This window comes from Nipponia nippon, unplaced genomic scaffold, assembly GCF_047370975.1.
Source record: "Nipponia nippon isolate SJK-2023a ecotype South Korea unplaced genomic scaffold, ASM4737097v1 scaffold_4, whole genome shotgun sequence".
Classification (NCBI taxonomy): domain Eukaryota; kingdom Metazoa; phylum Chordata; class Aves; order Pelecaniformes; family Threskiornithidae; genus Nipponia; species Nipponia nippon.
This window is the reverse complement of record NW_028262358.1, coordinates 14,639,156-14,707,830: the sequence shown is the minus strand read 5'-3', so window position 1 is coordinate 14,707,830 and position 68,675 is coordinate 14,639,156. Positions and strand designations below refer to the sequence as shown.

The following is a 68,675-nucleotide window of genomic DNA, read 5'->3' as shown; positions in this document are numbered from 1 at the left end:
GCCCCTGTGTTGAACCCGAGAGCATGTGCTGGCTAATGCACATCAGCACAGAGACCTTTCAGGCTGGATGGGAAAGCCCCAGGAGATATGGAGATCACGAGATCTGTGCTGGAAAAATAAATAAGCATATCTTCCTGTGATGATTTGGTCTCCAGCGCACTCCTACACGGCACTTCTCCCCTGCAGCTTCTGCCCGGGATGTTAACACTGAGAGATATCTTGTGTTACTTACTCAATTCTCTCCCAGCATCTCTGGAAGGAGCAGGGGTGCGAACAAAGCCTGTGCTCTCTCTGCAAGAGCAGCAGCTTCTGCCGTGATAACTCAGCTGCTGGAGAAAACAAACCTCCCTGGCTGGGGCTGGAGGGGACGCAGCCTCTGCTGCTCCGGAGGTTATTAACAGCAGTTTCCAGCTGCTGTGGGACAGGTCCTCGGTTTGGATCAGCGTCCCAAGGAGCGAAATGTGAAGGGTCCTGTGTCTGCCCACACGCCTGGACAGCACTGGGCACGATGTGACCTCCTCCTCGTTACAGGTCTGGCTGCAGAGCAGCTAATCCAATATTATTAATGGCAATCAGAACAGACATGACGTAATTTAAACCACTAGGCTTCTGTAAAAGGATTACTCTTAGGTGTTGAGCTGCCCAAGGATGGGGGAAAAAGCATTATTTTGTGTATAGAGGAAACCTCCTGGCACTTCAAAATGCTATGGGAAAGAGGAAATAACCAGGTCTTCCTCTGGTGATCTGGTGGATGAGCAGAAGCACATCAGCTTACAGAGTGGCAGAGATGTAGCTGCAGACAGTCTGGCCCAAGGCCTTTCAACAGCTACTGGTGTGGCTCCCTGAAATGCTACAAGGAGCTGGAAACTTTTGACTTCAAGCAGGAATGTGCTCAAAAACCAAGCCTCAGAAACTGCATGGTATTGTTCCTTCCCTCTCCCATTAGACCTGCCATCCAGCCCTTGCTGGAAGGGGAGGTGCGGAGAGGCTTTGCAGGAAAACCTTACTCTGTGTGTGGATGCTTTAACTGGCAGCCAAACTTTTCCTGGGAATGCAGGGTCCAGTTTGATGAAGGATGGGATGAAAAGGGTGAGTGCATGCCTGCCACAGAGCTGAGAGTGTGGCGATTACAGCTCTTGCTTATAAATGCAAGAGCTCAAAAGCCTGGCCTGATGGAGCCAGGCTTGAGACTTGAACCCTTGCCACCCACTTCCCAAGGTGTGGTGGGTTGTTTTAACCCTCTGGGGTCAGGTTGCTTTTGTGTGGGGATAGTTTCTTTCACTTTTCCTTTTAAACACTTTTGAGACAGTGGGTGACGCCATTCCCTTCCTGTCTCTGCAGGACATTTGCACTCACTGGGATCATGTGCTGCAGAGTACCAAAGCTTTTCCTCAACGAGACGTGCTCTGCACGGGTCCTCATCTTTGTACAGAGGGAGCCCAAGACTCTTCCATGCAGATACAGGGAAAGTCAAAGCTGAAAACCTGCAAATCTAAGCTACATCTAGAGCTGGTTACAATAGCAAATATGAGCCTGGAAAGCTGAAGGAGATGCCATGCTCAGCCCTTCTAGCAAGCAGTTGTAGTAACCTCCTTCAGGGGAGAAAGGGATGGGGTCCCTTGGTCTTGGCCTCCAGAGAAGTTAAGTTCTGGTACGTGCCTGATCTGAGCCACTGCTGAGATGGGAGACTCACAGCAGCCTGACTGACACCCGTCTGTGCCGATGGAGAGCTGTCTTTGACTGGGGAATACTGAACCAAGCCTGGCAGGTGGCTGCTCTGACCAGGTGTTCATCTGTCCTCTGATGCAGATAGGGCTCTCTATTTCTTCTGGGCCATTTTCTTTAGTTCTAGGTGAGCATCTTGCATTTCTCTGCCTGGTTCTGTCTGCATCAATGCAGTTGGGACTTTTAACTTACCTCTATCAAACATCAGAAGTTGCTTTGCTTTGGCCAAAGTATTAGGCTAGCTCTGTGCCTTGACCAACGTGCCTCTAGTCCTTGGACAAAAACCCCAAGGGACAGCTTGGGAGAGGAATATTTCAAGCCCTTCCTCCAGCAAAAGCCGGGCGTCTGTAGCTCTGGGAATGGGCAGGATGGGAGACACCCCTGTAATGCTGATGGCCCTCAGGCACGCATGTCCCGATCCTCCCTGGCAGAGTCACAAACTCCACCTGTGAATGGAGAAGTCAATAGGAAGACCAGGTGTAACACTGATGAATGCCAGAAGATCATACTGCGCCTCAGTAAAGGAAGAAGAAAGAAACCACCCCAAAGTCACTCGGCTCAAATGAGAAGGAAGTCTGAGCACTGTGCCTTTCAGGCTGACTCTTGGAGGAGGTTTGGTGCTGGGAGGTGCTGGGGCGAAGGGTGGCACAGAGAAGAGGAGTTTCACTTTATGCACGTAACCATCATCTTCTGCAAAGCAGACCTGGCCAGACTAAGGAAGATCTGATCTGCTGCCTTTGATTTGGTGAGAAGTAAACTGTAGTGGGGAAAAAATTGGGGAAAAATACATGTCAGTTTGCAGCAGGGAATGTCCCCTTGAAACAGCTGTACCCACATCCTCTCCGCGTTAGCAGCCAAGAGTGGCTACCCCCAGCCAGAGCAGCGCATCTGCCGGGGCTTTCCCTGCTGCCAGCCAAGTGGTAGTTTCCATGATGGGCAAATGTGGGTAAGCAGGAAGAGATCGGCTCTGCTGTGAGGTGGAAGCATGTATGTCTGACCCACTGTGTGGTTTTCCTGTGTGGCACCCAGTGAGGACCCTAACGAAGGGATGTTCCTCTGGAGTCAAGGGCTGAGTCTGCATCATGAGCACAACCCAGCCTAGACCTTCACGCTGTTGCACAAAGACCTGGCCTAAGCCCAAACCCTTCCAGGAGGGAGGGAACAGGGCATGGTCCATCTCCTGTCAGACGTCCACAGAGGTCATGCCACATCAGTGGGGTGCATTACACTACTGGCAGTAATCCTAAACAGGGCTGATTTTTGGTGTCGGCTCTGGACCTGCACTGTTGCTGGCATGGTGGGTAGGAAGCACATGGGTCGCAACCCACTGCCTGCCTCATTCACCGAGGATGTGACCTCCGGAGAGCCGATTGTTGGCACAGAAAACCTGAAACATCTCGGCCTTGAAGCAGGCTGTGTCATCCAGCCTTAACATTTTTCCTTGCCCACACACTGGCCATGGGTCTTGTGGGTGGCAAAGCTGCGCAGCCCTACAGCGCCAGAAGCCCTTGCAGCCAAGCTGCCTCCCAGCTGCTTCCAGCGAATGATCCACTGAACCCCTCCAGGCTCATGTCCCTTCCAACAGGGACCCACCCCAAACAGTTGTGCCAGTCCGATGTGCCAGGTCTCTATGGATCTGTGCCTCGCGATGGCTTCTCTCATGTCTAATGATGGTTCAGCTCACACTCCAGCCTCTCAGGTGGGGAGGAAGGGCTTCGTAGGAGCTCTTCTCCAGAGCCCTTTTCCCAGAAAACTCACTGGAGCTTACTGTCTTTAGAAGCTCTCACCCTCTATCAAAGCTGTTTGAAAGGGCTCAGTGGGTTAAAATGTTAAAAGAGGGGGAATGATGAGCAGATGCAGCTCTTGCTTAAGTTTTAATGGCCTTAAGAAACCATCCTAAAACCATGTTAAAAAAAAGGAGTTGTTTCCAGGAAAAGTTTTCCAAAGTCTCAACTCAATTTCCTTTCCAGCGTCATGAAAGCCGCTCTTTGATAAATATTGTAATTAAAAAACCCAACAGTCTTATTTTTTCTCCAATTCATTTTAATGTTATAAATTCAGTGGGGGAAGGGAGCACTTAGAAATAAAATGTCTGTATTTTCTCATATAAACATATCGTTCTTAGGAAGACACTTTCTTCTTTGACAAGGGTCTTTCTGTTGGAAAAAGGTTGCTTAGCTTTGCCCTGGCAGCCCAGGGACAGTAAAACTTGTCAGCATGGAGAAACTGAGTAGCCCGGCTGGAGTGGGATAATGTTCATATTAACAGGGCAATTGTCCCTCTAACTCCGCGGCGGCGGTGCCAAGCGATGCCCCCCTTCCCCATGATCCCCCCTCAAGCTCTAACGCAGCTGCTGACTTGCGGCACAATTTCTTTTCCTCGATGTCACCTTGGGGTTTTTTTCCCCTGCCTCTCTGGATTTCTAGGATGCTTGAACTCATTTCTGACTGTGGTATTGCTGATGTGGATGGGCTGGGCTGCATTTTTAGGATCTGATTCAAAGCACACTAAAGGCAGGAGCAATTCACTGTTGATGTCAGTGGTCTCTGGAGCAGGCACTGTGTAACTGCTATTTTTTTATCCAGACAAAAGAAAAAATCCCACATTTTATTTTAAAATTAAAGTGCTCAGGCCAGGTCTGCTGGCTGCTGAGCAGCCAAAACAAGGATCCTGCTTAAACTAGGGTATTGCACCAGAGCCCCCAAAGCAGAGAGAGATACCGAATTGCTCACCCCTTGGGAAAAATTGAGGCTGTCCTCTTTAAAAGAGAGATTTTACTTTCTCTCTTTGGATTTTGTGTTCTAAACAAATGAAGGGCATTGTGAAGAGATGGGAGTAAAAAGAAAAACCCAATGACCTTATGGTGAGCATGTCAGGAATCTGCAATACATCCAGCCGATCGTGAACCTCTGTAAGGTCTGGCCATGCCGGCATTGCCTGAGCCCGCGGAAGGCGAGCACAGCGCAACCCATACTGTCCATACCAGTGAGCAACAGCTGAGATTGTACCTCCAAGAGAGGGCAGGGGCTTACAGAAATTGCTGTGTTTATCAGCTGGGAGTATTCCTGGCAGGAGGAGGGGTTGTGAGTTATTCCTACGTTTTCAAGTAATTTCAATATTCATAGAGGCAGTTACTCCAGCGGAGGTGTTTCTGCACCATGCACAGTGTATGTAGGCTGGTGCATGCCACCACAGACCAGGTTCAGTGGAGAAAATTGTGGGCTCTCCAAAGGTCATTTCTACTGACAGACCCAAATTCCTGCTTTGCAAGCCCATGCAGCATGGGTGTGTTAGAGGGAGTGGCTATGCCGTCAGCTGAACCTCATTTACCATGTGGCTGTGGGCAATCTGACAGTAAGATCCCCCCTAAAGACGAGCAGCTATTATTTGGAGGAGCTGATGTCTGCCTGCTAGCAACAGGAGCCGAACGGCAAGGTTAGACGAGAGATGCAGCATTTTGGGATGGCTGAAGCTGGGGTGACTCCCCAGACAGAGAGGGACAGATCCAGCACGGTGAAGGGTGCAGCTCTGCAGATGTGGATGGGGCACCGGGCTCCCACCTCAGCTCAGGATCTGACTCACGGCCACGTTGTTATCTTGGTGGGTGGATGATGTAAAATGATTCACCACCATCAACCATTGGCATTCGACGTGGTTGAGTCAGGGCTGGTGGGCTTAGAGACTGTCAGATTGGTTAAATGTTTTTGGAAGACGGGAGATGTTGGGTCTTCTTCTTTGCCTACCGGATTGTGGACCTCTGGACGAGGTTGAAGAGAGCATGCATGAGATGAGAGCTTGCATCAAGAGCTTGCATGCGATGCTCTTCCCAGCAAGCATGAGGCAAAGCCAGTTGGCAGAGCGTGTAACCAGAGCTTGGTTGGGTCTACAAAGAGCTGACTTTTGCTGCCTCTCACAGATGCCTCTGGGCTTGTCTTCGCTTGGAAAACAGGTGCCTGTGGGAAACTGGGGGCTTCCACCCTGTGATGGGCTCAGGGTGATGGGAGCATGTCTTCTTCAGCCTGGCAAGTGTCTGGCTGCTCCCGTCATGTGTCCTCTCCATGCCGTGGGATGCCAGTCCCCACTGGGTGACCCATGGATCCCACGCCCTGGGTCTGAGCGCCGTGAGGTTACGTGGAAATTTGCCGCTTTTGGGGCTGCTCAGTTTTTGTTTGCGGTCTTTCAAAATCTTCAAATTTCATTCTAACTACAGGAGTCTCAAGGAGAAATGCCAAATGCTCAGTCTCGTGACAAAGCCACAGACACCAGAGAGCTGCCAGGAGAGCAGGACCCAGTAGCAGTGAATAAAAAAATGTACATATAGGTAACCCTCAGTACAAACTCCCAGTGTGGGGGCCAAGCTGCAAGTGAGCAGCTGCCAGGGAAGGTGTTTGAGATTTGGGTGGCTATTTAATCGGGAAGAATTACAGAGTCATTGGGACTGGATCGCTTATTTGACTTTCCTTGAGCTTCATCCAAAGCCTGCTAAAAGCTAACATGATTTTCTTTTCCACTGACTTCCGTGGGCTTTGGATCAGGATCTTTGTGCCTACAGGGTTATCTCAATTTCTTGGAACTCGTTCACTGTTTGAATTTGCTATGTATATTTACTGCCAGGCTGCTTTTTTCTTTAACTCCCGCCATTTGATTGCAAAAGGTTCCTGGCAGCTGCTGGTTACAGGAGCGGCGTTGCTCTCTCAAAATTGGCCATGCATGGCCCTGGGTGTCCCCTTCTCCAGCTGGCCCCGTGTAACTCTTAAAACATCACGAGATCCACGACAAGCTTGCCTCTTGCAAACCATTCGGTGCAGTTAAAGAAGATTCGGAGTGTCAGGCAGCATTATTAATATTTTTATTTTCTTTCTGAGCCTCAGACACTCTTTCGCAAAGGCACGGGGTCCCCAGAAGACGTGTTTGCTCTGTGTTTATTACCTGTTTATTCGCTGGGTCGCAGTCAGGCACAGTGTCCGCCGGAGCCTCCCCGGCGCTGCCTGCGCCTGATCCCTGCCTGCACCTATAATTGCCCCTCTATCTCCATGTGAGCCTTGCCTTTTCCCACATACGGGCAGTATTTCTCCAGGGAAGACGGGAACACCGGAGCACAAAACTCCTTGTTCCTGAGCAGTGGCTTGAGTAGGGCAGAACACTTAATTAGATGGATTAATGAATGTGGCTTCATCAGTCCACTCAATTAATAAATGAGCATGGATAAAGCAAATGTTCTGATTGGCTCAGCTAGGATTTATTTGGATTACTGCAGGGTGATGCAGATAAATTTTGGGGAGACAGTGTATTTTTTCTAGGTGACTGGGGAGGAAGCATAGCCTTGCAGTCACAAACCTGCCCTTTGGGTTGGGAGACGGGGGTTCATGTTGGACCCTCTTGTGACCTGGTGTACAGCTTGGTACTGTGGTTTTCAGCAGCAGTGCAGGCATGGAGACCTGTCTGTTGTCCACTTGGACTGACAGCTTTTTGATCAGATGAGGGTGAAAAGCCATTTTATGAGCAACAAGGATCTGAGTTTGCACAGTCCATACTACAAGCCCTTTCCTCCCTTTTATAGTACTAACATAAAACTAATAAATGTGGAAAATTTTCTAGTAAAAGCCCTGGCTGTAAGTGTTTAGCACCTTCTGAAGAACAACGTGGCCTGACGTTTAAAAATAGAGGAACCCAAAGTGGGGGGATGGTTTGGAGAGCAGAGACTGTGGAGGAGCAGGGCCGAGCCTCTGCGTTCCCCATGGGTCCTCCTTGGAGCCCCAGCAGACGATGGAGAGCCATCAGCAGCGATGGTCCACCCCACTGCATCTCCCAGGAGGCAGGTGGTTGTGTCACCGCCAGCCTCTCACCCAGGAGAGCAGGTGCTGATGGTTGAGCAAGGCTTTGATGATCCTGCCTGAATTGCTACCAAAGTGCATTTAATCCCAAAGCTGCTCTTTGGAACAAAGTGCCCTCAGTAATAGCTACAGACTTGCAAACAAGTGTGTAACTTGCTTTTCCATTTGAACTAGGGCAGGTTGACAGGTGTCCATTCTCGCTTTTTTAGGTATTCATGGAAATTTGACTCTTTTAGGAAAATGCATCCCACCCAGGAGCCAGGATAGTCCTTTAATTTTGGGAACCAGATGAAAAAAAAACCCAGCTTTTGAACCAGGCCCCCCTCCCCCTTGAGCATTTCTGAGCCCTCCAAGCAGACCTGCACTCCTGTGTAAGGGACAGCCTTTTTGCATATGACATTCATTCCCTGGAGAAGATGTTCATGTGTGAGCGTGGTGATTCGCATTTCAAAGGCTGATGAGGCAGTATACAATTAGGAGCAGAGGCAGCTATGCGGACAAGCTTTACATTGTTGCTCTCAAGGTAAATATTTCCCCGGAGTACACAGAGTCAAAGTACAGCTTGCAATATATATATAAAGCCGGGTGGCAAACGGCAGGTATCGGGCAGTGAGTATGCCAGCTTTATTCTGGGTCAATGCTAGCCCTGTCCTCTTCTGCTGTGCTGCTGGGACCTCTGGCAGTTCTCGCGCAGGCGGCTGCCGCTGGGAAGCTCTGCTTGAAGTCTGCTCCTCCAGCAGCACGCGGACACGTGAAATTACAGCGTGTGTGATCATTTCTAACCAGAATGGCTGGGAAAAAGTCCGGAGAGCATGACCCTCTGCCCTCTGTTAAGTTTTAAGCAAGTGCTGCTGAGTCAGAAAGACCTCAAAATGTATTATTTGAAGGGATTCAGTGTGTTTTCTTTGAGATAATCTTGGCGTCTATGTCGCATCTTAGCATTTGGATTTTACAACATGTTCTTTATAAGTGATTCCCACAGGTTAATTACGCTGTGTGAAGAGATTAATCAACTTTACGAGAGTCACCACCCCCGGCAGCAGAAACGGGAACCGCTCCTGCTGGCTGGGACGGATCCACACTGCCTCCGCGTGTGCGGCGGGCTCGGGCGCTTGGGTGTGGGCGCTCGGTGCCCCGGGAGGTGCGAGCACGCCAACAGCCATTGCCAGTGGGACGGCTCTGCTCTGCTGTGTCAGAACGCTTCAAACTCACCAGTGTCGCGATGACCTTATTCCCCAGCTTTCTCCCATTCAATCTCCTTTCGCTCTGGTTTTATTTTTAAGGCCCTTGTCAAATTCCGAGTAACACCGCCCCTTGCCAAGGCGATCGCTGGCCAAAAGTCCTCTTTTAATGCAAACTGCAGGCGACAGCTTTCAAGTGCTCATGGCTGCGCTGGGAGAGCAGACCTGAAGCGCAGGTGGCTGGGGATGTCCCTCCCCTCCAGAGCGGTTTTCGTTTCAGCAGACCTGAAGGGCAAGGCGATAGCACTGAGGTGTCAGGCCAGATAGCAGTCACTGGTGTGTTAGGTGCTGCACGAATAGCTGGGGAACTTAAAATGAGAGCAGGCAAGCCAGGCACACCGCAGGGGATGAGCGATGGTGCATCCAAGGGAAGAGGTGTTTTTCAAGCATCCCTCAGAGCTCCCCTTGGAGACACAGGGCAAAGCCTAGCAGGGCATTTTAGGATTTTGGAGTGCCTTCCTCCTGCCGGAGTTCAAAGCTGCTATCACAGGGCTGGCACAAGCAGCCACCCTGTAACCACCCCACTGGTGTGTTAATTCAATACTAGTCTCAGGGTGGGGGGACAAGTGAGATACGTCTGGCAAACCTGAAACAGGACTTTGAATTTCTCCCATGACTCCCAGCTCCCTGCTGTGGACCCAAAAACCTCCCCAAGCCCCAAACTCCTGATGTTCTGACACCCCAGCATCAGCCATCGTACTGTGCTGCTGCAGTGAGGCCTGGGCTTGCGTGGTTGAACGCTGCTGACCCATGCGCTGGTTCAAACCCCTCACCTGGCCAAAATGTCAGCTTGGCATCTGGGTGTAATCGTATACTCATGCGGAGAGATCTTTTTTTTTTTTATTTGCCGATATAAAAATCCCTGCTCTGCTAAGAGACTCCTGAGTACAAAGTGTTGTGTGCAGGCAGCAAGCACAGCATGTTCTCAGATGGCATCGTGCAGGTACACGGCTCTGCCCGAAGAAGAGTAATTCAGAGTTAGGATTTACCTTGGCATTATTTGGTGCCACCTCACACACAGATCTAACTTCTCCCCAAGCCTGAGGTTTTCTGCTGTATTTTTTGGAAGGAAAGCTACTTAAAAGAAAGATTATTTCTCTCTTAAAAAAAAAAAAAAGTTCTTTTCCCTTTTTCTTTCTTTTCTTCTTCTTTTTCTTCTTTTCTTTTTCTCCTCCTTCTTCTACTTTTTCCTCTTCTACTCAGCATCTGTTTCACTGGTCCCGTTACAGAGTCAGTACATTCAGAGCACTCCCTTTACACCCGTCCAGCTTCTCTGGGTAAATAACCATCCCTAGGTGCATCTGGTTTCAAGACCTTCTGATACATTTCAATGCTGATGTGGCAGATCCCAGGACATCTAAAGCAAGGTTTTTCCAGCAGAGACGGAGAGGTGCTGCTGTCCCTTTGCAAAGCCCCCTTTGCAACAGTGGGTACGTGTTGGATGCCTGTGCCCAGCAAGAGAAATTCATCCTAAGGTGTGTGTGGAGGGGAGGGGGCTCCAAGTGACACGGCAATAAAGAGATTTCACAAAATGCGGGTGGAGGGATTGTCTGCTTTTTGCTAGTGCACAGGAGCAGAGGAATAAGCAATGGTGTGGAAGCTGTGTAAGCTCAGGTGGTGTTGAGCTCAGAGTGTGAAGGTTTCTATCCCCCTGAGCAGAGCAGAGGGATGGCAGGGGCAGAAAGCATGGCTGGGTCCCACAGAGGACCTCTCCCAGGCACACCCAGCCTCACACCTGCCTGTCCTGCCCAGGCTGCCCTGGACCAAGAGGGGTCCGGCCACAGCCCTTTCTGCATCGTGGGAGCTGATGGACCACACATGTCCTGTGCTGGAGGAGGGTCCTGGGACACCTGCCTCCGACACAGGAATCCGCTGACTTCCCATCTCCCCCCCACTGCAGGCTCACAGGTCAGTTCCACACTCCACGGTTGTCCCTTTGCTGTCTCTGGGCTGGAGAAACATTCAAACAGAAGAAAATCAAAGGGAAAAAATTGCAAGTCAATTTTTTCCCATAGAAAGCCCCTTAAAATTTGGGGTGGTGGAAGGAGAAGGGAATTCCATATTTAAACCAGGAATTTTTCTCATCCATAAAATTATGCCACTTATAGGGTGTATTTTTTTTATATGAGCGTGGACTGTGATTTTTCTGGGAGGAACCACTGTGCATCGACAGACATGAATGGTGGGATCACAGTGTGCTCATTGGGGAGACAGCACATTCAGCTAGGACCTGGGAGATGCCTCCACTGCTGGCCCAGGGGAGACCTAGGAGAAGCTGCACCCTCCCTCTGCCTGCATTTCTCCTCCTGAAAAGCAGGGTCGATGGTGCTGCCTTTCTATCCAAAGTGCTTGCAGCAGCTTGGTGTGACATACTGGAAACTGCTATTAGTAGCATATCCATAAAGAGGTGACAGAAAGCCACGGGGAGATTTTTTTTCCCTGCGGGGTTGTGCTGAAGTCCCACCGAGCAGCCCAGGAGGATGACTTCAGAAAAGTGCTGTTTGCTTTTCCTGCTTCTCACCGGGCAGAACCCGAGGTGAGAGAGACTCACGCTGTGTGCCGGGGCGACGTGGCGATTATAAATAAATACCTAAAAACAAATTACCTGTCCGGAGGCGAGCATCTGAGCAGAAGGCATTATCTCTGTCTGCAGCTTTCATTGCACTGTGGAACAGAAGAAACCCCTTCAGGTCTTTGTTTTCCCTTTCTGGCTCTTGTGCCAAGACTTTGCAGTCCCTCGGGGTGTATCCAAACCTCCAACCATGGACACGGTTCACACTTTCCCCCTGTTGGCTCCTGGCAAAACCAGCCCAGAGAGAAGAGAAGCTGGTGTGGCAGGGTGATGGCTGCTGTGCTTTGAGCTCCTTCTTCCCTCTGGAAGCCACTTTGTGGCTTTTTATTTAATCCTGCAAGTGCATTTGTGTCCTCTTGTGCTCTGTAGCGCTAGCATCCCCAAAATACCTTAAATTCTCCATCTGGGGCCATGCCCTGGGATTTCTCAAAGCTGGGAGCTGTGTTTGTCCCTGGCATGTTAAGAGGTCCTTCCTGGGCTGTTTTCAGTTGGATTACAATTTCCAGATGTTCAGTCAGGCAACAAGTGTGAACCCTGCTAAGATTATACATGGAAAGTGAGAAGAGTTCCCTTGATATAACCAGCATTGCCTCATCACAACCTGTTGGTAGTGGAGCAAGACAAGATGCACATCCCTGAATGACTGCAACCCTTCTTGCCAGCTTTTCTAAGTCCTGAAGAAGTTTCTTTTTAAGCCCCAGCTCCTGGAGTCATGTGAGTTTGAGTCCAGCTAAACTTTCAAGAGAGGCATGAAGTTATCTGGACCTAAGGCCAGTTTGGGGATGGGAAGAGGGGGACTCCATCCAATGTGGATGAAGAGGGTCTGGAGGAAAGAGGTGCCTATGCTTTTTTCCTTGCCCAGATGGGAATGCCCTTTCTTCCAAGCTGTATATAGCCCTGCTCCCACAGACTGGGCACTGGGACGCTGCATGTTGCATGGTGAAGGATTAGGTAATTTCCTTCCCTTCTCCTCTGGAAGGTGTTTTGATTAGCATGACCATTGTGTTCCCAAATTAGCTTCTGCTCCTGGCTTGGCCCTTAGGCTGACTTTTCCTGTTACAAGCCTTCTCTGGCACAGTGATACAGCTCTCCACACGCCACAGCATGGCCAGCTTATGTGGGGATGGATCCAGCTATGCTCAATCTACCAGCTGCCCTTCCTGAGTGACCTCAGGCTAATGCTCAGGCTACAGAGAGCTGGTCCTACAGCCCTGCAGCTCTCCAGTGCCTGGCCTAGCTGTGTGGAAACTTTCAAACAGCCCAAGCTTTGATGTGAGGCTTTGGGGACCATGCAATGTGCTGCACCAAGACCAGGAGCAGCCGGGACAATGGTGCATCTCCTTCCCTGCCATTGTGGCAGAGGGAACATTAACTTCTGGCACAGGCTAAGGTGCACAGCTCTGGTATCTCAAGCCATCCTGGCTAGATAGGTCCGAGCTCGTCTAGCACATCCCTCTGCCAGTCACTCACCTGTTTCTGCTTTCCTCCTGCCAAGGATCTGCTTGCAGAGCAGGTCTGGTCAGGCATGCAACTGAGAAGCTGAAGCTACTGGTTGGCACGGCTCTTTGGTGTCAAGCCTTATCCCCAGAAGATGTGTCCGGGGGTCTGAAATCAGCTGCTTAACACTCATTCACTGCCAGCTGAGCCACAGGAGGTGGTGTAGCTTCACAACCTTCCCTCTGTGGAGATAAGCCTGTTTAAGTAAATCCTCCAACAGAACAGATTTAAGTTCTGCTTAAAACATCTCCAAAGAGGGATGGAGGAACTGATGAACCACATGGATATTTGACCTTGCCCCATTGCAAAGCGCATGTCATCATGCCTTGAAATGGCCCAGAGCAATCTCCCACCAGATTTCAGACGGACTTACACAGCGAGAGCCCTGTTATGGCCAGGAGGGGAGAAGAAAAGATACCACAAGAACGTGATGTTCTTGATGAGGCCAGTGGGCAACACAGAAAGTAGCTGAGGAGGAAAGAAAGAGGTTACCTTCTCAAAACCTTCATCAGCTAATTTAACTCCAAGCTCCTCATCAATGCTGTCTACTTCTGTAATAGTTTGATCGTCAGTGGGCCCAAAGACAAAGTTATTGAACTTTTGGCTTCTGGTTGCCATTTTTGTAGGCTGGAGTGGCTGGAAAGGGGAGGGAAAGAATAAGCTAAAGTACAGATGTGCTCCTCATGACTAGGTGGAGGTGTTAGTACAAGAGCAGGGGCTGGCCAGCAGCCTCCGGCTGACGCAGCCGAGGGTTCCTCCACCGGGGATGGTTGCGCTGCGACATCCTTTTCATAAACGCGCTCGCTCTGTCGCGGCTGGGTTTAGGGGCTCCATGCTCACACTCCCCATGTGCACAAGGAGCACGAGGCCCCACCAGCTGCCTTGTTTTGCGGGTTGAAAACCTGTGGTTTGGCACCCACTTATTTCCCTGCCAGCACAGACTCAACCCTTTGCTCTTCCCTAGCATGTTTCCCATTGTGTTCCCTCACAACCTTCATTTTGGTAAGCTTAATAGCTAAACTCTTGGTTTCTTTCATAACTCTGGGTCTCCATGGACCCTGGGCCCTACCCAGCAGCAGCTCCTGGAGGGATTCGCTTCTTCCTTTGAACATGAGGAACTAGAACTGCAGCCACCATCCAGGAGAGGTCCAAGGACAATGCTACCAGGAGTCCGGAGGGATTTCTGTTCTCGCTTCTGCCTTGAACCCCCCCACCCGAGCATGCTCAGGTTCTTCTCTCCCACAGCCCCTTCCTGTGCAGGGATTCCCCCGGGCTTCATTGTGTCTCCAGGTGCACGATCTTGCCCTTGGGTCTACTGAATTTCATCTTGTCCTCAGGGTCTGTCTGCTCTGCTCATGAGATATCCACCCCTTCTCTGACTTAGGAGAAAGATGGCCATCCCCAGGTGCTGCATGACACCTGTGCTGACCAGGAGCAATTCTCCTCCTATACAGCTATTGCCCCTGTCTTGGAGGGACAGGGCTTGGGATTCATGTCTAGTTGCAAAGTTGATTTGCAAGTCACAGGACGTTACTGCCAAAGTTCACGTGTGCCATATCAGCACTTTCCTCCAGCTCACAGGAGATCCCCAAACTGGGATCCACCTGAGGAACGTGGCTTCCACCAAAACCCATCCTTGACTCCGGGGTAGCTCTGTCCTAGAGGAACATGATGCCTGTCTTCAGCCGCAGTGCCGAAGTGCCGAAGTGCGCTACATTTTTTCCACTGGAAAGGCAGGCTGGGTGGGCTTGCCACGGGACTCCTTGGCTAAGTGGCTACCAACTGCTTGGAGGTTGGTAGCACAGCAGTGAATGCCTCGCTGGGGAATGACAGAGGCTTTCGGGAGCTGTGTGGACCTCCCGAGGGGTGCTCCCACCTCCCGCCCCATGACTCCCCAGCTAGCGCTCCTCCCACCAGCGTTTGGGGAATCTCACGGAGCAGAGCTGTGGGGATGGGGAAACAGTGGAACAGGGATCTAAGGGGTGAACACTGTGAGTGCTCCTGGAAAAGTGTTATTTTACAAACAGCCAGGGCAAAGACCAGCCACTGAGACACAGGGGTTTAGTGCCCTCCGGGAACCGGGCTGTCCCGCTGGTGTCTGGCTGCCAGCCCACCGAAGTGGGGTGTCCTGCAGGTCCTGGTTCATATTTCATATTCAGGCAGTATTTTCCAATCCCACATGGAGCCGGGTCGAAAAAGGGGGAGGCCACGGCGTACCCTGCTCCAGAAGCAGGCGCAGCTGTGGCGTGGCGCATTTTCTAATCCAAACCTCAGCCGTGCCACCACAGAAACATGGGCGAGGAGGGAGAGGAACGATCCAGAAGTTCTTGCCACCACCTCCCTGCTGCTGCACCGTGGCCCTGCGCCGTGCTCTGCTGCAGCAGCCACCTCCAGTTTCCATCGCCGGAGCAGAGCCGCCGCTTATTAAACCCAGACCAGCCAGCGCTTGGCAAGGTGCGTGGGCTGGGAGGGACTGCCAGGGAGCCGAGGGGAGGCCAGACGCACCGATCCCTGCTTTTATAAAAAAGGGGTGGCTGCTTCCAGAGTCTCCAAAGGGATGGAGCGTGGATGTGGGGCCGCCTGGAGGATCAGCCCAGCTGGCAGCCAATGCAACATCGTGTCCATAGTGCAGGCAGCAGCCAAATCTGGAGCAAAGGACTCTTCTGCTCTCCCTCCTACCAGCTTTTTGGCGTATTTCTGCAGCAGTAAGTGTCGCACGGTGGGAGCGAGGGTGGCAGGCGCCTCCCCTCCTCCCCAGGGGCTCAGGATCGAAACGCACCACTGAGCCCGGGCAGAGCTGACTGCCCTCCTGTAAGAAAACACAAGCCGTGCCTGTCTGCGTGTTCAGCCGCAGTCTGGATGCGGATTGCATGGGGATGGGATGAGGTGCTTTGTCACAGTCCCGGCTGGCTCCCCAGGTAGGATTTCGTGGTTGCCTCTGCACGGTTGAGCCTGGACCTTCAGAAGGAGCCGGGCTGCGACGGACCTCAGGGAGTCCTGCAGACCATCCCCCTGCCTTGCAGCAGGGTTTGTTTGACGACTGCTGCACGGAGCTAAAAATACCCCAGCGATGGTTATGAATTTAGGATAACTAATACATCCAGTGGAAAGATTTGGAGCCGTTCCAGGGCTAAACAACAGCTTCTTCACCAACAGCCAAAGACTTGTGGATGCAAAAATAACTAGGAACTGAAAAACTTGAGCTGGAGCAAGGGGTTTTCAAATTGAACCCAAGAAAAACTTTCTAGCGGTGAGGACGACCATGGATAATCGCCAGTACTTTGGTCGTTTTAACAACAGGGTACACAGACCTCTGGATTTGAGCTGGATTCTGCCTCTGGGCAGGAGTTGGGAGAACTAGTAGTTAGGGAGAACTCCTTTGACACAGGGTGAAAGCAAATTATACTGATAATATAGGACCTAGCAGCCTGGATCAGCAGTTCGCTGCAAGAATCAAAGGGAAACATGATGGTGGGAGGTATGGGCTTGACGTCTCAAAAAGTGGGGAGAAAGACCCAAGAATAGACCAACTGCAGACCGTGGATGCTGGGCGGAGTGCTGTGGGGTGAACCAGCTTTGAGCCACGTAGGTATCAGCGAGCAGAGGGCGAGTGAAGGTTTCGGACATCTGTCTGCAGACCTGAAACACAGCTGGGGAGGGAGCCGTCCCCGAGCATGTCTGCGCCATGGTGGCAGAGGACACCCAGGTTCACATCTCAGCTCCATCTGACCAGGGTTTCACTCCACGCCGTGCATTTCCCCACACACACGTGCGTCACTCTGCCCTCGTTGTTCCACACTGCAGCAGACACTCAGTTATTCATTTGGCTGGAGATGGCAAGAGTGAGCCCACCTCCCCGTGCCCTGGGTGCTTGGCTGAGGCAGTGCGTGCCAGTCCCTGCCCCAGCGAATAATGAAGTACTCAGTGCTTCGCTAAGAGCGCTCGAGAGAGCCCAGCCCTGCGCCTCCCAGGTGTGGCAGGCATGAGATAACCCCCCCCGGCCCCCCGGGATGCTCGCAGCAAGGCGGGCGGCTGGGCAGGGTGTGGGCAGGGTGCCGGCTGCCTGCTCCGCCGTGGCTGCAGCCAGGGAAACAGGGACCCGTGGGGCTTGGGACGTCGGTGCTGTTCACACCCCACATTCCCGCTTCTGAGCGTGGTCCTTGGTGGGTTTAACCAGCTGATGATCCTGGGGGGACTGGGGCAGGGCTGGATGCGAGACCTTTGTGCCTTTGCCTGAAGGGCTGAACGTTGGATTGCTCTCTGCCTATGGCATCGTTTGTGTTTGTGGGTCTTGCCAGTCCAGGTCCTGCCTGGGGTGGGGAGCCCTGCCCTGCCCAGTTTGCCTGCAGCGTGTAGAAACCCCCAAAAATTCTCCAAGTTCTCATGAGCGCTGAGAATAGAAGTGTTTATGCTTATTTCAGGTCCCTCTGCAGAAGCCATATTATCATAATTAGCTGAAACGTTTCTCCATTAGCATATTTTTTCTCTTCTTCCATCGCATCAGCCTGCACGAAACAGTCACTTATTCTCCTTGCCGTTGTGTCGAGATGTACCAGGCTGCGGGCAGGACCTGCTGCCCGTCCCCAGCCCGGCCTCAATAGCACGGCTTGTTCTCTGCCCAAGGGGCAACGATGCGGCGGCAGCTGCTCTGAATCCCAGGGCTGATGCTGAGAGCAGCCCCGATTTTGCCACCCCCTGAGGAGGTCTGGCCACTGAAATACAATAACGTTTGTGCCCCACGCATCTACAACAGGCTGCAAGGAGAGAGATGGCAGGAGGCTGGAAGATCCCAACAGCCAACCCTGTGATGTCCAGTTATCGCTCCCTCCCAGCTGCTTTTATAGCAAATGAATTTCTTACTCCACAGTCAGCGCCTAGCAAATGCAGAAGCGAGGGTGAGCACCACAACGTGGCCAGGGAGGCGCGGGAAAGGGAGAGAGATGTCTTTGAGCTTGGCTGAAGATGTGGAGGCATGGGAGACATAGCCCCACCTGAGTCCAGGCCTTTTGTGCGATTTCGGGTGAAAAGCCTAGCCAATGAAATCTGTGTATTACAGAGGAGGCAGCAAATTTCTGCTCTATCAGTTTATGGCTCCTGCTTGGTTGGGTGTCTGGGTGGTTGGTTGGTTTTGGAGGCATGTTCCTGGGGAGATCGCTCCCGGTCAGAGATGGCTCTTATGTTCTTATGGCACAGACCGGCAGCGTACAGCATCTCCTGAAGAGTGCCCTGGCTCTTCTCCAACAGTTACGCCTAATAGTCCCTTCCGATGTGAAGGGAGATCCCCTCCAAGCCTTCCCTTTTCATTTCCGAGGTACCGGGGCACCCAAATCTCTTCCAGATAGCTAACTCCCTCTGGTGCAAACAGCTACCTGAGTAATACACCTCCAATTTCTTCTGTCCCACCGTGGAAGGTCACGGCTAGGTGAGGAGGCACGCAGAGGGTGTGTGCCCAGAGGATGGCCGCCACGCGGGGTGGCACTGGCCGTCGTGGGCAGCTCTGGGCACGGTTTTGTCCCCATCCTGGGACCCGCAAGCTGGTGGGTGATGGATGAGACCCAGCACTGTTTAAGCACGGAGTTTACAAACCCTGAAAAAAGGCTCCCGCCGGGCTCAGGCATCTTTAGGGTTCGACCTGCTTCGAGGGAACTCCGCAGGTTTCCCATCCATCCTCTCCCAGCCATGCCCTAGGGCCTGTGCCGGCACCCTCGGCAAGCACGGCGGGCAGCCACGGCCGGCACAGGCCCATCCCTGGCCGCTCAACCCCCCAGCACCGCCGGGCAAAGGTCTGCGAGCTCTCCCCAGCCCGGGGCGCCCGGTGCCGGCGCTCCCGCCCGCCTCCCCGGCTGGCAGCCGGGCGCTCTCCCGCCGCCCAAGCGCCCGGTCCCGCTCCGCGGCGGTGGGCAGGGAAGCGGGACCCCCACCCGCGGGGGTGCAGCGGGGACTACATGCCCCACAGTGCCGGGGCGGTGCGTCCCGTCCCGTCCCGCCCCGTCGCGCTGAGCGGGCCCGCGGCGCGGCGCGGCGCGGCGCGGAGCGGCGGGGCGGGGCGGGACGGGGCGGGACGGGGCGGCCGAGCCCGGCGAGACAGCGGCGGAAAAGTGCCACGACTCCACACGGCCGCGGCGGCGAGGAGGGACCGCGACCCGGCACGGGTGGGTAGGCGCCGGCGGCGGTCACCCTCCCTCTCCCCTTCCACTTCCACGCGGGGCGGGGGGGGGGGCGTCCCCCGTGGGACCCCCACGCTGCGAGGGAAACCCCCCCCCGCCCCCGGGCTGTCAGCAGACGTGGAGCGGGGTGGGGACACGCACACGCATCCCCGCCGCCTCGCCCCGCCGCTCCCACGCGTGGAAGAAGAGTGTCCCGCCTGGAACCGGGGTGGGGGGGGCGGATGGGATCCCGGGTTTGGGGTCTGGCCACGTTTTGCCGGGAGGGAGGCGAGGCGGATGAATGGCCCGCGGCGCGGCCGGGGCGGTGCGGAATGGCGGCGTGCGGGGCTGGCGGCCAGGGGAGGGAGGGGAGGGCAGGGCAGGGCCCCGCCGCCCCCGCCCGCCGCCCCCCGGGCATCGCCGCCCGCCGCCCCGCGGCGCTCAAACCCATTCCCCCGCCCGAGCGCCTGCCTGATGAAATTCATTAATCTGATTAAGCGCGGTTACAAAAGGTCACAGCTCTCAAGCAGTTGTGCCTTACTTTTTTTTTATTCCCTCTTACCTAAACACCCCCCCCCCCAAAAAAAAAAAATCCCTCTCAGCCCTTGGAGACCCCCGGCAGCGCGGGGTCCAGCGATGCCCGAAGCTTTTGGAGAGAGGCGATGACCCCATAAGCAGAGACCCCCACACACCCTGAGGTCTTTCCAAGCTGGATGTCGCCAACTTTCCCGTGGGTTTTCCGGCGGGATGCCCCGCTCCTCGCCCCGCTGGGGACGCGGTCCAGCGGGGAGAAGCGTGCGCCTGCACACGTGGCCGGGCGCGACGGGTGAGCCTCCCCGCCTGAAAGGTCAGCTTTCCTCCTCGCAGAAGCGATGGCAGCGGCCTCCCCTCGCCCGCATCGCCGGGAAGCGGCTGGAAGGAGGTGGGCGAGGCGGGCGCTACCTGGGATGGGAACCCCAAGCAAAAGCTGACGAGGGCCAGTGGCGAAACACCGCTTCGGGCCGGGGAGGAGAGAGAAAATTTGTAATAGCCGCCGCAGGGATTAGTCAAGCTGCAGCTGTGTTATGGTGCTATTACGCTCTCCTCGTGTATATATATGTTTTTTCTGCCTTTTTTTTTCCACCCCAAGGCTTAGGAAGGGAGCTGGCAGCACTGCCAAGGGCCGCGGCTGCTGCTGCTGCGCTGCAAGAGCTAATGGAGCACTAAGACACGTTCAATTAAGTCGAGCTATAATTGTTGATGATCGGCACGGCGGCTGTTCTGGAGTTGCTGTGTAGAGTAACACATGCTGCCGGGAGGCTGGAAATGCACAGTCACTTACGCAGAAAATGTATTTAAACAGAGGCTGCTGGGGACGCGGGCAGGACCCGCTCGCGGCACATGGGCTTTTCTCATTTGTTTTTAATTTTTGTCTCTCTCTATCACAACAGGGTGGAGAGAGAAACTCCAGAAGTATCTGGTGATTGTCTTTTATCTGCTGGCAGTGCTGCTGCCTTCTCCCGCTGCCGGGCTGCCCTGCTGTCGGCAGGATCAGGCCTCCCAGTTCCCTCTCCCTTGCCCTCTCGTTCCCTTGTGCTGGAGCAACACTGTCCCCGGCTATGTCTCTGCCCTTGTGCCACCTTTTGGCGAGGGAAGCTGGACACCAGGGGCAGGAAAGGAGACAAAACCTTATTTCTTTGAACCAGAGGCCAGACAGTGCCCTCCTGAAACAGCGGCCGGTCCCTTAGGTCCTGCCTGCTTCTTGCTGTGATGGTCCGGGAGATAATTTTGGTCTTTGGAGGAAGGTGAAATCTCAGCCTGCAAACTTGTGTGTTCGGTCAGTGAGCTTCGACCGACTTGTGTGTGCATGTTTAGGGAGGGGGGAGCTTTTTATTTTTTATTTATTTTTTATTTATTTATTTTTTTAACCTTCTGGGAGATGCTGTAGAGGAAAGGGAGCTGCAGGTGCTTCGCAGGCAGGTGTTGCTGTGGGATGCGCAGAGCCCAACTGCACCAACCCAGTTCTCTCTTTCTCTGCCCTCTAACACCCCATCATCTCTTCTACATTGCTCTAACCTGAGATGCCACCTTGACACCATGGCAAAGTGCCAGCCTTGAATTGCAGGGGGAACGGTTGCAAAGAGCATCTTTTCCCACCTGCAGCACCTATCTAGACCAGGGGGAGGTAACAGATAGATTTTCCTTCGGCTGCGTAAAGAAATAAGATTTCTGTAACTCTTGCACAACCTGTCTCTTCCTTTGCTCCTGCCCGCCTGACGCTTGAGCTGGCTGGTTTAAGCCAGGGTTGGCAGAGGGCTGAGTTGCAAAGCTGTCGATTTCCCGTGGATTTTGTGGAAGCAGTTGCACAGGGGAGGAAAGGCTGGACAGGTGGGAAGGCTCTAGCCTGGTTTTTGACTCTGAGCTGTCTCTTGCAAATGCAACCGCAAGGCACCGAGGGTGGCCCTGGTGCCGTCGCGCTGCTTATCTGTGGGTTGGTTAGTCCTGGAAATTGTTTGGTGCTGAAAACCCAGCAAGGCTGTGTGCTTTACTGGTTTTGCTTCCTTACGGCAAGTTGGACTTTTGCTCAGGGCAAACAGAGGTGACTGCATGTGCAGGGTGGCGAGGGAGGTCAGGCCTCCTGGGCTGTTATCTGGGATCTTGGGAAGTTTGATGGATAACGAGAAAAAGCCACAGGAACAGAAGGGTCGGAGCACAGCGTTTCAGCTGGCTCCTTTACATGAGAAGGCCAAGTAAAATATCAGTTGTCTGTCTTGTTCCTGTTCTGGTGGTGGTAAAAAGCTTTATCTGAACGAGGTATTTTGGGGAAGGAGTTTCCATATGGAGGTGTTTGATGATTTCCACTGTTTTGGCTGGGTGATGAGTAGAGGATGATCCTGCTCAAGAAACTTCATGCAGATAAATGTGCTCAGTGTTGGACGTGAACTTGATTTTTTTGAACGTGGACTCCGATAGCTGGTGGTGTCCCTGCACCCCTTAGGCACACAACCCTCTCCCAAAGCAGCCTGGGATCAGATAGAAAAATACCGTCATAGGGAGAAAATCCCATGCCCCAATTCTCCGGCTTGCCTCTGAGGACCAGGAGAAGGTACAGAGGGGAGGATGCTGACGTCTTCAAGCCTCTTCAAAGCCTGGCTGCCAAGCTGAACCTCTACATGCGAAACTATCCTCTAGGCATCTGCGAGCAGACGATCAGTGATACCTTCGGTGCCCTATTTTTCCATCTCCTGGCTAAGGCTTTGTGCAGGTGGGAAGCATGGAGGGCTTTGCTGCTGAAGGGCAAGGCACGCACGCTCCTGCCCCTGCACTCGCGAGGGGGACTGCATCTTGCTGTGCAAATCCAGGAGCAAACTTTCAGCCCTCGGAAGGGAGAAGGCAGCGAGGTCAGGAAATGCCAAAGCAGAGCTCCACTCCTGATGCTAACACTGCGGCGTATTGCTTCTTGCATTTATGCATCAGGAAGTTCCCAGAGGAAGACTTTTCCTTATCCCCCAAATGCCAAAGGCAGCCTGGTTTGATTTAAGTGCGCATGGTAGCGTACAGCCTGCCGCCGTTTTTGCGCTGTCGGAGGAATAGGCTCTTCCCTGAACAAGTTGTTGGGCTGGTCTGTGCCAAGGCCCGACCGCAGGAGGAACTCAACTGGTAGAACTTGCTCCTTGGAGTCGGTGCCGGGTCTGCCAGGACCGGCCCGCACCGCGGGCTGCGGGGCACAAGCGTTGAGACAGGACCAAAGTTTCCCTTTGCCATGATAGCACTGCTGGGAGTAATTGCTGCCCGGTTGGTCTCTCTCACTCTTCATTTCACGTTTTCTCCTGGCACGCCTGTCCTTGGGAACAGTGCGGGGTTTCTCTGGTCCACCCGTGGGAGCTTGTGAATGGCCCGTGCAAGCATCTCAGCTGCTTTCGTGAGCTCTGGCTGCTGCGACAGCTCTTCCAGCAGGTCCACAGCTCCTCTAGGTTAGTGCTCTGGGCTGCTTTTTTCTTGCATTGGTTTTGTTTTGGAGGGAGTTGTTTGGGTTTTTTTTGTTTAGCTAGGAAGGATTTCAATGCTAATCTGCGTCGTTATCTCACCCTGGCTGTAACGCCTGAGACGAGGCAAGGTACAGGCAGCTTTTACTGCAGCGGGGCTGGGTGAGGCTGCCTGTGGGGGAGAGGGAGCATGGAGCTCACACACCCTGCCTGTCAGGGCTTTCGGGGGGGGGGTGGCAGTGTGGGGTGAGATGTGGGGCAGGCAGAGGGCTCCAGCACCGCAGGTGCCGCGTCCAGCACCGCCATCTCACCCACCTCACTGCCCCGCTCTCTGCGTAATAACGCCGTCCTCTCTCATCCATCCTCTGCGTGCCGGATGCCTCTGTAGCAGAGGTTTGGGTTTTTTCCTCCGTTCCCATCCTCCGTGGGCTCCATCCAGCTGCTTTTGGAGGTGGCAGTAGCAGCTGGTAGGGTTGGAGTGCATTTGCCAGCACTCGGTGATGCCCTTGCCCTAAGCTGGAGCAGCAAATTTTTATCTAAATATGAACCTGTGGCGGTGTGAGGTCAGGAAGAGTTTATTTTTACTGATGGGTCAGGGTTGCTGCGCGACGAATGCAGGTCACCTTGTTCTGCCCCTAAAACAGCTCCTGGGTGCTTTGGTGTAGCCCTAAAACCAGCACAAGGTTGTGGGTATGTGTTCTCCAGTCCTACTTTTTATTTACTGCCAGGGAGAGGAAATCCAGCCCTTTTCACCCTGCAGGTTAGGAATAATCTGTCTGTCCTGGTGGGGACCATCCCAAAGCGATGCTACCTAGTCAGAAGGGAATGACTTGGTACCAGATGTGCTGGGATGGAGCGGGCTGAGACTGTTTAAATCCAAAAAGGCTGGGGCGGACGTGAAGTAGCGATGCCTGTAGTATCAGCTGGGATCTCGAGCGGTGCCCCGGGGTAGAAAGTTGGCCCTGCCAGGGGAGGCTGGTTCCAGCTGGCGTTGGCAGCCCTGCTGCCTGCCAGCTCTCTCCTGCTTTGCCTGGGGTGCTTGGAGAGGCAGGCAGGGAGAGCTGGGCTGCTGGTTAAAACATCCTTCGCCGGGCAGGTGGGTATCTCTGGTGGGAGACGGCCGCTTTGCAGCTCCTTCCAGCTCTGCACCTCCTGCTCGGGTGTTGGAGGAGAGTTTTTCATTGTGCTGTTACCCCCTCACTGCACAAGCAGCTCTGAGCTGCAGATTTGGCTGCGAGTTCACTGCTCCAGCTGTTAGAAAGGAAAAAGCTCCGAGGTCTCTCCCTGTGAGCACTGAGGTTTTGAAAAGATGCTGATCTCCTTAGTTTTATTCTTATTTTTGCCTCCTCCCCTTCCAGCCCCTCCCTCCCTCCCTCCTCAACCCACAGCCTCTTAAAGAGGAAATTTGATAATGTTTACAGTTAAGCGTGGGCATGGGAACTTCTGGTAGCCGAGGACTTTCTGCATTTTCCTGATTATGTTTTGAGGCACAATGATGAGAAACCGCAGCCTGGCACCTCCTGGAAAGTGCCCCTTCGCAGATTAACTGCCTGACTTCAGCATCTGGGGGTTCATGAGCCATCTCAGAGCCATGTGGAGGTGATGCCCCAATGGGAGAAACACGTGAGTGGGATGGCAGAGAAGAGATTGGCTTCACAACTAGGGACAGGGTTCAATTAGCAATTAAGAAAAGTGGAGACAGCAGCAGCTTTCTCCAGGTGTGGCTGCACCCTGACTGCCAGATCTCAGACCAGGCAGTATGGTCTCTGTTGCTGCTCCATGTGTTACGGGTGGAGAAACTGAGGCCGGAGAGGAGGGTGGGAAGGACCCTATGCCTGGTTTGCCTGCCAGCTAATAGCAGAGGTGGAAAGAGAAGTGCCAAATCCAGCGCTCCCTTTGCAAGTCTCACTTCTTCCTGCGGGCATCTGTTGGGGAGATGAGATAATTGATGACCGTGCTTTTTTTTTTTTTTTTAAGCTTGAACTCATGACTTTTATTGATATTTGCATCTCAAGGAAATGGTTGTGACTTGGTTCTCTGCGTGGCATCTGTGCATGTAGCATCGTTGCTGGGGTGTTTCTCATTGCTGGGAGCAGCTACCCAGCGGGACACCGTCACCGTGCCTCCTCCCCGCCGGGCTGGGCAGAAGCTGGCAGTGCTGCAGGGTGCAGGTGGCAAAGAGAGAAGGCCAGGGCTGCTGCAAAGCTGGGGAAAGCTCTTGTGCATGCTTTCTCCTTCCAGGGGGATGTTTTATTCCAAAGTTGAGACCTGGATGTGCGTCTGGGTGCAATGAAAAGGCCAGGTGCTCCAGGGAGGGCCCAGATCTTGGCCAACCTGCACCAAACAGTCTGAAAACAGTCTCTCTTACTGCCGCAGGGCTGCAGATATTGCCTAGGGCAATATTGCAGATATTGCCCATTGTCATGCAAAACCATCCCATTGGACATGTAATGGGTTGTTGCTCATGGGTGTCTCTGTATCCCTGTTTTTTTCTTCCCCTTCTTTGGTGTTTCTGGAGATTGCTTTAGCCAGTGAAATTAGTCACTGCAGTACGACTGGACCACCGTGCATAGGCAACGTAGCGGAGGAGCACAAACTTTGGGGGTATGTAGGCATGTTGCTCTCACCAGAGTTGTGTGAATCTTGAGCGTTTGTCTTTTCAGTGCATGGTGCCATCTAGAGACACAAATGTCTGTATGAAACTCCCTGCTCAGAGAGGCCGTTGTATCTCTCTTTTTTCCCCCCACTAACTGTTGTTCTGGTGTCTTGCAGGCACAGAAGAAGAAGGCAGGATGGATGTGTATGACCCTCAGACACTGGGTGTTATGGTCTTTGGAGGTTTTATGGTGATATCAGCCATTGGGATCTTCCTGGTGTCCACCTTCTCCATGAAGGAGACGTCTTATGAGGAAGCCTTGGCCAAGCAACGCAAAGAGCTTGAGAAGACCCAGCAGCAGAAAACAGAGAAAAAGAAGAAAGAGAAACCTGTTGAGAAAAAAGGAAAAGCAAAGAAAAAGGAAGAGAAACCTAACGGAAAGATCCCGGAGCAGCAGCTGACTCAGGAAGTGACGGACTCTCCCAAGGATGTGGTTCCTGAGCCTGCTGTGGTGCCTGAGCCTGTAACTGTTGAGTCTCCGATTGCAGCGGTGTCAGTGGCCCCCCAGGAAAAGGAGAAACCTGCTCCCTCACCTAAGGAGAAGAGGAAGAAGGAGAAGAAGGTGGCAAAGGTAGAGCCTGCTCCTAGCCCGGTGTTGGCTTCACCTCCTGTCAGTGTCCCCAAAAGTTCTCCCGTCTTGGAGGTGACCCCTAAGGAGGTGCCTGTTGTGGCCGTGCCGCCAGTTGGCACGCAGCAAAGTGTTCCGGTCATCAGCTCCATCGCCATCAAGAAAACTGATGCTCTTCCGACCCATGAGGAGCAGAAGCATGATGGACCTGTCAAGAAAAAGGCTGCATCCAAGAAGAAGAGCGAGCCAGGTAAGGCCAAATTCCACTGCATATATCCCCATCAAGTAAGCTAGCAGGGCATCTTGGAGCTGTTAAAACAGAGCTATCCCATTTTGAGATCTCTTTGTTCTTCTTCAGCGTTGGAAACAGGGCAGCTGTAGAAAAGCTTCTCTGGTGAGATGGACTGTGTGCGCCAAGGGGAAGGTGGGTTGAAAAAGCCTGTACTGGACTGTAGTTCTCTCTGGGGGGAAGTAGAGTTGAAGTCAAGAGTTTATTGACTTGTTTTCACTCTGTAATCATAGAATCATAGAATCGTCAAGGTTGGAAAAGACCCTTAAGATCATCGAGTCCAACTGTTAACCTAACATTGCCAAGTCCATCTATACCATGTCCTCCAGCACCACATCTATCCGTTCTTTAAATACCTCCAGGGATGGAGACTCAACCACTTCCCTGGGCAGCCTGTTCCAACGCTCGACCACCCTCTCGGTGAAGAAGTTTTTCCTAATGTCTAACCTAAACCTCCCCTGGCGCAGCTTGAGGCCATTTCTTCTCATCCTATCACTCGTTACTAGGGAGAAGAGACCGACCCCCACCTCACTACAACCTCCTTTCAGGTAGTTGTAGAGAGCAATAAGGTCTCCCCTCAGCCTCCTCTTCTCCAGGCTAAACAACCCCAGCTCCCTCAGCCGCTCCTCATAAGACTTGTGCTCCAGACCCTTCACCAGCTTCGTTGCCCTCCTCTGGACACGCTCCAGCACCTCGATGTCCTTCTTGTAGTGAGGGGCCCAAAACTGAAAACAGTACTTGAGGTAATGTTTTGCCTCCTGCATTGGGTACCCCAGCTTGGTGCTTAGCTCCTTGGTCTAGCACACAGATGTTGGAGAGTTACAGGTTTCTCTCGGATTTGCTGTTGCGTTGGGGGTCTCTGAGCAGATCTGCACACTGAGAATGAATGGGGGTACGTGTACCTGTCCTGCCAAGGTGCTGGACATCTGGGTGGAAAGCCAAGTCGAGGTGTTTTCCCTTTCCACTCCTGATTATTGAAAGCACACAGGACCTCTGCCACTCTTGTACAGGAAGGTGGGTCACGGCTAGAGTTTTCTCCTTCTTCAGTGGATGTGAAAAACAGCCTATTGGAGGAGACAGGATCGAAGGGATTTTGTTCTGTGGGGGACTGATCATAGGATAGTTAGAGGGAAGTGACTTTGGATATGTCACGGGGAAGGGAAAACTTGCCCGTCATCATTCATGCCTCACTTGATTGACTTGGAGACGGAAGAGATTAAAGAAGGTGGTCCTGAACTCTCTGGGGTGTAAATAGGTGTACGGAGGGGAGAAACAGCTCTTTAGCTGGATTCTTGCCTCTCATTGCACCAGTGTGAACAGTCTGGGTTTTATTTTTGGTTAAGTGATAATTATAGGCACTAAAAATGTGAATGCTTTCAGACCTGTAGAAGTGTTCCCATATGGACACATGGGAGAAATCTCTCAGGTGTTCTCAAAGATGTGATGTGGTGTGCATAGGTCTCATTTCTTTCTTTATTAAAAAACAAAAAAAAAAACCAAAAAAAACCCAAACAACCAACCAAACAAAAAGACACCCCTACTTGCTAGCCTTCTCCAGGACATCCAAACCTAGCCTGCTGTGTAACCTGGCAGTTTCCACACCGACGTTTTGGAAGAGGGCCTGCTACTGAGCAGGACGTTTTGCAGCCGCTGGTCTCCAAGGTTGGGTTAAAACCCTTGTATCTGCTCCTCTGAGGAAAGCATTTTACTAAAGTCCATCTCCACATAGTGATGAGGTTTAAAACGGTTTGAGCAGCCACTACTGGAGGGTATTGCAGTGATGGTGTTGGGGAAGCTGGAGGTGCCTGGTTTGGCATGTGCATGCAGGGATGCACTTCTCTAACACTGAAAAACGTGGCCCTAAATCGAAGCTGTAACAGCCGAAGGAATGTGGATGGGAGATGAACTTTTAGCACTTGTTAAGTTGGGAGTTTTTTTGGCTGCTCTGAACATCCATTCCTTTGGGTATGAAGTGCCGATCCTGCATGTATTAAAAGCCAAGAATGATGTCTTAGCTGCTCCTGTGGGATTTTTCAAAGGAAAGCTCTCGGCAGTATTTGCGCCACGAAGCTGGCTACAGTTTGACCACGGTACTGTGGGAGGCCTTTCGGCAGCTGTGGTCTCTCCTCCTCAAAGGCAGAAGCAACAAATTATCCTGTGGCAGATAAAAATGGGTGTTCAAAGACACGTGCTCAGCACTGAAATAGACGGCAAATCTGAAAAGGGCAGCTTGGGGTGTTTTTCTCTTGTGTGGTTCGTTTTTAGCCTCCTGCATCACACAAAAACTTGCTTGCAAGTGGTTAGTGTGTACTCGGATCCCAGGTCGTTATCTGTGATAGCAGGAGCCACGCTCTCCCATGAAACACGCATGGGTACCCCATCTGGGCTGCAGCCTCCTGGGTGTGAGGCTCCACTCAAGGGCCATCTGTGTCTCCCAGGTCCCCTTGATTTTGAGAAATGGCTCTTCAGACCCCTTGTCCCTGCTGGGCTTTCCCATGGCAGCTTTGCTGCATGGCTGCTTCTTGTCTCGCTGCTTCCTTCGGTGAGGTGTGAGGTTTCCGACTCTGCAAATGGGCTCAGCAGCAGCAGAGGCTTCCTTTTGCCGCAGCTTGGCAGGCTGCCCCAGCTCCGTTTGCCACCTGCAAGGTGGGGTTTGCGTCGTGCCTGCCTTGTGCAAGGCTCACTTGTGCAACGCTGCCAGGAGATGGGCAAAATTTCACTTGGTGGGTCCCTCCGCCCAGCGGGACCAGGCCAGGGGATGTGATGTGTTGTCCTGCATCTGCACTGTTGCCAGCATGAGTAAAGTGTGAGCCAAGCTCTTGGGCCCCGGTTGCGCAAGACAGTGGAGCTGCCCCGGCTGCGCTGCTGGGAAGTGGATGCTGCTGGTGAGACAGACTCTGCTGCTGCCAGGGCTTAGTGCTGCCATCCCAAATGGATCTACCAGAAGCAAGGAGCGAACAGTCTGTGCTGGAGCTGCTAGGCGTTCCTGGGCTTTGCCGCTCTGTTGCTGTTGTGGGTTGACTGTGGCTAGCTGCCAGACGCCCACCCAGCCGCTCTCTCATGCCCCCTCCTCAACAGGATGGGGGAGAAAATAAGATGGGGATGCTCATGGGTCAAGATAGAGACAGGACAATCACTTAGCAGTTACTATCACAGGCAAAACATACTCAATGTGAGGAAAACTCATTTTATTTATTGCCAATTAAAATAGATGAGGAACAGAGACAAAATTAAAACAACACCTACCTTCCCTGCCCTTCTTCCCAGGCTCAACTTAAGTTAACTTAAGCCCTCCCAGCTCCTCTACCTCCCCTCCCTGAAAGGCGCCGCGGGATGGGGGCTGTGATCAGTCCGTAACAGCTCCTCTCTGCCGCTCCTTCCTCCTCATACCTTTCCCCTGCTCCAGTGTGGGGTCTTCCATGGGCTGCAGTCCTTCAGGATGAACCTGCTCAAGCGTGGACTCCTCTCCAGGGGCTGCAGGGGAATCTCTGCTCCGACGCCTGCAGCACCTCCTCATCCTTCTTCTCTCACCTTGCTGCTCGGGGGCTCTGAGCTCTGCATTCAAGAGACCCTGGTGGTAATGGCTTTAGAGGCTCTGGAGTTACTGGAATCCAAACTGCTTTTTCTTCTGGCATTTTTTAGGAAAATAAGCCCACTGGGCCATAGATACTGTACAGGAGCTCCTAAACCACCGCCCACCACCCTCTGTCCATTGTGATCATGTGCACTGTGGTCCTACCACAGCTTTATGGTCCCTGATGCTACTTGGCTTTCCCAGGTTAGCAGAGGCATAGAGGAAGGGTTGGAGTCGTGTTATTCCCATAGCAAAGAGCTGGAACAAACCTTCCTGGTGAAAGGCGGGAGGTGAGCTTGCTGCACTTCGCATCACTGGCACTGCTGCATGGGCTGATGTCCCCCAGCAAGGTTGTATCGTGGTGTGGTCCAGCATCTGATACCCAACATGTCTCTGCTCCCTGGTGCTGGCAAAGCATGCTCAGCTCCGGCTGGGAATCACTCAGTTTGATGGAAGATGGTGGCAAGGTGGTGGGACCAGTAGTAGGGCCAGGCAGAGGTGACAGCTGGCTCAAGAAGCACATGTGTGTGGTGAGTGTCATCTCCAGCACTTCTCATATTGCTTTCAGTTAGAGAGGTATCAAACTTCACTGTGGACATCTGGGTGGATGCTGGTTTGAAATGGCAGTTGTGGGGTTGAAGCCAACTGAGATGATGCTACTCGACTCTGCCATCAGCTGAATCGGTCCCAATCCCTTCTCTCTGCTCCCTAGCACCTGTGGACTCGGACGGGCCCCTCTACCTGCCCTACAAGACGCTCGTGTCCACTGTCAGCAGCATGGTGTTCAGTGAGGGGGAGGCCCAGCAGCTCATCGAGATCCTGACAGAGAAAGCGGGCATTGTCCAGGACACCTGGCACACGGTAGGGATGCCAGCGCCGTCGTGGCCGCCCGCTGTCGGGGCTCTGCCAAGCCTCGGGAAGTGCGGAGGGGAGGGAAGGTGGCATGTTTTCAGGCAGGCTGGCCCCGAGGGCCAGTCCTGGAGAATGGAGCTGAATTTTCCCGTGGAGCACAGGGCATGATCCTGCGTGTGTGGGGTGATGGGTATGGGTCTGGAGGTGGTGGTCCCCACTGACGTGCTGCCCTGCTGGCAGGCCACGCAGAAGGGTGACCCAGTCGCTGTCCTGAAACGCCAGCTGGAAGAGAAGGAGAAGCAGCTCACTGCTGAGCAGGAGGATGTGGCTGCTGCCAGAAACAAGCTGCGGGAGCTGAGCAAGGTAAGCACCGCGCGGCCCTCCCGGCATCCCCGGCGTGGGCTCTGCTTCTCGAGGTCATGCTGGTGTGCCTCCTGCTCCCTGCATCGCATCCCCCTTGGAGGTGAAGCCTGGGGCTCTCTGGGTCCTTCACCCGTTTGCTGTTTTCTCCCTAAAAAGGGGAGAAGATCCCTGCCTGAACTCCTCTCCCAGCCCTGATCCAGCCCGGGGAAGCACCAGCCCAAAGAGCAGCAGCGTAGTGCCTGTTGGCAGCTGCAGGAGAAGCAGGGGAAAGCCCTTCCCGTAAGAGATTGCAGCTCTTTAAAATAAATCCCTTCTTGTCTCTGCCCGGATCTCCTGAGCTGAGAAGGAGCTGATCTGTCCCTTTTTAAGGAGCGTGATCCTATTTACACCCTCTATCTCCAACTCAGCTCTCCACCTCCACCTCTTTTTGGGTGCCACGCTGGCACCTCCTGCCTTGCAGCTGGCAGGACCTGGCAGCGGCGAGTCCCATCTGCCTGCAGGCAGGAGAGGAGAGGGCAAAGCCATCCCATACACTCGGGTGCTGTGCTAAGCCCCTGCCTGGGCAGGGGCAGACTGCCCAGGGCAGTGGCATGGTGTTGCCCAGCCAGCCAACAGAGCATCCCTGCCTCAGCGGGGGGTGGAGGGTGTTTATTTTATTTTATTTTGTTTTCTTTTTTCTTTTTTCTTTTTTCTTTTTTCTTTTTTCTTTTTTCTTTTTTCTTTTTTCTTTTTTCTTTTTTCTTTTTTCTTTTTTCTTTTTTCTTTTTCCACTTTGCCCTAAACTTTATGTGATGTTATTGATCCTGAGGGGGGGAAATAAAATTCCAGGCTGTCTTACTCCTTTCTGTTATCTGGCCCAATGTGGAACAACAGTGGCATCCAGTGGCCACAGAGCCCAAAACAAAATGCAGGAGGAAATGTAAGTGCTAAATGGTGTAGCTGGGCATGGGGGCAGCTCCGAAAGGGCTGAACTTTTAAGTCTTCTGAGCTAGGAGGGCACAGGTTTTGCATCCCCTTAAAGCAGGGAAACTCGTGCCCTGAGGACTAACTGGATGACTTCTCTCCTTGAAGGAACTGGCGGCCGAGCGGGCCAAGGCAGCAGCTGTGGAGGGCAAGCTGAAGGAGCAGCTGCTCACCCGCGAGCGGGAGATTGCGGCGGTGCAGGCACGCATGCAGGCCAGCTACCAGGACCACGTCAGTGAAACGCAGCAGCTCCAGGGCAAGGTGAGCCCCACACTGTGCTCTGCAGCTTCTTCCTCTGGCTGCTGGGTGGCTTTTGGTGACAGATGCATGGTCTTTTGGACGTGTGAGGGGACCAGAGCCTCGGGGAGGGGCGAGACCCCATGATCCTCCTGCACCGTGGTGCTCAAGGGAGAAGAGGCACGTGGGAGCATCCTCATGGGATGCCACATCCCTGGGGGCTGTCAGCATCAGTAGACATCCCCCTGTGTTGCCAGTCCCTCTTGCTCATCGAGTGGGCTTCAAAGGGAGAGCAAGGGGGCCGGCAGCGGCATTAACCCCTGTTGGGCTCCTCTAGATCCGGACCCTGCAGGAGCAGCTGGAGAATGGCCCCAACACGCAGCTGGCTCGCCTGCAGCAGGAGAACTCCATCCTGAGGGACGCCCTCAACCAGGCCACCAGCCAGATGGAGAGCAAGTAAGGACGGGGCAAGGGGCAGAGCCTGGGGCTGCCCTCTGGCAAACCCTGGGGTTGGCTATTCATTGGGCTTGGCCACCCCTTTTCTTGAAGGTGCTTCTACAGACACCCCAACTAGCTGGAGGTAGAGGAGGGAGTGAGGAAGAGCTTGTCGAATGGCTTCTGGGGGGCTGGCAGGGGAAACAAGGATGTTCTTCCCAAGTGGAAGAGCAGGGGAAACCCTCTCTGCTTTGGGGTCACCTGTGCTGATGCTGGAGCCAGCAGGCAGCAGAGGGTGGGGAGAGGGGTCCAGAAGGCGCCGTGGCACTTCTTCCCCTTAGGGTAGCTCATACTCTCAAACTTCAGAAAAAATGCAGCTGGCTCTTTGATGGGAGTGATGCTGCAGAGAACTGAGACCTGCCCGGTGCACACAGAACAAATAGGAGCTAGGTAGAAGAATTTCACACTCCTTTTTATAGATAGTTTGAAATGGCTGGTGATTAACAGCGGTCAAATAATTACAGAGCGGACTCCAGCTGCTTAGAGTGCTTCGTCTTGTGTCTGGGAACACAGATCCTTGCGTCCTCTACTTCATGAGAAAGGAATGTCTCCTGTGATTGAAATGCGGCTTTTGGAAAGTGATTTGTCAACTCTTTCCACCCCTTCCCCAAAGGACCAGGCGTGTCCTAGAAACAGGCAAACGCACCATTGAGATGTTTCGAGTCCTGTATCAGGCCCGCAGGAGGATGTCTTCCCTCCTAGGTAAAATCACAGATGCTTGACTGGCCTGCGGGCTAAAATAACCCTGCTTCTGTTGGTGCAGGCAAAACGCTGAGCTGGCCAAGTTACGGCAAGAGTGCAACAAGCTGATGAAAGAGCTATCTGAGAAATCGGAGGTGCTGCAGCAAGAGGAGCAGCAGAAGAAGAGCTGGGAGATCAAAGCGGTGGCCTCGGAGAAGCAGATCGAGCAGCTGCAGGTCAGGCAGGCGCCTTACCCGCTCCCTTCACAGAGATGGGGCGGGTGGCTAAATTGCATGGGATCCGTGGACTTGGCCATGGGAAGAGTTTGGAGGGAGATTAGCGTCCACGGTTGGAAAGGAAGCTGCCTTGCGGACCTCTTAATTGCCTCCCCCCTCCGTTAGTTTTACAGATGCAATGCACTCATTGTGCAGCATCACCAGCAAAGCCCAGGGAGCACGATGCCCTTGTTGAAGCCGTTCTTCTTGCTCACCTGTGAAGCTCACGAGCCTGGTGTGAAGGTGTGGGGGGGCAGCCTAGATGGTGCACGCTGCTGGGTGGTACCCGAAGGCAAGAGAGGAAACCCACTGGCCCCCACCAGCCTGTGCTCATGCTGACGTGGGTGCTCTCTCTCGACTCAGCTGTTTTTAAACCCGTTGCTCTCCCTCCTTGGTGCAGGAGGTAGATCTTGTGGCTTTTTTGTTGTCACCAGGGTGTGGCTGGGTTTTGGGTTTTTAGGGGTGTTTAAAGGACACCTCCCAGGTAGAGCCTCTGAGCATGCTGTTGGCAGAGGAGCGGAGCAGGCTGTGCCCACACAGGGAAGAGTATCTTCTGGGCAGGTGGCAGTGCTCCTGCTGGGATTTGGCTAAGCCAGGGGCTGGGAGCATTGATCCCAGGTACCCCTGACCTGGGAACTTGCACTTCTTTCCCCGCAGGGGCGGCAGACAGGGTGAGGGATGTGATATGTCCTTTCTGCACATGCTGTGGTCTCCGAATTGCTCTGGCCCCCTTACGAAGGGGTTGGTGGTGGTGGAGACCTTTATCTACGCATGCGAAAATAGTTTTGTAGAGGTGCTCCTAGAGCGAGGGGCCTTCGATATCCTCGCTCTTAATTTTTCGGGTGCCTGAAGATGCAGATCTCCTTTTGGTGGGCTGTTTTTGGCCCCTGCTGCTTTTGCAGGCGAGGAGCAAGGGAGGTGATGTGGGCACGCAGCCGGCATGAAGGCAGAAGCCGCCTTCCTGGCTCAAAAAACCAGCTTCTAGGCATGCTTTTAGAACTTCTCCAGGACTGTCAGCTTGCTGCACACCTTAATAGTAATTAAATACATCATAGTCGCTGGAAGATTTTAAAGCCAGTGATGTGCTTAAGGTGCTAGGGAGAATGTGCTCCACAGTAACACCTGGAGCTCTGAGCTGAGGATATGGGGTCAAATCCTCAAAAACCAGAGAAGTCCTGCTTTCTTGGTGGTTCTGGAAGCATCACTCAGACAGAGATGGGGCTGCTGGTTTACCTTTTTCTGTCCCCTCCATGCAAAGCAACGCTTCTCCATCTGCAAGGGTGCGACTTGTACTCGTAGAGCTGCTGGTTTGCAGCACGCTCCTCGTCCTCCTCCTCTGCCTTCCCCCTCGAAGCGCCTGCCTTGGCCAGGCCTCTTCCTCGCTGCTTTCTAAGATGGAAAAAAAGAAGTCTTCCCTGGCCCAAACCGCACAGAAAATTCCTCCGTGTGTGGAAACACGTGGCTGGGTGTCTCCATCCTGCTAAGCACTGCGGCAGTACCTCTCTCTGCTGGGCTGGGGCTGTGCATTAGGACCAGGGCTTTAAGAGTTTTTTCAGAGCTTAACTCTCCGGAGGGGAGGATGGCCGTGGTCTTGGCCCAGAACTGAGACGTTCGGGTGTTGTCTGCTTCCCACTTGAGGGCTGGCAAATGATAAAACGCGAGCGCGAGGCAAGATGCTTCATGCACAGGGGGAGCACGGGGAAAGGATGACTTAAGCCCCTCAAAGCACAGCTTAAAAATAACATTATGCGACACACAGAGCTTTGCTTCAAATTGGCTGGGGTGCCTGGCACGCTGTGGAAAGCCTTCTCTTTCTGCCATGCAGGCTTCCCAAAGGGAGGTGGAAGCGACGCTGCGGAAGAGGCTGGACGAAGTAAGCGATGAGCTCCGCAAAACCCAGACCAGCTACAAAAGCTTGTTAGCAGACACAGAAAAAGCCAAAGGACAGCAGCAGAGCATTGCTGGTGAGGACCTTGGATTGGCGCAGGGAGAGCTGTGGGGCAGACTTGGAGCTTTCAGGGCTGGGTGCTTCCTGGGGCTGGTTGGGGCAGGACAAGTAGACCCAGGGATGAGTTAGGCTGCCTGGTGTCAGTGTAAGCAGATGCGGGACTGGTCTGTGGTCCTATCCTAGGATGCCACTCCAATGCCTCTCTCCTGTACTGTCCTGCATCCCTGCCTGCCCTTTCTGTGCCTTCTGAAAGCATCCATGGCCAAGGCTTTGGCCAAGAGTCCTGCTTGGGCAGGGCAGAGTGGGGAGTCTCTAAATTTGCACTTACCTTACCGTGTTTCTCACCCCTTTCTCCAACAGAACTGCAGGCCAAGCTGGTGAGCTCTGAAGCAGAGGTTAAAAGCAAGCTGCTGGAGCTGGGCAATGTGAAGGAGAAACTTCAGGATGCCAGCTCGGAGAATACGAAGCTCCTGGAGAGGATCAAATCCATCGAAGCTCTTCTGGAAGCAGGCCAGATGAGGGAGGCAGAAAAAGACAGAGAGTTGCAGGTCGCCTGCTCGTTTAATTGGGGTGGGAGGAGGAGAGGGGGTTACACTGCTCAAGCGGGTGTTTTTGCACTGTTTTAACACGGTGCCTGTGTTATCTGTGCTCTGGGATCCCCTCTGGGATGCCGCAGAAAGGGCTGACCTGCTTCATGTGCCTAGGACAGGTAACGAAAGTGCTTTCTCTCTTCCAGGCAGCCAATGAAGCAGAAATGAAGCAGCTGCAGTCAAGGTGGGTCTAGGTGCCCATGGAGACTGCTACGGCACCTCCAGCTTGCTGTCCGTGTGTCCCAGGCTTCCCCGGGCACTGAGCCCTGTGGGTGAGGGCTTCCCGCCCTCTCTGTTTGGCAGACTTGGGGACTGCAAAGCTGGGAAGACAAGGTCAATCCTGGCCAACACAGCTGTTTAAAGTATTAATTGGCTCCAGTGCTGGCCCCAAATAACAGCCCATCCATTCTCAAGTGAGACTGTAATTGCTGGCAGGCACATGGAGGCTGACTGGTCCTGCAGAATAGAAGGTTCTGGTGGGATGTCTCTGATCCAAGCCCCTGCTTCAAGCTGGGCCAACCAGAGGAGGCTTTTTGGGGATGTTTCCAGGTATCTCCAAGGATGGAGAGTCATCACCTTTCTGGGTCCCTGTTCCAGTGTTTGACAACCTCTTCCCCCTTGATGCAGAAAGGTTTCCTGGCATTTAATTGGAGTTTGCCATGTCACGACTCGTGCCTGTTGCCCCTTGTCCATGTGCTGGGCACCTCCGAGAAGGCTCAGGCTCTGCACGGGGGGAGGATTTCTCAGATGCCCCCACTGCCAGCGAGCATCTAGCATTCCTCTAAAGGAGGGCAGCTGTTCAGTTGTCCTGGGACCCCAAGAGACTTGGGTGGTTCTTGTCAAGGACCTGAACCTTTCTTGGTCTGCTCAAGCTGTGGGTCCCTTCAGGGCAGATGGTAGATCTGAGGGTGTGGAGGGAAGCTGTAGGCTCTCAGGTGTCTAGTCAGTAGCCCTGAGTTATGGTTACTCAAGATAGTAGGATGATGCTTTCAAAATGCAGACCTGTGGGCTATCTCAGCCTAACGAGCTGTGGACAGGAGTGTGTCGCGAGCAGTCCCAGTTGTATAAGCCGGAATTTCTGGCCTTTGGATCAAGTTACTTCTTCCTCTTGTCTTGGGTGTACAGCCAGCCAGCTACTTGCTTGCTTGTTATTGCTGATAAGCCAGTAGAAAACTAGATCCCACTCCAGCATTGCCATAGCTGTGGTTTTTAGTCCCACTCCGTCCTCCTCCTGCTGTGTGTAGATCCTGGAGCAGACCGGAATAGGAAGGGCTGTGGTCCCCTTCTCAACAGCTCACTACCCAGCAGGGAGGTGGATGCTGAGACTCACTCCTGTATCCTGCCCTTCCAGGCTCCAGGAGAAGACAGACCAGCTCTCGTCCTTGGAAAGGGAAGCCACAGAGCTGCGAGAGGCGGTGGAGCAACAGAAGATGAAAAACAACGTACGTGAGTGAACCGGGCTCGGCTTTTGCTGCTCACAATTCTTTCCTCCAAAACCCAGATCTCTGGGGTTTGAATGACAACCCTTCGTAGTTGGCTCCGTGGTGCAGCCAGAGGCTCTTGCAGCCCCATGGAGCACTGGAGGCATTGCCTCCTCTGCCGGAGAGCAGGAATTCCCCCAGCAGGCTGCGCAGCTTGAGCTGATGGGCTGCAGCAGGCGGTGGGCTGCCTGGGTGGAGATGTCTGTCCCCTGTTCTCTTGGGAGGTTTAGGACCTGGTAAGCCAGGGAGATCCTACCCCGGCAGGGTCAAGGCAATCCCTGAGCAGGGGCCCCTCAAACCTCATTGCTCTTCTGCTCCTTATCCCTCTACTACAAGGTGATATCAGTTGTGTGGAGGCAACCTTGCAGCCCTCCACTTGGCCTGTGTCCTTTCCAGGCAGCTCTAAGCATCCTGAGGGCTGCTTCTGGAGCTTCTGCCTCCGTCCAGCCCTGCGCTGCTCCCTAAAGGCCACTGCCTGCGCGATGCGATGCACTGGGCCACTGCAAGGATGGGGAGGAAAAGGGGCGCACATGGGCAGTGGGATGGAAGACCCTTGACAAAAGCGACAGGCTGCTGCCTGTTTTCCTGAGTGGAGGCTTTGAAATCCTCCGCAGTGCCAACAAGCAGCTTGGTGGCCTTCGGCGTGATGTGTGGCTTATTGCCCTCTGTGTGTGGTCTCGGCAGGACCTTCGCGAGAAGAACTGGGAAGCAATGGAAGCTTTGACCACGGTGGAGAAGGCGTGTGAGGAAAAACTACTTGCTGCTACAAAAGCAAAGGTGAGCCCAGCATTTCTCTCTAGTGGTGTTGTAAGGGAAACATGAAGCCCCCCCAAGCCACCAGAGATGCTTGCCCTGGGTTCCCTGCCTCTTCTTAGGAGCAGTGCTGGCCCAACCCTCCTGCCAGCTTCTCCAAAGTTTGTCTTGAGGACTGTGTATCCCCAGTACAGGTCATGGTCGGGGAACCGGGAAGATGGGTGAACTGGAAGGAATGTTCTCATGGTTCTCAGTGGCAGCAGTTTTCTCTTTTGGCTGGTTTCCCTGTGCCGGCTCACCCCTGTAGGCACAGATAGCAGGACCGATATTGGCAGCCTGGCTGGCAGGTGCCCAAGACCTCCATCCCATGCCAGTTTGTCCCTCTTACAGGAAGAGCTGGCCCAACAGCTGGATGTGCTCCAGACAAGAACCAAGCAGACGCTGCTCTCTGCCCTCCCTGGAGTTGCCGTGTCCTCGCAGCAGGTGGGCATGGGATTTCTCCAACCCGCACAGAGCCTCTGCCGCATGGCAAGGACAGACGTCTAAGTGTCCTTTTTCTTCCTTGTCCTCTTTTTTTTCAAATCCAGGATTATGACACGTGGCTACAAGAGTTTAAGGAGAAGACCATGGATGTGCTAAAGCAGCAGACAATTACAACAGAGCCCCCGGTAAGTGAAGGGGCTGGAAGGTGGAGGGGCGAGAGAGTTCCTGAAGGTCACTCGTTTATTTTCCTCACCTCTCTCTCCATCCCTTCCCTCTCTTTTCAGGATTCAGCACTTAAATTAAGAGAGGCAGAGGAAGCGCAAAGCACTTTACAAGCAGAATGTGAGCAGTATAGAGCTATCCTTGCAGAGACGGTAAGCTGCAGCCCTTCGCGCTGTGTTGGTCTCCCACTAGAAATACCTCTTGAGAGGTCTTCTGGCAGCCCAGGCTGCCCGTGGGCTCATGGTGGGCATCCCTCAGTATGTTGGGGGGCTGCTGTGTAGAAGACTGTTTGCCAGTGAGACAGGGGAATAGGAGAAACCTGAATTTCTAGAGCTCCTCTTCAGCTTAATTGTGTTGGAAACCTTCCTGGTGGTGGTGGCATGTGGCACAGCAAGGGCTCTGATGAGCAGGGTGGTTGAGCCAGCCTAGGAACTGGGAGCCCCTAGCCCCACCTGGGGCACCTGATTCTGTCACGCGTTCTTTGGTCCAAATCCTCGCAGAGGCGTTGGGTATGCCAGGGCATCCAGCCCTGACACTGCTGGGCTTGGGAGGGCTGGAGGAGGTGTGGGCTCAGCTGAGGCTTTGCCAACAGGAAGGGATGCTGCGAGACCTGCAGAAGAGCGTGGAGGAGGAGGAGCAGGTCTGGAAAGCAAAGCTGACGGCATCTGAAGAGGAGCTCCAAAAGGTGCGTGCTTGGGGCACACCTGGGTTTGTTGCTTGTGGAGCTGGGCTTACAGGAGCAGAGGGGCTGTTGGCTATAAATCAGATGGCAACCCTAACTGTTCCTGCCAACCTTGAACTGTGAGACATGGGGACTTTCTCTTGTCCCCAAATCCACGCCTCCTATCATCAAAGCAGCAGACAAGAAGCCCGCCTCGCGTAGGAGCTAAGCCTCTCTTCCTCCTGGATCCCACCTCCCTGCCTGGTGTGTGCCTAGACCCTGCCAGTGGAGCTGGAGGAATGGTTGCAGCTCTCCAGTTCAGGCATAGTAGTTGGGAAACCACGTCACCACTTCAGTAATCCAAGCTCCAATGCTTGGAAATGGGGCTGAGTCCTCCTGGTGGGCGCTGGCTTGACGGGAGGAGAGCACGTGCAGGGCTCTTGGACTCCCATTTTCAGAAGAACTTGGCTTGCTCTCAAAACCCGGGTTGACCTTGGCGTTCGTTGAGCCTTCAGAAAGGAGCTGAGGTCCAAGCCACGTACTGCACATAGTTTTGGGTCCAACTGTCTGTCTAGCTCTGGGTACTGCTCTTCCCAGTTAAAAAGCCAGATGGCAGCTGCCAGAGAGCCGTTGTTGCCCAGGAGTTTGGTGGGAGCATGTTTTGTGAGCTCTCGTGACTTTGCTGGAGTCTAGGAGAACTTGGCTGGCCGTGCCTTTTCTGCAAAGTGGACTTAAGTTCTCTCCTCCTTCTTGAATGCAGAACTGAGATGAAGCTACTCCACGGTCTAGCTGCTTCCCATCCATCACATGGGGTTTTGAAGTTAACTGGGGCCGCAGGGAGGTGGGCGAGTTCTTGTACAAGAGATCTTTGATTTCTCAGCCCGTTGCTGGCCCCTGCAGCACCAGCGCTGCTGAGGGCTGGTGTAGGATTGCACGGGGATGACGTGGCTGCTGGTGGTGTGCTGGCAGCAGGGTGTGCGTGATGGGATGAACGTCGGGTGGCTAGGGCAGGTCCTGGAGCAGTCCTGCCTCTCTGTGGAGAAGAGGCGAATTCCTCCTTTCCGAAAAATTCAGCAACCGTGGAGTCCTCTTCAAAAATCAGTCCAGGTTTAAATGCAAACCCCATGCTTTTTCTGCTAGCTTGGCTTCTCTTAATAGCAAAGCCCATGACACCTCATTGGAAAGTCTGCTTTGCTGCTTCCAAACCAAAGGCGCTTTCAGTAGGAAACTTGCACCGAGTCTGGTGCCAGTTTCTTGGGTGTTGAATGCTGACTGCAGCCAGCTGAAGTCCTGCAGGCAAAAGCTGTTACCTTGCTCCACGATTTACGGCCTGGGCTTGTTGGATTTGTCCTCCTTGGGAAGAGGAGCTCCTGCCCAGCAAGTTGTGGGGCTCTGCTTTGGTGTCAGGTCTCTTCTGCCCTAAGGTACAGGATGAAGTGAGAGAGGTGGGAGTGAAACACTGGCTGGTTTTTAGTTGAATGAAAGATGCTCGGTGTCCACGTGAGACACCGTTCACTGACCTTCTCTAATCCTTTTTGGCTTAGTCGCAACTCCAGCTGAAATCCCTTGAAGACATGGTGGAGAAGTTGAAAGCAGATCTGCAGAGCACAGATCAGGTAAGGTTTTTTGGGTACGGGAGAAGGTCCCTGTGCAGGTGCCAGACGGATGCGTGCTGTGCTTGGGCTGAGTCGGGACCCGTCTCCTGACTTGCCCTGGGGAAGGCAGGCTTGGACCATGGGATGTTTGGGATGTGTTGCAGCTCCAAAAATCAACCCCCTCCTGCTTTCCTCCCTTTTAATCCAGCTAAAGGAATACACCTCTCTTCTGGAAACGCAACTGGAAAATCACTTGGAGACAGCCAGCTCCGAACGCCAAAACTACACAAAAGAAGTTGAAGTTGTAAGTGTGGCGGCCGTTACCTTCTTAAACTCTTCTTTCTTCTAAGCCTGACTCACCACCCATCCGTGTTTTGGGGATTTGGGGAGTGCCCCGGGGATCGGCAGCTTTGCAAAGCAGGAGAAAACAGATGGAGGTGTTTGCTCCGGTCTGGGTTGTAGACAGCTAAAGTCAGGAGATCCATTGGCAAGGTGATGGGACAGGGAGATCTGTATGGAGATGCTGTCCACTGCTCCTCGGTGGCCTGTGGGATTTCTGTGGCTCAGGTGAGATGGAGCTGCCTCACGGCCGTCTCTCTGAGCAGACATCAGCAGGCAGGTTAGCAAGTGATGCCGCCATGGCCTCTGAGAAGATGCTGCATTGTAAAAATACTTCTTTGGGCCAAAGGGCTCCAAAACCAAGTGCGTAAATGGACTTTTTTTTTTCTTTCTGTTTCTCCTGGACAGTTGAGGCAGCTCTTGTCAGAGTCCCAGGAGCAGCTGGAGGCAGCGAAGACGGAAACACAGAAGCAGAGCAAGGAGCTGACCCTGGTAAGGGAGGACGCCGGGAGCTGCCCTGCTGGGACCTCGCTGCTCTGCCTGGGGCCAGTTTGCAAACCCAGCTGTGGGGCTGGATCCTCTCTGAGGGTTCAGGGAGGGGAGAAAGGCACAGACGGCGCACGGGGAAACCTGGTGCTGCCAGGCACCAGACTGATCGACTTTTCAGAAGGAATGTTTGAGACCCAGGAGGAGACTTTTATTTGCCTGCCTTGCCTCCCACGATGGGGGTGGGAAGGAAGGGAGAGCAGCAAGGCTTGCGCAAGCTGGCGTGTAGCAGAAAAACCCAGCCGCCCCACCACTGCACACTGGTTACCCCACCACCACCCTGGGGCAGGGGTTTGGGTGCCTTAAGCATCCATCCATCCATCCACCTCTGGATGAGAGGACTGAGGCTGTGCAGCCTGTGTGTAGGGGTCACTCGGGGGGCTGAAGGATGGGGCTAGCTTTCTGCACGTAAGTGGGGGAGAGGATATAGGGCCAGGAGAGCTAACAGACCTGCCAATACCATGAGGACTTTTGTTTCTAAATCCATACTTTGATTGCAAGATCCTCAGGAGATTGTTTTTAAAATCCTCGGTTGTACCTCTGGCTTGCAGAGCCGCTCAGAGCGGAGCGAGCCGGGAGTGCGGTTTCCCTTGGGTGCCATGACTCTTCCCAGCCTTGCAGCCGCTACTCTCCAGCACAGTCAGCGAGCCGATGCAGCCCCTTGCTCTCCAGGGAACGTGACATGAGGTCGTCATTAGCCTTAATCTCATTAGATTGGCAGGCGGTTGTAAATGTGGAACACATTTGTGTTCGTCCAGCGACCTTCCCTTTCTTCTGGCCAAGGCACGCTGTTAGCTTGCAGCTTGACTGCTGGTGCTGCTGCGATGCAGGATGGAGCTCTGGTAGATGGAGTGGGGGGGTTTCAACTGGGGGGGATGGTGTTCAAGTAACTGCCTTCCCAGCCATCCCACCTGTGATCGATGGCAAAACGGGACCTGCCACCCTGCCTTGATTGCCTTATTTAACACCTCAACTGTGTTAGTGCAAACCCTCAGCAGTGGCTTTAAACCAAGGTGCCGAGTGATCAAAGGAGAGCAGACGAGGCATGAGCATGTGCTCTGCACCCCTAGGAGCTGTTGTGCCTCAAGCTGCCCAGGTTAGGTACCACCATCCTGCATCTAGCAGAAACCGAGGTGGTTTTCCAAACGTTTCAGCTTGCGTGCAAGCAAAAAAGCCGGCAAACTTTATCTATAGGTCCTTGTGGGTCTCGTAACGGCTGCGGTGTGGGGATGTGTAACTGAGCCGGGCTTGCTGGTCCTCCTTCCAGGTCAGGCAGCAGTTGAGTGAGATGAAGAGCCATGTACAGGATGGAGAAGTAGTGGGGTTACAAGCTGACCCAAGCGAGCCTGCACCCCTCGAGGTTAGGGTGGTGAGACCGCTGCCCGTGGAGGTGCTGACCCTTAACCGTGTCCCTTGTCCTGTCTCACCGTCTCTAACCGCATGGAGAACTGCACGTGGCTTTGCTCAGGGCTGTTGTGCCTGTGTCGTCTCCCGTCCTGTGTGTTGGGGGGAAGGCAGCCCCCCGTCCCTTCGACCATGCGTCCTGTTCTTGCTGGGAACACGTCGCCAGCTGGCTTTTGCCAGGCTGTTCCCCTTGGGAGCCCTCCATCATGGCATCAGGCTGGCAGGATTTTGGGGGAGGCAGGCAGGGGGGTGCTGCAAGCCCTTGGGCCAACATTGCCACCCAGCAGCGCCCCAGTGGGTTTGGGGCTTGGATCTCCTTGGAGGAAGGGGACACCCCGACAGAGCTGCACGGGGATGCCTTCCCCACCAGTGGGGATTAGGATTACAGAGGCTTCGTAAATCTTGCTGGAGCTGGGCTGAGGGCATTCGCAGCGGCTGTTCCCTTTCGGGCTAACACCTTTCACCGGTGGTGGTGCTGCCACCAGCCAGGCTCTGTCTCTCTTCTTTAATCCTGTTAAGTGTAGAGCCTTCTCCCGGGCGCGGGGACCTGGCAGGCACACCTTCCACTATGGGGTGCCTCTCATCCCAAGTCCCAGCTGGCGCTGCCTGAGGCACTGACAAAATTTGGCAATGCAAAAGCCAAGGCCCAGGCTCACCGTCGGCATCCTCCCAGCTTTTGTGCGGAGAGGAGGGGATGCCCGTACCTACTGCCCTTTGGTCCCCTGGGGAAAGCTTCAGTTTTCGTTTCTTCTGTGTAGCCCCACTTTCTTGGTGATGTCCCCGCTAGCTCCTCTCTTGTGTCTTTTTTTTTTTTTTAATTTTATTTCTGGGTGTTTTCCCGTTTTCTCAACACAGTTGAAAACTCAGCTGGAGCAAAATGAAGCGCTGGTGGAGAAGGAGCAAGTGCTGCGGCAAAAGCTGGCACGGGAGCTGGAGGAGGTAGGTGCGGGCAAGGAAGGTATAAGGGTTTGTAAAACCTTTATAGGTTCTCAGCTGCTAATGAAGCCCAAGAATTAATTTCAAGGGTGAATTTGAAGGTTTTTTCCCCATCCCTGTCTGCATCTCAGACATCACTGCATTCCCTCGCACCCCTGAAGAACTTCTTGTGGCAGCTGTGCTAAAGCCATGTGGCATTGCTGGCCCCTCAAATTGCCTACCCCTGAGTCCCCCCATCTTTTTTGCCAGCTCTTTCCCTTGAGGATTAAGGGCTTTAGCTGGGTTTCATGCTGCTTCTGGCGAGACATGCCATCTTCCCGATGGAAGCTGGATCAGCAAAAGCAATGCATTGTGTTTAGCATCCAACCGTCCGACAGTGGCTGTATAACCTAACTCTTCACCAGAGGCAGACCACCGGGGACCAGGGGCTGTACGGGGCGGGATGCAGAGGTGCCTGCTGCTCTTAGCTCACGTGCTGATCGCGTGTGTGTCCCCCTTCCAGGCCCAGAGCTCAGCGTGCAGTTTGCAAGCAGAGCTGGAAAAACTGAGACTGGCTGAAAATGCAGCAGCTTCAGACACGGAGGAGGCCCAGCATCTCAAGGTGATTTGGCTGCCCTCCTCTCTTGTGCTTGGTATTGCAGAGCCAAGACAGCAAAAGCTGTGTCCGAGTGGGACTGCAGGTGTGGTTTATCATTCTTGGGGATGGCGGGGCACGGTAGATGGTTCCCCTGCAGGTAGCTCCCTCCGAGCTCCAACGTGGCTGAAGGACAGCAGGGTGCAAGTCACAGCCCCTTCATCCAGATAAGGATGATGCTCTGAGCAAACGCTCTCGCAGGCTGGGCTTTTCACACATTGGGAAACCGTTCTGCTCCTGTGAGGTTGTCTCAGCCCATGGCATCTCCTGGGTTTGACGGGGAGCCAGAGTGAGCTGTAGGTGGTGGGGTGACACCTGGCATCTCCGGCAAAGAGGCAGCTGGGTGCTCCTCCAGCTCGTGGCCATCGAGGTGGCTCAGGGCAGACCCAAGGTGACCAGAGGTGTTTTGGAGGAGGGGAGGTCCCCAGATGGCAAAGGGAGACTCAGGTACATGCCTTCTTTTGATTCCCACGTAGGAAAGACTTGAAAAAGAAAAAAAATTAACAAAGGACCTGGGCCAGGCAGCAACCAAACTACAGGAGCTACTGAAGGTTACCCAGGACCAACTGGCCAAAGAGAGAGAAACGGTGAAGAAGTTGAAAGAACAGCTTCAGGAAACGGTACGTGTGGTGGCCACAGCCATCCCTCCCCTTGACACTGTCGGAGGCCGCGGGGAAATGCACATCAGGCTGCAGTTTAAAATGGGAGGCAAGGTGGCACCTGCTGCCAGAAACCATCTGGGTGGCTTTTGGGAAGCCCTGGGCCCACACGAGGTGGTGGTCACGGTTCTCCCTGCTCCGAAGGGAGGACCTGGGCCACCTGCAAAATGCTTTGATGCTGGAACCACCATGAGAATAAGGTTGAGACCCAGTTGAGTAACCCACCTCTGTTTTCCTTCTCCAGGGGGAAGAGGACAGTTCGAAGGAAGGGACTTCAGTTTGACGAGTCTGTGACCTAGACCTTACTGTTCAACTTACCAAAATGCCTTACACATTCCTAAAAATAAAAATATATGCTGAATTTACTGTAGATAAAAGATACAAGCCATTAGTGACCCAAAACCTAGTTTTGAAACTTAAAAAAAAAATACAAAAAACCCCAAAAAAACCCAACCAGTAAACACTGCAGGTGTACGTTTGTAAGAAAATCTTCATACTGTTTTGTACAACCGTTCGTTCCCCAGGGAGCCGCTCCGGCTGCGTCGGGGCGGGCGCCAGGGCTTCACCCCCCTGTTGCGGCAGAACCCACGAATGTGTGAAACGGGAAGACTGTGTTTGTACATCAACCGGTGCAATTATTATTATATTTTTTTTTCTTTTTTTTTTTTTTTTTTGGAGTGAAAGAAGTGTGAAAGTAAGACCCACCATGGAAGGAAGGAAGCCTCTCTGATGGGTGGCTCTTGGCACGTATCCTTTTGTGTATTTCTGGGTGTCGATGCAATTAAAATGATGATGTAGTGAAAAGAGCTTGTCCTTGCTTTATTTTTCTGGTTTTCTAAGTTTGCAGGCCAGGCAGGTCTTTGGGGGTCACTGACGAAGGACCCTGCTTTGGCCAGGAGCAGAGCCTTCATTCTCCCCGCTCCTTGCTGTGCTGCAAAAGCCATCCCCTCTGTTTTTTTCTCCAATATAAGCAAAGGAGAGAAAATTTTCTTTCCAGCAGCGTGTGTTTTGCCGGCTGGCCGTGCACACCGAGCTCCCGGCGCGGGGCCCGGCAGAGGGAGCGCCGCACGCGCCGTGGTGGCGGGGGACACGGTGGCAGCTGGGACGGGGTGTCACTGCTCCACTGCTGCGGGGTCACGGCAAACGTGGGAACAGGCCACGGCGGGGTGAGCCACCCCGGTAACGCCAGCCCCGTGGGGACCGTCCCTCCTGCTTGCTTAAACCTCAGCGCTCCCCTGTAATTTTGTCCCTGCGGGTGCAGCGTGGTGGTGGTGGTCCTCGGTCGCTGCTGGGCTCTCCAGCCCTCTGCTCTCCCCTTCTTGTGGCTTTCCTTTTTTATTTTTTCCCTCTCTCCCCCCCCTGCTTTTTTTCCTTTCTTTTTTTTCCCCTTTTCTTTTTAAGCTGGTTTCTTAGGAAATGGCAGAAGCCACGTGACAGCTTGGTGCCTGTCTCCCCACAATAAAGCTGCTGATCCCGGCGCTGACATCAGCAGGATTTGAGAGAAGGGGAAAGAGGCCCCGAAGCGCTCAGTACCTCTGGGGTGTGCGAAGAGCCGAGGCTGGGAAGGAGGATGAAGGACAGACCTGCCTCCATTTTGTTCCCAGGGAAGGCAGTGTGTGCTCAACCTCTATATTAGACACCAGAGACTCCATGTGGTTTTGATGCTGGCTCTGGGGCTGTGATGGAGAAGGGGTGTGCAAGTCATGCTGGGGGAGGTGGGGGTGCGACCCATCTTTTACCAGGCAATAAAAGGGGGTCCTGCTGAATTCTGGCTGAGGAAGCAGCAAGCTGAGAGCCCCCCCTTTCTCCCCCAAACCTGCCCCCATCTTTGTCTGAAGGCGGCCTTTCATCCAGCGCTCGCTGGGGCTTTGCTGATTGAGGCTGAGCAAGGGCTGCTGCACCCCGAAGTCGGTGTGCACGTCAGTGCTGAGCCCATCAACACTCATTGCAGAGATGGGGGGCTGTGCTGAGCTGCAGGGAGGAGGGCCACCCCCCAGATTTGGTGGGTGGCTCGGTGATGCCCCTCTCTGCCTGCTTTTCCTTGCAGGACGGGAGGTGGTGGAGCTCACGCACCCGGCCAGAGGGCTGTGCCTCCCTGTGGGGTGGTGGCCCCAGCCCTTTGCATGGCAGCTGAGACCTCACACGCTCATTACAAGCCCTCCTGCTGCCTCCCCACCCCCTCCCAGCCCTGGTCTATGAGGGCTGTTGCGTGCGCGTAGGCAGCAGATCCTGCAAGTGTCCCTGGGCAGGTCCGTCACCCCACGACGGAGGGACAAACTCAGCAAGCAGACCTTTGCTCCGCAGCTGCGATGAGCCTTTGGTTTCTCTTTCTGGACTTTGTGATGCATGGGGAGGATCTCAAGGACCGCCGGCAACCTCAGTGCTGTCAGCATTGCCCCTCGCCACAGAGCTTTTAAGATCCCCAAAAGTGAGGGAACACCTGGATTTTACCAGGATTGCAAAAAAAACCCACCCAACCCATAGGCTGGACTAAGCTGTTGAGCATATCGGGGTGGCCATCATCCCCAGAGAGCTGTCGGCAGGAAGGGCCTCAGCGCAGCAGGCGCAGCGAAGTGATGCAATCCTTCCGTTTTCAGTTTTTCGCTTTTGCAACAGCAATTTCCTTTATTGTGAGCGCTTGTGCAAAACAAAGCAGATACCCAGGCGTTAACACAAGAGAAGTAACAAAGCCCCCAGCCAACGTGAGGAGGGCGGCCGGCGTCCCGAGCGTGCTACGGGGCAGGCGGGCTCTGATGGGGCTCCAAAAGCCACGCACGAGCAGATTCGGTGTCCCCAGCGTGGGGGGACATGGTGCCCTTCCAGGACACATCACCGAGCTGGCGGCTGTTTAAGGAAGAAAGAGAGGGGCTGATCTTGTTAAGCAAAGCTGAAAAAAACAAGTCTCCCTGGGGAAAGACATTTAGCTTAATTTTCGATACCACCGCTGGGATTTTTTCTTCCCTCAGCACCTTGGTGGAAGGAGAAGGACATCCTGAGGGGCTAGGAGAAACTCGAGCCTTGCTCACCAGCACGCAGGGTTGAGGACTGGCCAGCCCCTGCTCTCCCAAGAGCCGGCGGGATTTAACGGCACAGGCTTTGCCGAGGGTTATCATCCCCTTTCCTCCAGGCAAACCACGCTGGTGGCTCATTACCTGTCAGCCTGTGACTCAGGGCAGGTATGATCGGCAGCCGGGCGCTGGGGTGCACTGGATCCTTCTGCCGATTTCAGCCAAGGCTGGAGTTACCTTTGAGCCCGGGTATGTGGGTTTATCAAGCCATAGCTTAGACACTCAAGTTCACCTTTGCTGGAGCAGCTAAATTACGTTTACACCATCTGCTGCTCACAGTCAGGCCTGAATTACCGGTTTCCATCTCCCACCTCCATCTTCTCCCCAGCGTAATGGACAAAAACGGCTTTTGGGAAACCCTTGCCTGCACTTGGACTTGAAAAGGTTTCCAGCAGCTCTGCCCCTGCTGCACCTGAGCTGCGGCCCTGCTGACCTTGCACAGCTCCAAGCCGTGTCCGTCATCTTTTCTTCCTTCACCTTTTTCTTCATGTAGTCCTCTTAGAAAGCAATTTCTCTCCCCAGCCAGGCTACAGGAAGCATTCCCCACGTTGTCTCTCCCTGCTTGTCTTGCCTTTTCAGAAGGTCTGGGTGATTTGGGAGAAATCTTAACTGAAAGGATTTGAAACAGTCACAAAAGGAAACATTTTCCTGTGCTTTTCATCCCCTCCAACTGCAGAAGGGCAAACTGTCTTGGGAGGGGGTGAAGTTTCACCCATGAACTCCATGACGTGGACAAGCCTGAAGCGTTATAGCTCTGAAGGTTAATTCACCGCCAGCGCTGGAGTGCAGGAGTACTCTTCCAGAGAGGCCAGCATAATAGCTCAGAGCTTGCTGTGAGGGTCCCAAAAGCAGCCAAAGCCTCTTGGACCACCTGAAGCTGTGGGACCACACCTAACCAAGGCCCAAAGTGCCACCTCAGCGCTCTCATCCCTCAAAGTCCCGGGACTAAGGCACTTTGCACCCAAGTACCCGATCCAAGGGCTTTCACATTGTGGGAAGTGCCCTTCCACCTCCCAGGTCTGACATCCTTCCCCCTTTCCAGGGTCTCCTCCATTTTCTAACCAAAGCATCACCTGGGCTGGGTATCTCTTGGAAGATGCCTGCAGTCTGGAGGCACTAGTTATCGGCTGGATCTTGGCTGGGAGTTCCCTTTGTTTGTCAGGCAGCACCACTCCCACTGTGTCACTCCGGTTTCCTTATCTCAACCTGGACTTTGGGCAGAGTGCAGCACTGCAGACACCTCGGCAAAGAGGAGATGTTTATGGGGATGATTACCCACTTGGGCCAGCTCAGGGCTGACTGAAACACAGGCTAAAAGCACACACAGAAACCAGGCCGGCGTGCTTTTCTCCAAATCAGGAAGCTTCACTCCGGTGGATCTCTTTGCACCGGGGAACCTTGTGCTCCCAACCCTGTGACCCGCGTGGGTGCCAACTCAGAGCAAGCAGCCAATGCCTGCCTTCAATTAAAGGTTTTAACCATGCAGCGTGTCCAGAGAGGGCACACGCCGAGTTAGGTAATGGACCGCTACTTCCCTGGCCCCACAGATAAACCAGCGCAGCGCATCGCTCTGCTGAGGAGCTGCGGGGATGGTACAGCTTTCTGTCCCTGCACATCTGGCAAGAGCTTGCAGGGGAAGGGGCAGCCTGTAACTGCCATCGGGCATGTAACTCCATGGGGCTGGCCGCAGAAAGCGCCCTCAGTTCTTGCAAGGAACACAGCACAAAACTGTCACGTGCTGGGTTTCTCCTGCTCAGACTGCAAATACCAGGTGTTTCCCAGGAAGCTCCCCAACCCATGGAAATCGGGATGCAAAGCCTAAAAGGAAGAGACCAGGTGCTGTTAGGGAGCCTGCAGCAGGCCGGCAGTTGCTCAGCTGCGAGAGGGGTGCAGGGCCAAGGAGGGCAGCACACTTTGCAGACAGATGAACCTGCTTTCCAGCCTCCGACTCCCTCCGCCTCCACCAGCTCTTCCTTCCAGCCTGTCTCCCCCCCAGTCCTCTCTCCCTCGTGAGCAGCACAGCTGCGGAAGGCGTACCAGCTCCCCGAGCGCCCGGCTTACGCAGGGCACCGGCCCCGCTGCAGGAGGGCTAATCCAGAGGCTGGAGAGGAATCAGTCACTGACCCAGGGGAGGGAAACCCCATTTATTTAGGCTATTCGAATTTGGCACGCACAGAACATATCACAGTAACGCACTGGAGGCTAAGGGGTTTGTTTTGGGTTTTTTTTTTTTTTTCTTTTTCTCTACAGACATACAGGAAAACTCTATGCAACTCCCATGTACACATTACACAAAGGAAACAGCTTTAATCAACCACTAGTGAAACATGGAAGCTTTTAAGATCTCTGTAGCTGGCACAGGAATGTTCTCTACCCCCCATACAAAAGGCATTTCAGGTAAAACTTTCTAGCAGGTGATATTTCCATGCATTTCTACAGAATTAAAGAAGCTAACAGACAAAAAGCCCAGATCAAGCCGTATTAGTCAGGCTGATTGGTTCTACTAAGTTAAATCAATAGTTAACTATGGACAAATGGACCAAGTGACCAAAGACTGGGGCTGAGAATACCACTTTTTAAGATGTGGTTCCTTCTCATTGTACTACCCATAACTGGAGAGCTCTGGTATAAGAATCTGCATTTGTAAAAGCCTCAGAAGCATCCGATCCGCTAATAAGTGTGTATTAGTGAAACTAAGGTAGTTCTAAATTAAACTATGTCAACAGAAAAGCAGTTTTTATAGAATCACTCAGGCTGGAAGAGACCTCAAGACACTTCATAACGAGAAAATTGAACCTGCAGAACAAGTGAACCTTTAAATATTATTACTGCACAGTGAGTTTACAAGAGAGTGGATTAGGACAATTTGTCTGGAAAAGTGTGTCTATTTTATCTCTAACTTCAGAATTAGCCTTTATTAGTACTGCTCTGCAACTGCAAGCACTAAGAATTTAACCCAGTTTCGGTGCTAACAGGTTGCTTTAGCCTAACTTTAACTACAGGTTTTAAGTTTCGTATTAAACTGTTACAGGGGAAAAGTTTTTGAGTTTGGCAATTTGGTCAGTAGCCTCAAAAAGACCAACTGAATTTTGCTTGTTACAATTTAGAAAAGTAAGAACAGGAACCAGATTGTTCTCACGCCCCCCACCCTTTCATCCCATGATACACTGCTGCATTGGACCAAAATTTTTGCAGACCTTTAGTGTTAATCCACCGGGGACAGTATTGGGCTGTAAAACCAATGCAAATATTAATACACCAAGATAAATCCTTAGATTTGATTTATTTAGGGTCATTTGTACATACGAGCTACATCTCCAAAGTCTACTTTACTTCTACAAGACAGCTTCCCTACAGTTAGTGAAACCCTTGCCTAGAATGGTTGCTTTACATAACTGATATATTAAAACATGGAATGCTTGTAGAGTTGTGGCACTGTATGACATCTACACGGGACTTCCTTCAAAAGCTACGACTAGGGAGCCTCCTAGCTTCTCAGCAATGCAAGCTCGGTTGAGGTCCTCTGGCCCATTTGCTTGGCATTCATGCTTTATGCCTAAAAAAAGAGGCAAAACACTCAATAATGCACTATTTCAACATGCTAGTAATCAATCAAAGAAGCATACTTGGTAGTAATATTAGAAGAGGCAATCGGTCACTCAAGCAGGTAAGTCCTGCCTTAGGAATTTGGATGTTTTTCCCCTGATATGTCACAGGAGACATCTGGCTACACACCAAAGATCAACGCAGAAATATCAGGGAGAAAGTTTTCACTAGATCAGTGCTCAGACTGTTAGCCTTTTCATTGCAGGCTATCTTACGAATCAATGTCTCATTTCTGGTGCTACCCTGGATATGGCAGCTGAGGATGCTACACACAAGCACACTAAGATGGCTGACTCAGCTCCTGCTGGCTCTGGAGAGGTGGGTGAAAGAACCAGCGGTAATTTGAGATGTAGAGACCTAGAAAGACTGTGCTGGTCTAAGGAATTAAGAGTGATTTCTTTTTTTGGAGGGTGGGGAGCCCAACCCAAGCCTGTCTTATGTGGAGAAAAGCAGAAAAATCACAGGATTTCTTTTTTCTTTTTTTCAACTTCCGCATGTGCAGCACACAACAGTCTCCCTGGCTGGTTCCAATCCACTGGCAAGCTGTCCTGTGAAGGCTAGTACTGCTGCACAATGATCCTGTCAGTCTTGCACACTGCAGGACCGTGGCCCAGCACAGCATGAGGAACTGAAAGGGGGAGGGCAGTGCTAGCTGGCTACGAGCCATCATAATGACCGACTTAGCATGAAATTTCTGAATGCTGCAGCGAGGTGCTTACTCCTTGGTTAACGGTGCCTGACAGGCTGAACAGAACTTAGCTTCTCCACTTGGAGATGCGATGCCTTTTGCAATAAGTAATCACAACCTCATCTCTAAATCAAGTGAATTGTTAATTACTACTACAGCAGCACAATAAGTTTATGGGATTGTGTATTTCAACAGACACAGGGCTGAAAGTCCTCTGCCACAGAGGCAGCTCTGCACAAAATCCAGCTCGCTGTTATGAATCTAATGGTTTCTAGCCTGTATGGTGCAGATGTGCTGCTCTGTACAGTACAGCTATGGTGTCACACGCTACAAAGCCTGCTCTTGTCCTGAGCACAGCTCTAGTGCCTCTAAAATTCAGAGTCAGACAGCCTAAGTTTTAGCCAGAGCTCATTTTAGCTCTGTCACAGGGCATTTCACCTGTGAAGTTCTCATCTCTCACTAGTATCTCAAAAAAAAAAAAAAAAAAAAAGAAAGCCAATTAGCCAACAGTTAAGCCTTGCTGTGTAAGCATTCTAGGGGCACAGCACAGCTAGGAGCGTTAGCTGTATTACGTACCTTGAAACTTCTTTTTGATTGCATCCTTGGAGCTTGCGTAGATCATCTTACTTTTGAGAGGTGCTTGTTCTGGTGCCCTAGCAGGATACAGCAAAAAAAGTGCAATTAGTGACATTTATTACCCAGCACAGACAGAAGCAGTGTCCTACCGATTATGAACAAGTCAAATGTCTCATGGCTCAGAATGCAGGCATCAGACTGTCCAGCTCACGTTAAGCCTTCCATCTTGCCAGCCTGGGCAATACAAATGCTCAGAGACCTCCCCCACAGTGCTTGGACTGCATGTTAGGAATGCGTTGGGAAGATGGCTTACCACAAGAAAAACATCAGCTCTTCTTTTTTGGATTCCTTGGTCTCGAAGCTTGCATCATACAAGGCATAACGGCAATCCTTCTCAGGAAGCATCTGCACAAAGTGCTTGAAAGGGTCGGTAACTGTCACACCGACATCTCCCACCAGAATCTCTTTGCCTTCTTCCACAATAATGCACTTTTTGTCTGGACTGAGGCAGAAGATGACAGCCTTCTTCCTCTTCTTAATTTCCTCAGGCGTAGAGCACTTCCGCACTTTCATGTCATAGAAGATACGGCATACCTCATCGGCAACTTGTACTCCAGATGCCTGCAAAGACAAGAGCAAAGACCTTCAGGGCTACCATCGCAGATTTTCAGAACTGCATTACCGCACTGCCTTAAATCCGAGGCTAGAAGACAACCAATACTGGCAATAGTCACCAGTGGCCTGAGAGTCTTGTCAGAAAAGGCTGCAGGCCCTCTTTTTCCAAGCCAAGTAAAGAATCTGGAGTCTCAATGCTGCCCGCAGCCAGCTGCCAAACCAAAACTATTCCGAAGCAGGCACAATCCTACTTATTTAGAGCATTGTTTTGGGGTAGTTTTACACACATGTCCACCCCTTGTCCTCTGAGATTCAGTTGTGGCATTAGAGCAGCTTAATTTTTTTACCCATTTCAGGCTGGCTAGACAATCAAGTCCACAAGGATCTTCTGTTCAAAGTCTCCTAGCCATTTCTAGCACGCTTGCTAGCAGCTTTAGGAACAGAGGTAAAACACGGCCAAATTCCATGCTTGTCACACGGATTTGGTTTAGAGATCAAGAGAGATGTAGTGGGGTATTGGGACTGTAGTGGTACAGTTTTTAGCTGAACAAGCCAACTTGCAGAAGCTGCTCCGAATTCAGTGTTTTAAAGGGAGAACTTGCAAGTCTAACAGTTAAAGTGTCTACCTCCCAGCAGTTCCTCCATCAGTTTTTAAAGCAAGCTGCCTTTTCAAGTTGTGTTTCTTTTTTTTTCTTCTCCCCTCAAAGTCCAATGGGAAATTCTAGTTACTTAGTGGTATCCCCTTGTGCTAGCTGTAATAGGAGGTGCAGATGCAGCATTACCAATCTAACGTTAAAGGCAGCTGCACAGAATAAAGAGGACAAGACCTAGCAAAAACGACAAGAGGCTGAACTGCATTTTCAGTCTGCTGCTTTTTTGGGAACGAGACAAAAAAAAAAAAAAGAAAGAAGAAAGAAGAGAGTGGCAGGGTAGAAGCATTTGTATCTGAGTTTTTTTTCTCAGAGTGCAGCAAAGTTGTAGAGCTTAAAAGCAGCTGTGCAATAGGAAATACTGCAAATGTTGGGAGCCATACTGGCCAGCAGACACTGCTGGAAGGACATCATGGCCAGAGCAGTAAAGACCAAATTGAAGCCTGTCCAACACTCATCTATCTGTTAAAAATGCTGCATGCAGTCTAAACAGTGAGATTCCTTTCTAATACTGCTTCTTCTCCCACTGGTTTTTGATCTTCCAAATTCAAATGACATTATCCTCAGATATGGCAATTCCTATCTCAGAAGGAAAATCGCCCTCCTCCCTCTGTGTAAACTGCCACACGTCACTGTTACAAGCACAGTCAGCAGTACTAAACAGTCAGGTAAAGCACCACGTGAGATTATGACAACTGAAAAACACTAAAGGTTGTTCTTAATTTTGTTTTTCCTCAAGCTCAGCCCCCAAATATGTGCTTGATGGATTCATTTTGTGGGGGACATTATACCTCGTCAGAATGGAAATGTTCTAAAGAAACAGCAGAGTCCAGCTGCAAAACCAGGGAAATCAGTGGTGAAGGGAAACTGCTTAGTGCTAACTTTCAAACAAGCTGTCCTTGAGAGACAGTTATTGACTGGAGAACTACTTAATGTGTATATTTTTTAAAGCCTTGACCAATGCCTACCACGCAGGACCTCAGATGAGCCCGGATTCTCCTTTTTCTACCAACATCTCTCCTTCTGTAACTTCTAGTGGCTGGCATAGCTTTGCTAAGCCAGTGAGGAGAGGTGGCACAGCTGGCAGAATCTATTACCACGGAATCTGGCATCTAGATCTCCCAAGTGCTGGTCACGCAAAATCAGGGCAATATTATACAGCAGTGAATCTGAGACAGAAGCTTTTCTCTAGTGTGGAGAACAGTGCTCTTTAGGGGTTTTCTCAAATACAAGGGGATCCTCCTCAAGATTTACAATGCATAGCTTGTCTATTAGGGGTAATCTATCCAGAATCCCTTGCACTTACTTTGGGATAGGAGAACAGGGAGTAAGTCACCAATGCCTCAGCTGCCTGGCAGGCAGCCACCCTTCTGCATATCTTCAATAAGGCAAGGAAAGTATGCGGAGAAAGTCTATTCCAGGACAAATTTGAGCAAAAGTGCAAACATCGGCTCAGAGTGACTCATTCCTATATCACCTCCGCCTTACGGAGAGGCTGCACTTTGTCACAGTGTGATTGAGAACTAATGAGGAATAAAGGTCTTTCTCCTCCCATCCCTCTGGCTGGTGTAGGCAAGAGCTCTCTGGGAAGACTCTAAATAACACAAGATTGCCCTAATAAAGCAAGCGGTGCAGCAACTACAACTATTGCATCGTTCACTAAGGACAAATCCACAGCGAACTCAAGACAACCATTTTTTCCCCTGAGGTTTGTCTTCTAACTAATGGCACCTCAGTAGCTGACAACAGGTGTTAAGACTCAGTTTTTAGTCACAAAAACCTCAAGATTCTAAGTAGAAAACGCTTAGAAAGCCTGAACTAGCATGGGAACGAGTCTAGTAATCGCATAAAAGCGGTTCATGTCACCTAGCTCTACCTCTGTCAATTCTTGATCTTTCCTCCAAGATCACAACAGATTCCCCCGCACCAATTCCTGCTTCCAAGAAGTTAATGTTGACGGAAGAGATTAATGCTCAGCAGAGAGCCAGAAGCAAGCAGCAGCAATGGAGCTGCAGGTGGATGCAAACCATGCAGTCCAGGGCATATGCTTGTGCTACTGCACAGCCAGAAACATGTCTCCAAGTTGGGAGACAAGTTGTTTCCTTATAAAGAAACTGAGCACTGCTGGCAAGTCGGTTCAGATTCCAAAAATGTTGAGAGTATTCAGTCTGGAAACTCAAAATTCACTGTTAATCTGCAGCTGATAACTGGGACTGACCAGAAGCTGAAGGGACAAGAGTAAGAACTGGATTTTTTTAAACTTTCCAAAGCAAAAGGCTGTTCGTAGCTGGTGCTACTCCTTTTCACAGCTGCTGTACAACCCCTGGATTCATCACGCAGGCTGACATTAGCAGCCATTATATTGCTAGGGACAATGCAGATTTGTTCCATCTGAGAAAATCCTCTAGCTGTGTCACAGTATGGGTTGAAATGAACCCATAAGCTCCCAGTGCAACTAATTGCTTCCAAAAAGAGTATCTACTTTTGTAACTGTAGCACTCCCTCTTCAACCCTGGGCTTATACCAGCCACAACTGGCTTCATAAAGATATTAAAAAGGAAAAAAAAAAAAAAACCCAAACCCTAGGCAGCTTTTGTTGTAAGTTGGTTGCAACCATTCTGTGTAGGGCAGCAACAGGATGACTGGTAAGAGCACCGGAACACGGAGAAATGCCACACTCGTAAATACACGTCCTCAGTCAACGCTTTAACCGTGTCTCTGCTGATTTGTCCAGAAGAATAGCTGTTGAGAAGCCTCCACCCCGCCAGTAACAACAGAGTAAATGTTTATTTGTTAGTCTGGATTTTCTCTCTTTGGCCCAATATCGCTCTGCTCAGAGGATTCAATACAGCACATTCATTATTATTTTGTGCATTCTGGCTTGAATGGTGCAGGGCTACGACAGCTAGCCTGGTTCTGTTCCTTTTTCAGTACAAAAGCAGTTATCCAACTCTGGACTGGTACATGGGTGGCTGTTCATTGAGCAGTACATGTTGCAAGTACTTGCAGGATACAGGACCATTAGCTGGTGACATTTTGTTGTAGGGGACAGATAAATCCTGTAACACAGGCAACACCAACTTAAAACCATTCTCAGGACACAACTGCAGAGAAAAGACTACATTCAAGTAGCCAGCCTGTTTCTATAGGTGTCGAGGACCTTAACTGCCGGGCCTGTTAACCTCACTGAAACAAGGCAGCAGCAAGGAGGCAAGCCACCTAATTATCAGGTGGGAAAATGTCGCCAGTACAGCATATTCAGGGAGACATTCAGGCGAGAATGGACAGAGTAAGCTTCTCTGAAGGAATCAGCAAAAATGAGTTCTCCCCCAGTACCTCCATGCAACCACTGCAAAGGCGGCGGCATCTTGCAGGCAGCGTTGCCTCGTACATTATTCTGGAGCACGTATACCACTGTCCTCATTGTATTTTCATATAGACTGCTGTAGGCACATGAGGTAATGGTTGCATTAAATGCCTTGTCAGCATGCGCTGCAGTAACACAGCAGCTCTTATTCCCTACACAAAGCCATCGTTCCTGCCTTAAGTGCAAAGCACTGCAGAAGTCTTGCGAGAGCAGAATGCCGTCCCTACACAGGGCAGCCCAAAGAGAGAGCCTTCTGTCTAGCAGGCTTCCAACTGCAAGAGCCGTCCCCAGCTGCCTCCACTAATAGCTTCCAACATTTTGCCTACATCGCCAAGTACTCTACAACTGAAATTTAATCTAAATGGGGAAAGACTGAAGAATAATCCAAAGCTTTCTCAAGAAAATCCCCATATACAGAAAGCCACTTCAGGAGTGAGGCACATGCCAGACGCCTGATAAACTGGATTTGTAGCAAGCCTGCACTGAAAAGCAACTTTGACACAATGAAATTTGCCTTCTCTTTTGTTAGGAAATGCTGTGAACTCCAGTATTTTCCTTGAATATTTAAAATATTTTACCTAAGAAAAGACTTTGTTCCCTCCTCAACTGTAAGACTACCAAGAAGACTTTAAACTAATGACTTGGTTTGCCTCAAGACAAGTCTGAAGGCCTAAATTTGTTTTTAAGTATTGACAATTTTACAGCGTAAAATTGCCCGTGATCAGAACCTAAGAGCCCTCCATAGCAGTGCATGTGCACGTGTTATCTACAGAGACATTTCAAGAACCAGTTCTTGACTTGTTTCGTTCAGGAACCATGCACACACATTGTATATACCAGTGTGGACTATCCACAGCTACTCAAGTGGAAACTTTTCCTTCTTGGAAAAGCATCATCATTTTTTCCAGAATTTGACATCAAGAACTTACTAAAGTATGCCTTGTTTAACTGCAAAGGCAGCGATTCGAGAACACTGTGCTCCCATGTTTGCCAGTCGCATTACTGCCATATATTTGGTTCTCGGTTTCTTCGGCAAACACCTTTTTTCCCCTATGCTTGGCATACCATCCCTCCTATCTACCTTCAAAATCCCCTGCCACTGCCAGAACTGCCTGTGTAACCATGTGGCATTTCCATCTGACTCAGGAATGTGTCATAGTACATCTCTGCGACAAACATTTTTTCAATTAAACCTGCTACCGCCCGACTGTTCTGGGACAGCAGCCTTCACAAAGCTGTCCCTTACACTGCCACGCAACACCCTAGGACGTCATCGGCGCCGAGACCTTGAAGGGAAAGCTAAGCCAAGTTAGCTGTGAGTGCACCTAGCAGGCAGGGAGGGTCACATAGCCAGGCTGCAGCTAACAGACTAGGAGAAGATTTTGCCAAATAAGGGCTCTGAAAAGGTGTCAGCTATGGCCGACGAGCCAACTGAAAATGCGTGTAGTTAAAAATACAAGGATCTGAAGTATTGCTTTGCTTTTAATCTGTTATTTGAGCACTCAAGAAAACCCGTCTGATATCGCCACCCCCACTTTACTGAGCAGGCAAGGAGGCAATGCGTGGAGTGACTAATTTACCTTCACCCCAAAGACCAGCACCAGTGTGGGAACACCAGCGACTTCAAGTCCCAATAGGCCCACATCCTCTGCTACCTACAGCCCGACAGGCAGGCACCTCCCTTTACGACAGGCAGCCCATGCATCCGAAAGTCCAAAGCTTCAATTCAGATCTGAAGCACGATAGGAAACTTAACTAACTGCCTTTTTACTGCTGTTGTGTAAGAGGCCATTATTTGCACACCATAAACCAGCAAGAGTTATTTGCGTATCACTTGTAGGCAGATCTTGCCAGCTAGACTCAAGTTTTTAATTTTGCATTATTTGGTCTCTTTTTTTGGGGGGGGGGGGGGGAGGGGGAAGGAATCAAAACTCTATTCAGCTTTTTTTTTTTCCTGCCAATAAGAAAGGTTACTGACTAAAGGAGGAGAGATGAGTAAGAAAGCAATTATTAAAAAAAAAAAAAAAGGGGGGGGGGGCAGAAATAAGTCTCCCCAGAATTCCTGGAGGTCACTTCCTCAGCTTTCAGCCAAAGATGAAATCATCACCTTCTCCAAGCTACCATCAAGTTCACTTGTGATATAATTATCAAGGTAGGCAGAACAAGCAATACCCGCAAAAGCCAACCCCAGCAACACTGCTGAAAAACAGGAACCGTGGCAGCCAGTAGCAGAGCAGAAGTTTTGAGTAGTACCCATTCCTGTGTTGAAACCCGTGTTCTTAAGGTAATGCGGGCGTAAGCTGGTATGCAACAGGACTCTTGCAGGAAAGCAAAGCTTCTTAGAAACACATTCCGCACACAAATCAGCTATTATGAGCCCAAGTGTCTGTAAGAATTTTCTTGTGGCCCTCCAGGAACCTACGGCAATGTTAAGCTTAAACCTCACCCTTAAAAACAGGCTCTGGGCATCCCAGTACTCCTTACCAAGGTATCCTTCCTAGAAATCGCTGTGAATACTGAAGAGTCAGGCAAGCGAGAGGCTCTGAACAGCTTTACATGCAAGTTCTGGCTGTCTGCAGGCTCTCCTGTATGAGATCGCTTAGGTCAGCCCTTGCTCCCAGCAGGAGCCTCTTGATAGTGATATTCTGACAAGGCAAGTAGGAACATGCCAGACACCCACACTATCAATTGTCAGAAGGCTGTCATCTTGTATATGAGGCATATGTACCTTGTAATTACACAGATTTGGGAATAGTACTGACTAACAACCAAGAAAAATAATTTGCGCGGTCTTCCAAAGACCAAGGACTCATTTAATCCAGTAGCAAAGAAACTGAACGTTGTGGCAAGACACAAAAGCAGAAAATCCAACGCCCTTTTGATACCAAATCATGCCCTCCTGCTGGCATTACTGTACTCTGCCAGAAGGCCTACACTCTTTGCCCAAAAGCAAGTTCATCTGCAGCAACTGGAAAGCATCTTAAAAAAAAAAACCAAACCAAACAAAAAAACAAAACAAAAAAAACCCCAGACCCTGTTCCAAAAAGGAGATCGCTATGAGAAATACTACTTTTGAGTGACTGGGGAATTCTCTGGTTCTGAAGCAAGATGAAGCCTGACACGCTGAGTAGTCATTCTAAACTAGGTTTGCGTACTGCAGAGGTGGTAGCTAGCTTGTTCAGACAAGCCTATTTTAAACAAGAGCTGCAAGTCTCGTCAGACTTTCAGCAGCTTCTTCTGCAACTGCCATTAGCTCTGCTCCACGCTGCAGACCAGCCATAGATGCTTCCACTCGGGTGTTACAGGAGGCAGAGAGATTAGTAGCACATCCTGTCTGCCAGGTCTGTACAGAGGAAAAGTTTATTTACTGGATATACCACATGTTCAAGCAACTAATGGTAAATACCATGGGAGGGCCTCAATACATAACCCCTCTCCTAAAGGCAAGTAAACTAGGCAAGTGCGTCAAAACACACAAATGTTTGTTGCTGGACAAGTGCTTGGGCATGACTCAAGCAAAAATGGGACAGCAGTTGAAACTGTATGAGCTAATAACTGAAGTGAATTTGTCAGCCTCAGTAGCCCGAGTTAAACGGGGATGCAAAGTTTTCGTCTAGGCAAACCAACAGAAAACGAACCACCACGAAGCATAATAGCTGTTTGGCCTATTCCGCCCCATTTATGAAAGAAGAACCCTGGCATTTTTTTTGAAAGCCAGAGAAAACGGGCAAGTCAGTGTGTGTGTTGGATACATTTCTATGCTTCCTCTGTTTCCAGCGTTTTATCTTAGATATAACGTTTCCAGCTTTGTATCTTCTCTGTGCAGAGAAGCAAGACAAAAATCTCCCAAGCCCTTGCGGCAAGCACCTTAAAATTTAAGCTCCTTCTAACAGTCGCTGCAAAAAACCCGCGTTTGTCAGGACCAGCGTTTTCCCTCCCCGCTTTTGTCTGCGACCAGCGCGGCTGGCTCCAGCCGGGCCTCACCGCGGGCGGCCCGGCCCCGAGAGGCTGCGCACCGGGGCCGGCGGAGCGGGGCCCTGCCTGGCGGGAGGAGGGGGGGGGTGCTCGTCTCTGCCGCCCCGCTCCTCCGAGGAGCCGCCGCCGTTTTCTAGGCCAGGCCCGAAACCCCTCGCCTTTGGAGGAAGATGGCTCCCGCCCGGGGCCGCCCGTCGGGGCGGATGCGGCGGAGGCCGCGCTTCCTCCCGAGCTGGGCAGCCCCACGGACCCCGCGGCGGGCTCCCACCCGCCGTGTCCTTTCTGCCAGGCTGCGGCCTCCTCCCCACGCAGCCCCTCGAGTGGGGGGACCCTCCGCCATCTCCTCCCACCCCCCCCCCCCGGCCGCGCCCTGCGGCACAGGGAGGGGCCGCGCATCGCCCCGCCGCGGCGGTCCCGTCCCCCCCCCCCCGCGGCTCCCCCCGCCTCGCCCGCCCTCCTCACCGCCCCCCCCTCCCCACGGCGAAATGGACGCGCCCGCCCCTAGCGCCTGTGTGCGGCGCGGAACGTACCATCGCCTCACGGGGGGAGGACGAAGGGGAGAGGGCAGTTCCATCGCCTCAGAGAGGGGGGAGTAACCTTCCGCCGCCTCATGGCGGGATGGGGGGGGAGGGGAAGGGAGGAGAACGGATCCACCGCCTCGAGTTCAAAGGCGAAAGGACCCGGGGGGAGGGAAGGAGAGGGAAAGGGGGGCGCGATACGGCCGTGCCGCCGGGCGCAGCGGCAGCGCAGGCCGGGATGCGGCGGGCGGTACCAAGCGCCCCCCTCTCCTCTTTCCCCGGGGAATGAAGGCGGAGGGGGAGGGGGGTAGAAGCGTAAGGGCCCGCGCCCCCCGCTCCCCCGGCGGCGCCCGGCTCCCTACCATGGTGTCGGCGCGGCGGGCGGTGGAGCGCGGTGCGGCGGCGGCTGCTGCTCCCCTCGGATGCTGGGCGCGGCGCGGGCTCCGGCAGCAGGAAGGGAAGCGGCGAGGGCGCGAGCCGGGGCGGAAACGCTGCCGACGTCACGGCCGCCGTGCCCGGAGGAGGAAGCGGTTGCTATGGCGGGAGCCCTGCGTGGCAACGCCCGCCCCCGGGGGGGAGGGGAACCCGCGCCCCCACAGACCCCCCGCCCGGCCGAGGGGGGTGGGCTGCCCAATCACGGGGGGAGCCGGGGGGTGATTGACGGCGGACGCGCGCCGGCCGGCCAATGGCGGCGGCCCCTCTGCGAGGCGGGGCGGGATTTACCTGCCCCAAGGTGTGCGCTGGGGGGGGGAGGCGCTGAGGCGCGAGCTGGGGGAGCCGTGAGGGGAAGGGCGGTGCGGCGGCTGCCGGCGGGGCACAGCGGGGGGGGGGGGAGATGAGCGGGACTGAGGCGGTCGTGAGGGGGCGGCAGTCATGGGGGAGGGCAGAGGGAGCCCGGGAGGGGCACCGGGGGGCGGCTGTGGGGCGGTCACGGCCCGGGGGCAAGCAGGAGGGCGGCCCGCGGGAGGCGGCGGCCTGAGAGAGAGCAGCTGGGGGCGGGCGGGCGGGCTGGCGAGGAGGAAGTGCGGGCCTTGCTTTCTTTCTCTCTTTTTTTTTTTTTTTTTTTTTTTAAAGGGTTTTTTTTTAATACCTACTTTGGTGCGATCTCAGTCAGGCACTCCTGATTGGCTCCGGCCGGCCGCGCTCCCTGCGTGCTGCAGGAAACCCTGTGCCTTTCTTCCCAGCGGCAGCAGCACCAACAGCAGCAGCAGCAGCAGCAGCCGCCTCCCCGCATGAATCAGAGCGGCGTCTATTTCAGGTGGCTGAAACAAAGCACGGTTTGTCTCCGGGACAGAGTTGACCGCTGAGAAAACGCTGCTGCTGAGACCGAGGGGCTCGGAGAAGCTGCTGTGCCCTGTTTATTGCAGTACTGCTCACTCTGAAATGCTACGGAAATATTATTTCCATGATGTTTCTGGGCAATGCAGCTCGGGCTTTTTGTAATCAGATTTCAGAAGCACCTGCTAATGTTAAAAAAATGTATAGACAGTTAGGTTTCATTACTGGATCCTGACGGCAGTGGTGTTCCCGGCTTGAATTGAAGAGCAAAGAGCCCCCGGCATCACGCTTTTTTTGTTCAGTCTGTGCCTCCTTGTAAGCAGAAAACAAAAACAAGGGTCGATTGCATGTTTTCAGGGCTGGGGTATGAGGCAGCAATACCAGGTTACAGCTAGCATAAAGCTGCAATAATAAAGGTGTGAGCCATACCTTACAGTTTTCATCCATATTGCTGTTCTAATCAAGGGTATTACATTGTGATTTTTTTCCCCTCCTTGCTCCACACCCCAGTAAGGAGGTGCCCTTTTTAGATGCTGTTATGCCTGTTCACATTACATAGAAGTTGCTGAAAGACCCCATATTGAAGATGCATGTATTGGAAAAGCAGCCCTATTGTGTTAGGCTCTTGTGTTGGGTGGCTTAGGCTGGCCAGGGGTCCCTTTTGCAAGAGCATTTGCATCAGATTTGTGGTGAAATGAGCAAAAGACCTACCAGTGTGACTTAGACTTAAATTGGGGTGGGTGGCTAGTTCCTCCCTAGGCTCTTTTCTGATGTATTTAATCAAGGAATGCTTAAATTTGGACCAAAGTCTTAACTGACTTCGGAAGTAATAACAAGAATTGAGTAGGAACATGTTTGGTTTTTTGTGTTGTTTTTGTTTTGTTTTTTTTTTTTTAGACATATAGTTCTAAAACAAGTCAGATAAAATGCCTGTGTGATAGTAGAGCTTCAGTCCTACAAATACGTTTCTCTGGACAACTTGTTCTGGTCCCATCTTTCTGCCGTGACTCTTAGCCTGGTGACAGCGCACGCTGTGCGGCTGGGAGAGAAAATCGAGGCAGGCGTTGTCTGGCGATGCGCAGTGCCATAGCAGACCTCCATCTCCGGTGGCACCTAACGGAGCCCGGGGGCAGCTGCGCTTTTTAGTCTTAATTGATGTGGGTAATTTGTCTGTTATTGCTCCAAGCTTGCTCTTCATAGATCGGTTTTGCTGTGAAAGAGGGGTACAGAAGCAAGACATCCTGGGGAGGAGGGGAAGGGATGATGTAAGGCCATGAGAACAGGGCTGAGGCTGTTTGTTGTATACTTATAAGGGAAAATGAATTGGAACCAGCCTGTTGGCTCAGCCTGTTTCAAGAGGTCTCGGTGTGTTTTTGGAAACACTGCAGCGGGTTGAGAAGGTATCTGACTAGTTAAAGGGACCTCAGCAAGGACAGGAACTCCTTCGCCAGCAGAGCAAGGGAGATCTCTCTCACTTGTTTCTGTCTCGTAGGAAAGATGCGCTTGCTCTGGGAAGGGCGCATACTGAGAACCACGATGGCTTTTTGAAAGGTTTCATTCCCCAGAAGACAAAACAGCGTGGCCCGGTGAGGCATAAACACAGCGGCTGTGGCGCTCTGAAGAAGCTAGAGCCAGGAGCTGTGCGCCAAGATGCGCTGACCAGCGCATGGCTTGTGGCGATACCACCACGCCTTAGCACGGGGCTCTGCAGGCTCTGCGTGCTCTACCGGCACCGGGAGCTCCAGCTCGGCACTGGGAGCTGTCTGCCAGTGATTAGCAGTACATATGTCACGGCTTGGCAACCCCTACTGTATGTAAATCCCGTGCTGCTGCTTGTGTAGGGGAAAGGGAGTGTTTTTCCAGTCCTGTGCTGCTCCCCCGACTTGACAGCCCGTTCCTCACGTGCCTGTGACCCGAAGCATCACCCCAACCGTCTGCAGGGCTGCGGTTTCCCTCAGAGAGGGCTCGTAGCAGGGTCCTGAGGCAGCTACGTAGCTGTCATCTCTGTGCCTGAACCGAGGGGAAGCTCCCCGTTTTGGGGGCGGTGGGAGGGAATTTGGGTGCCGCTTTTCGACTAGCTCACTTTTCATCAGTCCTGCCCTTTTGATGGAACAGGGACGCGGGGCGGAGGTGAGGAAGTCGTGCCTTGTGGCTTATTGCCACACTGACCCTGAACCCTCTCGTGGCTCCCTGCTCCGCTAACGCCCGCCCTGTTACAGCCAGCTGCTGTGGTGGCGTACGAGTGAGCAAGGTTCAGGCTTCCAGCAGCCCAGACTCACCCCTTCGCCCTCAGGGTTTCAGCGCAATACAAGGTTGTTATAAAGAAAAAAATGAAGGCTGTGGATTGCTACAGCATCATGGTGATGGAGGGTTTTTTACTCGCTTTGCTGCTTTTCAACACTGAATAAGCTTTGTCCTTTTTTTCCTTGTGCTAGAGCTATAAATAAGCTAGGCTGAAAGCTCAAGCTGGATGTTTGGACGAACCATCTTGAAAGGTGAATCCCTCTCCCTCTCTTAAGGCAAATGGCATTTGCAATTAACCTGAAACTTCCCTCCAGAAAATCCCCCCCCAGCCATGGGGGAGCCCAAGAAATTTCAGCAATCCTGTAGCTGGTGGTGACCGCTTTGGCTCTGGTCTGAAACACCGGCGTGAACTGAAGCTGACAAGTGTCTGTCCAGCGAAAGACCGCTTCAAAACCCAGCATGGTCAATATAAAAAGTCGCCCATGGACTCTCGTTTGTGAATGAGACCCTGCATCAACAGAAACCAAAGATCAGTACACCCACCTCACTGACTTTCTAGCATTTGAGATGGTGACTACTTGCTTACTTTATATGCCTCAGCTATTTGAACTCCCCCTCCCGTCTTCCAAGCTACTGACTCATTTCCTCCTATAAAACCTTCCTTTTTTAGCCTTTCGCTCTGAAGTATTTGGTGGCTGTTTTGAGCCGCCTGCTCCATGCCTTACTTAGGCAAACTCCCACATGACAGCCTTGCAAGCCTTGCTTTTGTACCTTGGAAATCGGGGGTTTTTTTCCCCAATACTTTCAGTTCTGAGGGGCAGTTTTAAGCTACTGACTGTGCTCTTAGGCAAATTGCTTCTTTGCTGTTGGAAATTGGGGAGGCAGACAATCGGCAAGGCAGCTGGTGAGCTGAGACTGCTGCTGCTTATGCTAATTGCTGTTGTCTCCCTGTTAGCCCCCACTTCCCCCATCTGTCTGTATCCACCTGCTGTCTTTTCATACCCTTTCACCCTGGATCTCGCGGTTCCAGCAGGGATGGCAGAGACTCCTCTTCGGCTGGACAACCACCCTGCAACCGCAGCGCAGCAGGACGGCAGGATCAGGCCCTGACTTTATGCGCCGTCTCATTCAGCCAAGAAACGGGCGATGTCCCCTGGTGCGAGGCCTGAGGTGCTGGTGGCCCTGAGCTTTGGTCCTGGCTGATGGATGCTACCGTAACCGCACTAGCTGAGTGTGCCTGAAATGTAGTCCATTTTTCTCAGGGCTTATGGAATATTGGCTCTGTGTTCTTGGCGTCGCAAGGCTCAGCAAAGATAATTTTAGACAGGAACAGAAAGTCTCTGTAAACCTTACAGTCATAGCTATTTCACTGGCAGAAACAAAGCACTGAGAAGCCCATTGCTGTGCCTTGCTGAAACATTCTGCTTAGTAGATGCACCGGAATCAAAATTTAAAGGGAAATTTGCGGGGAGGAGGAGAACTTAAAGGTGATTTCCAGAAACTGCTGCGATGCTCCGTTCCTCTTCCAAGGAGGTGGTGTGGCACAGCAGGCAGCGTGCAGGAACCGAGAGCCCGGGGTCTGGTCCAAACCCCTGCCCCAGCCCGTGGGGTGAGGCTGGGCAAGCTGCGTTGCCCCTTTGCTTTAGTTTCCCATTTGCAAAGTGTTAATGTCATTACTGCCTTTTCTATACTGCAGTTTGAGACTTAGTGGAGATCAGAGCTGGATGTTGCTTATAAATACGTGCTATTTTTACATTAATGAAAAGGCTGTCCTAAATTGCTGAGGATGAATGCCAGAACTCGTATTCTTTTTGCTCTCAACTTCCACAATTGCTGCAGGTTGCAGTCCTTTTAATTTCCGTAAGGTGAAAACTGCAGGCTATGAACAACCAGACCAAAATCTGAC

At 52.5% G+C, this 68,675-nt stretch overlaps 2 protein-coding genes and 1 long non-coding RNA gene across 5 annotated transcripts; 2 read left to right on the top strand and 1 right to left on the bottom strand.

The window, feature by feature from the left end:
- Positions 1-18,892: 18,892 nt before the first annotated feature.
- Positions 18,893-46,999, top strand: RRBP1 (ribosome binding protein 1). Of its 3 annotated transcripts, none has more exons than XM_087774947.1 (24): positions 18,893-19,021; positions 25,753-26,454; positions 30,780-30,928; positions 31,160-31,282; positions 32,354-32,506; positions 32,820-32,938; positions 33,741-33,894; positions 35,759-35,897; positions 36,242-36,429; positions 36,618-36,655; positions 37,823-37,913; positions 38,637-38,729; positions 39,096-39,188; positions 39,293-39,373; positions 39,473-39,562; positions 40,003-40,095; positions 41,616-41,687; positions 41,875-41,970; positions 42,414-42,497; positions 43,819-43,911; positions 44,811-44,894; positions 45,394-45,492; positions 46,002-46,145; positions 46,429-46,999. In XM_087774947.1, the coding sequence occupies exons 2-24, from the start codon at positions 25,773-25,775 to the stop codon at positions 46,465-46,467; spliced, it is 2,997 nt and encodes a 998-aa protein (XP_087631073.1). In that variant the 5' UTR covers positions 18,893-19,021; positions 25,753-25,772; the 3' UTR covers positions 46,468-46,999. The 3 variants fall into 3 exon arrangements, with proteins under 3 accessions (XP_087631073.1, XP_087631072.1, XP_087631074.1); XM_087774946.1 differs by having other exon boundaries at positions 43,819-43,941; XM_087774948.1 differs by lacking the exon at positions 43,819-43,911 and having other exon boundaries at positions 46,429-46,998.
- A 5,517-nt stretch (positions 47,000-52,516) lies between these two features.
- On the bottom strand, positions 52,517-63,763 carry DSTN (destrin, actin depolymerizing factor). Its single transcript, XM_087776611.1, has 4 exons — positions 63,610-63,763; positions 54,436-54,743; positions 54,123-54,199; positions 52,517-52,808 (listed from the first exon to the last, which is right to left on the bottom strand). The coding sequence occupies exons 1-4, from the start codon at positions 63,610-63,612 to the stop codon at positions 52,699-52,701; spliced, it is 498 nt and encodes a 165-aa protein (XP_087632737.1). The 5' UTR covers positions 63,613-63,763; the 3' UTR covers positions 52,517-52,698.
- Positions 63,764-63,845: 82 nt separating this feature from the next.
- Positions 63,846-64,953, top strand: LOC148053158 (uncharacterized). Its single transcript, XR_015708754.1, has 2 exons — positions 63,846-63,980; positions 64,358-64,953. It is a non-coding gene; the product is annotated as an uncharacterized LOC148053158 (long non-coding RNA).
- The last annotated feature ends 3,722 nt before the right edge of the window (positions 64,954-68,675 follow it).

Bases quoted from the DNA above. Each gene is read 5' to 3' on its own strand.
- RRBP1 (XM_087774946.1), top strand. From the start codon at position 25,773: ATGGATGTGTATGACCCTCAGACACTGGGTGTTATGGTCTTTGGAGGT. The intron at 26,455-30,779 runs GTAAGGCCAAAT...TCTGCTCCCTAG, and splicing joins CAAGAAGAAGAGCGAGCCAG to CACCTGTGGACTCGGACGGG. The intron at 32,507-32,819 runs GTGAGCCCCACA...GGGCTCCTCTAG, and splicing joins CGCAGCAGCTCCAGGGCAAG to ATCCGGACCCTGCAGGAGCA.
- DSTN (XM_087776611.1), bottom strand. The intron at 54,200-54,435 runs GTAAGCCATCTT...GTATCCTGCTAG, and splicing joins GAGCTGATGTTTTTCTTGTG to GGCACCAGAACAAGCACCTC. The intron at 52,809-54,122 runs GTACGTAATACA...CTCTTTTTTTAG, and splicing joins AATCAAAAAGAAGTTTCAAG to GCATAAAGCATGAATGCCAA.